This window comes from Brassica napus, chromosome C7 (assembly GCF_020379485.1).
Source record: "Brassica napus cultivar Da-Ae chromosome C7, Da-Ae, whole genome shotgun sequence".
Taxonomy (NCBI): domain Eukaryota; kingdom Viridiplantae; phylum Streptophyta; class Magnoliopsida; order Brassicales; family Brassicaceae; genus Brassica; species Brassica napus.
This window is the reverse complement of record NC_063450.1, coordinates 7,598,406-7,670,494: the sequence shown is the minus strand read 5'-3', so window position 1 is coordinate 7,670,494 and position 72,089 is coordinate 7,598,406. Positions and strand designations below refer to the sequence as shown.

Sequence of the window (72,089 nt, the reverse complement as noted above, 5' to 3'; positions counted from 1 at the left end):
ATTTGAGATGTTTTGTAGCCTTTCTTGGGTGTTTTCAATGCTGAACTGATGCCATCCTATCTTGTCGTAGGCGTATGCTGATAGCTCGTTCAGTTCCTCATGCATTGAATCCATTTTGTTTTGTATCAGCTGTTTGGCGTCTGGTGTAGACGTGGTATCGATCGATGCGACCAAGTTTTTATCTGTCGATTCTGGTGCCTAACTGTCGATCGATTTGGAGCGTTATCTGTTGATCGATGCTGATATGTGGGGTTGAGATGCGAATTGCCTCTGAATGTCTTTGACTTCCTTCTGTAACCACTCTGCATGGCAATCTAGTCCACTGAGTGTGACGTCAAAGGGAAAGTAGATGTCATCACACCGCTTCTCAAACCGGTCCTCCATGGTGTCTATAGCTGTGTAAAGCTTTGATGTGATCTAATCAACTTCTGCTGCTGTGTAGGGAAGATGTTCTGTAGGTTTCTTGACGTCGAGCGATGCCCTACGGAACCTATCGATCGATGTTGAACATTCTTCCTGAAAATCATGTTGATCATTAAGAGTGCCAATGTCCCTCTGGACATTCATCATCTGTATAGACAAGGTGTCCAAGTATCGCATGATAGGTGAGGTGAAACGGTCGTGCATATCCTCGTATGTTTGTAACCTATCTTCCATGGCTGCGAACTTGCTGTCGATCGATGTGATGGTGCAGATATCGATCGATGTGGCTGGTTGTTGGTCCTTCTTGCGAATGGTGTCCAAATCTTGCTGTAGCAGATCAATTCTCGTGCTTAACCAGTCCACGTTGTTGTTGAGAGGGTTGTATACGTCGTTAATCTTCGTGTTGATGTATGCGATCTCCCATTCATCCTTCTTCTCTGCCAAACTTTCCGGTTCTGCAGGAATCTGGGATGTCTGTGGCTTGACGTCGATCGATGTTGCTTTGTTGGCGTCGATCGATGGTGATGTCGTAGCTTCTTTCTCAAGAATGTGCTGCATACTCTCAATCTCTGTCCTCATCTCTGCCATACTTCTGAAAAGCTCATTGTAACCTCTGTCCAAAGGTTGATAAGTGTCATCTACCAATGTCTTGAGTTCATCTCCTAGTTTTTCCTGAGCTCCACAAATACCAGTCACCATCTCATTAATCTCATCCTTGGTGTAGATCTCTGGTGCCAGTTTTGTAGGTGTGAAAGAAGTGGCATGTTCTGGAAGACATATGTGACTCTCCTCAAATAGGGATGCTCTCTCCAGAATTTTCTGATGTTGTCCTTGGTAACAGGGATCATCTCACCAGCTACGCTCCTTGCATATCCAGACTCATCTCTGTAGACACCATATTCGTCCTTCTGTTCCCATCTGAACTTTCTGGCTCCATAGATGTCATAAGCGCGACGTCCACATTCGTAACGTCTGTCGATCGATGGTGAAGGTGCCCGTCGAACGATGTAAGAGCATCCTTGTCGATCGATGTTTGGCCTACTGGTTGGCACGATTGGTGTGAACCAATTTCTGTTGTGTCGGCCCTTGGATGTTCGTCTGGAACAGCTGGGATGTTGTCTGGAATGCTGCGTTGCTGCATAAACAAGTTGTCTGGTCCATTGGCCAACTGAAGAATATCTGCTATGTCCTCTCTGGATACTTGTAGAATTCTCCCATCCATAGCTCTTGCATGGCCATCTGGGTCCCTGAAAATATCAAATTCATCAGGAGTTAGAAAACCGTAATCAATACTCATATTCTTCTTAGTAAATAAAGAAAGTTTAGGTTTAGAATGAGAATCGATCGATGTTGATACTGGAGTATCGATCGATGGTAGACATTTGTCTACTGAATTAGGGTTTTTGGATCGAATGCTCTTCCTTTATGTTCCTTCTGATTTGTTTGTGGGAGCATTCATCTTTTCTGCTATGATGTCGTGAGAAGTAATCTGGGGTGCAAAACTCCTTATATAGGTATTGGTAAACCTACTTGGAATTGGAATATTCCCTTTTTCCTTTTCAAAGGCGGCGGCTTTAATATCGATCGATGTACATTGTGTGGTATCGATCGTTGCATAAGATCGTTTTGCTGGATGAGGGTGGGTATCGACCGATGCTGAGTAGACTCTGTCCATCGATGGTGGAGACGTGTTGTTGAAGGAATGGCTTGAATATCTTTCATCCTGCATAGCAATCTCTAGAGCTCTTTCCTTCCAGTAATCCTCTTCATACTCCTCAGTAGGATCCTCATTGGATGAAGGAATTACAGTCTCTACTGCAAAACTTTCATGGAATCCACTGTCTGTCCAACTGCCTATTGAATAGTCATCACATCCTCTTTTGATGGGTTGTTGAAATGAAAAGTCTGTATAACACTGATCTGGTAATGTGAAGTGGTCTACCGGTTGATTCCCGTCGAGCGACGTGGGATAGTGTTCATCGGTCGTCGGTGACGCATTGGATTCGATCGATGATGCAGTGTGAGTGTCGATCGATTCTGAGTACTCTGTTTCATACTCTACTCCACAATGGCATGCTGCAATGTAGCCAACATCATTTCCAAGCTCCGCGAGGTTGACCTGTTGTCTCACAACTCGAACTAGGTCATAGTGGACGTCTGGATTTATCAGTGTCAGACACAATCTGTTGGTGTTCATGTCACATACAGCTCCTACTGTAGCCAGGAAAGCTCTTCCAAGCAGAAGTGAAGAGTTCCAGTTAAGCTTGATGTCCAGGACATGAAAATCTACTGGGACAAGGGCATTACCAATCTGTACCTCAAGGTCTCTTATGATGCCTCCTGAGCTTCTTTCTGAAAGGTCCACGAAGGTGAAAGATTCTGATGAAGGCTCTATTTTCAGACCCAGCTGGTCTGCCATAACCTTAGGTAGTATGCTGACTGATGCTCCTGTGTCACAAAGTGCATGGGGAAATTCAATACCCTTCACCACACATGGTATTGCGAACTTCCCAGGATCACTCTTCTTCTTCAATGTGATCCTTAGTTTCATCATTTCCCTGACATGATGAAACATTCTCCTAATGTCCTCCTCAGTCTCCTTAGTCTCTCTGAAGAACATCCACAACCGGTGTGTGTAATAAACTTCACCAAAAGGTTTCTCCACTGGGATTCTGAGGACTCTCTTAGTGAAACCATCCATCTCCTTCTCATTAGCTTCCCTCTTAAGGTTCTTAGGAATCTTCTCCTTTCTTTTCAGTTGGCTCATCAACTTTCATAGGCTCTGGTGTAGTGTCTGAAGGGTTGGTTGTAGGTTCTGGTGGGTTTGCTAAAGGTTAAGTGGTTGTCTGAGTGCGTTGATTCGGTCACTATCAATAGATGGTAATCGCACTCTGTAGGTGAAAGGTGCCCGTCGATCGATCGAAGGTGAGGGGGGTCGATCGATATCAGTCTCTCTCTGTCAGTCAACTGCTGGCTCATGCTGTCGATCGATTTTGACGTAGAAAGGGGAGGGTGGGTGAGGATGTTTTTCTGCGAATTCCTCATGAGTAATGATCCGAACTGCATTACACTCCGCAGTCGATTTAGCAGATGATGCCGATCGATGGTTAGAGTAATCCGTCGATCGATCTTCGTCATGGTATGCCGAGCGATGTGCATCCATTGACATCGGTCGACACCATTGTGATCCGCCAAAACTCATGGAGCTTTCAACTTCGAAGTCTCCTTCTCCAAGCTTCTCATGCTTCACCACTTGCCAGAAATCATCATCTATGATGGCATTTACGTGGTGTTTTGCTTTCTCAACTCCTGCCTCTCTAGCCAAGGCTTCTTGCCTCTTTACAATGTCTCCAGTCTGAACCACTTGCATTTCAAGCTTCCTCACATGAGTCCCTAAGGTCTCAATTCTTGTGTTCAGGCTGTTGTAGGCGGAATCTATCTTCCCATTGAAATCCAAAGTGAGTTGTTGTTGTCCTTCCAGAACTTTGTCAAGCATTGCTTCAATCTTGCTTTCCTGAGTCTGTGGTGGTGGATTCTGGTAAAATGAGTTTCTATAGCCTCTACTGTTGTTGCTGAAAGGATTCTCGAACTGTGAACTCTGGTTACTCCTCTGACCATTGCCATAGAAGTTTCTGTTTCCACCCTGGTTTCCAGACCTCTGAAATCCAGTACCTCCAATGTAGTTCACATCTTCTTCTCCTTCCATGTCTACAGCTACTTCTCCTTCAGCCGAGCAGACCTGCTTCCTAAGAAGCTCATGAACCACATCTAACTTTGCTCTAACCTCGCCCATCTGCTCTTTCCCTAGGGATGCAACAGACTTCTTCCTCTCAAAGTCAGTGTTCTTGGTGCTGCTGCTGTTTGCTAGATTTTCTATCAGTCTCAAAGCTTCCACCGGATTCCTGGTGTTGAAGTTTCCCTCGCTAGCTGTATCAAGAGCCATCTGATACCTCAAGGCGATACCTCTGAAGAAAGTGCTCAGCAGTTGCACTTCGTTGAATCCGTGGTGTGGACAGTCTCGCTGGAAGAACTTGAATCTGATCCACGCATCTTTGAAAGACTCTCCAGTCTCCTGCGCGAATGTAGCAATTTTGCTCCTCAAGTCTTCAGCGCGTGCCTCATCGAAGAAGTTTCGCAAGAAAGCATTCTTGATGTCGGCCCAGGATGTTAGAGATCCTGTGGGTAGCTGCTTAAGCCAGTGCATCGCTTCTCAGTCAGAGAATACTTGAAGAGCTTGCACAATAGGTAGTCCTCGGGGACTCCATCCATACGAATAGCAGCGATAAGATCCTCGAACCTCTCTAGATGGTCCATAGGATGCTCGTGCGGTAACCCAAAGTAGGGTATCTGTGACACGAGTGTGTAGTACTGAGACTTCAGCTCGAAATTCTGCTTCTGAATCTCTGGAAGTCGAATAGCTGATCTGTTGGCGTAGTACTCATCTGGACGATTGTAGTCAGCCAGTGCCCTTGGTCGAGCATTCTCTTCTACAGGTTGAGCAGCTCCTGTAGCATCAGTATCAGGGATTACATTCCCCTGAGCGTCTAGTTTCTGACCTGTTGTATTATGCAGATGACCATCCTGGTCATACAGGTTTCCATTCTCGTCATGTCTGAGAATAACAATCATTTCCATGTTTCGCGACTGATGATCGATCGATGTACGCGGTGTATTATCGATCGATGTCGAACGATGTAGATCGGTCGACGATGAAGGTCGGGTGTCGGTCGACGGTTGGGTGTGAGAATCGGTCGACGTGAAAGTTGCTGCGTCGAGCGATGTGGAACGTTGGTCTTTGCGGATTGTTCGTTCCAAGTGAGCAGGATCTTCTGAGAATAGCATGTGTTTGTCCTTGTTGCTTCTGGTACTGCTAGGCATGCACCTGAAAAGACAAGAAAAAATTTGGTGTAAAAATGGGGGTAGAGAAAAGAATAAGAATTAATAACACTAAATCTAATGGCGATCAAAGCTCCCCGGCAACGGCACCAAATTTGATACCACTCAAATTACCCTAAGGAGTGAATTACTCTCTCAAATAAGAGGTTCAGTTGCAGTACTTAGGGATCGAATCCACAAGAAGCTAGGGAACCAATTAAATCTAGTCAAATTATTAATTCTAAGTGTTTGTTGTTTTATGGTTTAAAAGTAAATAGCAATCCTAATTGAGCAAGTCTATTGCTCGACTAACAAGATGATTGGGGGTGTAACTTATTGGAAGATATTAGATGTAGGGTTTCTATTCAGGTGTTGGAGATTATAATCCTATAGATGCCTAACAGTTGCATGCATGATATATTAGAGCTCAACTCCTTAATCACAGTGATCAGCGATGGCAATGTTTCACTGGTTAACTAACTAGATCTTGGATCTCAACTGTCGTCTTTTGATCACAAGAAAGTGTCGATCGATGATCCTATAGGGATATCGATCGATACACCTTTCGCAATATCGATCGATTGTCAGAAGACAATATCGATCGATGCTTCTAGCTAAGCCCTAGGCGCAGGTTGATAATGCTCACTAGTCTCCTAGATCAGCGGTTAGCATCTCTCTAGCAGTCCTAGCATGACAGATTAGATTCAGGACATGATGGTCAAGGATGCTTGACTCATGCTAATTCCTTGGTTCATGTTCTAGTTAGCAAGGCTAAAACAAGCATTAATGAACAATCAATCAATGAATATCACAACTTAGCAAATCTAAAGTTGGGTCTTATCCCTCTAACCTATTTGAATCCTGAATCTAACAAGTGAACTACTCAGACATAGCTCAGCAATTCATGACACAAAATATAGATAAAAACTGCATAGAATAGAATAGATGAATCAATGGAGTTCCAATCACAAATCTCTCTATGATTTTCTCTCCTAAAACTCTGCTGAAAATAAGAATACAATGGTGGCCTAAAGCTCCGTTGCCTCCTAACACTTAGGCAAGTATATAACTATTAGGTTAAAAACTCGTCAGAGGTAATCTTGTAATTTGGTGAAGCCTTGGGTTTAAAGTCGGCTGGAACCAAGTCGCGCATCTCGCGTTTCGACATCGATCGATGGTACAGGATGTACATCGATCGATCATAATCTTCAATCGTTGAGGCTTCTCTTCTGTATCGATCGACGGCACTGGATGTGCATCGAACGATTGCTTCTTCTTCGTATCGACCTCTAATGGTCAGCTCGGATGAAATCTATTTTAAGCTCCTAAATGCTCCATAATCATCACTTTACTCCAAGATACTCCTGAACCCGAAAACATACCTAATAGGATAGAATATATAATATATAGATAGTAAAACACTTATATACCATGGATGAAAATGGGTCAAATCCATGGTATATCACTAGAACACAAGCAAGAAGAACAATCCTATGATGAATATAACAACTTAGCAGTTCTATATTTTGGGCTAATCCCTCATAACCTATCTGAACCCTAAACCTAACAGGTGGATCTATTCAGACATGAAGTTTGTCACAGAAATCATGGATAGAATAGATGAAATTGCAATAGATATAAAAACCAAAGACAATGGAGTTCCAGGAGGACTCTGAAGGAGTTCCTCCTTTTTCTCCTAACTAAGAACAATGAATTAAAGAAAGCTTAGATAGCGTAGCCGTCAACAATGACTTATAAATAACATAAATAGGGTTTCTGGTCGTCCAAGAATATTTTGGTAACTTGGTGTGGCTTCTTGGCTTCAAACGGTCTTGAAGTATGCTTGACCCACGTTCTGGCATCACTGTCGATCTACACCAATGTTGTGTTATCGATCGACTGTCCTTTATCTCCTCGACAGCTGCCTCTTGCGAGGCAGACTGACCACTCTTCAGTAAAACGGGAATAACCTCATCTACATGATGCTTATTGACCTCAAACCGGTGGCATTGGAAAGCTAACTCAAAGCTATATCATGTGTCAAAAGATGTGCTCAATCTAACGGTGGTAAGATCTCCATCCATAGCTAAACATCTGATGCGTCTTTGTAGTTCTGCACCTCAAAAGACTCCAAAATCACCATATTTCTTCAGAACGTACTTAAACCTGTAAATATTCTAAGTAGACTCTATATAGTAGTAAATATATATTAAAACACTTATAGACCATGGCTGAAAGTGGGTAAAATCCATGGTCTATCAATCGTCTATGTAAACTTTCTTATACATTTAATGTCATAATAAATCATCATTATAAAAATAGATTTCATTGATGTTATCAAACTTGAGACATCAAATTCTAACCGTGAAGAAGCTGATTGGACAACACGTGGATCACAAGCATATTTGAAATCATGTGGCTACTCTTCTATCAATGGATTAATGGGTTCAGAGACGTGTGACTTTACGGGGGACTGGGAGAGTGCCATGAATGTTATTATTGAAGAAATATTCATCAAGATGAATATTTAAATTTGTTCAGCAGTGTTTCAAGTTTGGGGTCAACGATCAAAGAAATCAAAAGGAAAAGAATATTTACAGAAAAACAAGATTCGAAGGCGATCTTCTCCAACTCGGAAATAATAATGTAGATATATATTTGAATATACTCTAAATATCATAATTATCTAGTTTATTATTTGGTTTGGTATTTATCTTAATTAGTTAGAAATTATCTTAATGATTTTTAATACTTGGTTATTTGGTTTTCATATAAATAGGCTTTTTATGCTTAGAGTTGTATTAATAAAATTGAGAGTTCTCTTTGTTCTTTGTTTTCGGTAGATCATTGGTGATCTCAACGAATTTAAGAAGACATTGATCTTAGCTATTCTTAGATTAAATAAGATCTTTGTATTATTCTAGTTTTCCTAGTATTCTCAGAATCAACGGATCTCTAATTCTATTTTATAAAGCTTTCCGAGTATTCTCAGAATCAACGGATCTCTAATTCTATTTTATAAAGCTTATGCTACATCACTTTGTGTTTAATCAACTTTATCAGCCAAGTATGCAGAACGCACCGCCGTTTCCGGTAAAATTTAGCCGGAAAACTTTTATACGTGATGCAGCATCATCATCATCATTGGCGCCAACATGAAGCATTTGAATCATAACTCCTTTAGCTTATATGTTTTGGGTTTTGGCTTTATTTCCTTTTTTTCATAGCTTCCTTTTTACGTAAGTTTTATGTTTTCCTTTTCTATTAGGGTTTGTCTAATAGAAGAGAACGCAGCTAAAGCTGTGATGCTAAGTACGTTTTGATTTATAATTAAGAAGAACTTTTCTTTTATCCCTTGTTCGATTCGATTCAATTCATCAAACATGAAGTTGGTCTCAAGAAGCTATCGAAAGAAACTCTTGATCGATCCAAGAAAATGTCTCGAAGAACCCTAAATTCTTAGATTGACCGTTCACCCATTCGTACGCTGTGCCAGGTTGGTATCAAAGCTCTGCTACGCTCCGACACTTTCTCAACCACTACGATGGTTCGCAAAACATGTTCTCAGCAATATGCTGATGACGATCTACCAGCCTCCCAACAATCCGTTAACGACCTTCAGGCTCAAGTCACAGCCCTCGTGAACGCTGTAGCCACCCTTACAAGCAAAACGCCTCCCCCGCTATTCGCCCTTGGCATAACTACCAAACCACTATCAATGCAGATTCCGAGGAAAAGGACAACAATCCTTTCGCTCCACTGCAGCAAAATCGCCGTCACCGCAACACGGACAATAACTCTGATTCCGATGAAGAACAAGATGACTAAGCGTGGAAGTCAAGCTTTAAACTAGATTTCCCGGAGTTTAACGGTTCCACAAACGAAGAAGAATTACTCAACTGGTTTTTCACCGTCGAAGAAATCCTCGAGTTCAAGGAAATTCCACTAGACCGATGTGTCCCTCTCCTTGCAATACGTTTTCGCGATCGTGCATCGGCCTGGTGGGCACAAAGCAAAACGACTCGCGCTCGCTTAGGAAAACCGAAAATCACTACATGGGACAAACTTAAACGCGAGATGCAAAAAGAAAATTTGCCCTACAACTATGATCAATTGATGTTTCAAAAATTGCAGAATCTTCGACAAGGCACTAAAACTGTTGATGAATACGTAACAGAATTCTTCAAGATGATCAATATGGTGGAGGTCTGGGATTCTGAAGAGCAACTTGTCATGCGCTTTATTGGAGGACTCTGTCAACAAATTCAGTTTACCTTGAACCTATGCCGACCATAGTCCATCTCCGAAGCTCATCAACAAGCCATGACAATAGAAAATCAGTCTCGTGCTGGCTTTCAGCCCTGGGGTACTTCACGACAGAACCGAACAACTGCAACTTCATCAACCGCAACTACTCCGGACACCACGTCTGTGACACCCCCGATCGTAGATGACCAGAAATGACACGGTCGATGTTCCTCGATGGTCGATCCGAGGTTCTCAGAATACTTCCGATCGCCTTAGACCAACAAACAAAGAACACCAAAACCCTATCAGATATCACTCTAGGATTTTCAACCCGAAGAAGCAATACCCGATAGTTAGTTCGTCCGGACAAGGACTAATATCATATGGAACCCGTACTTTAAAAAAAACATTCTTTATATATCATTCAAAACCCTCTTACAAAATTTGTTATAAATTAACCTAGAGGTTTTCGGTCAATAAATCTTATACATAAGAAATATCAAAATGACTTTGCAAGGATAATAAAACTACCGCTGGCTAATGATGTTCCTTCCCGTCCTAGAGTAAGGTCTCCCGTCTACTGGTTACCTGCATCACAAATGAGTCATGAGTAACTAGTTTACTCAGTGAGCCTAGTCCCGCACCCCAACATATATTAATAATATCTCAAGCAATCAACTCCATTTGTATGCAGTGGAAATATATTCCATAACTAATAAAAATACATATATAAGGTCTATCATTCCATCGATGTGAATCTTATCTTAAACATCATCTCCACGACACCCGCCATTCACTAAGGCTAACCGAGCCTAGAGGGGAAATAAATATAATCATCATCTCCATTAGATATTCCAAGATCGAACATCTAACGCTGCATGCAGTTACACTGACTCCAGGGTGCGACCCCATCATCGTGTCTTCGTAACCTTGTTCCATATCACAGAAACAATTCACGGTAATGCGGAAACTTTTGGGAAAGTGAGTATACAATAAGACTTCACATGTTTTATACTTATATATTTAATACTATACATATGTATTAGTACTTGAGAACAAGTACTAAGGTTTGGAATAAACCTCTATGATCATTCATAAATATTTATTAAGTGTTTACACTAAGTAAACACCTCACCAGTTAAATATTGATCAAGAGACAAAGCCTATCAATCATCTACATTATCAATCATGCAACACTAATTCATAACTCTTTAATCATCTATCTAGACTCACCTTTAAATCCATGAGATTGGCTAAGGAAGACTATACTCGGGCTCAAGCTAATCACACTCGACTTCTGGAATATTCTCGATTTAAAACCACCACAAGGATCCGGCTGATCCGAACACTATCCTTGACCATATGTACCAATAACAGAACGGTTGGAACAAAGGTTAATTAGTCAGGTTCAACCCCAGAGTTCAAGATTCAGGACAGCTACTAAGGCAAGTTCAAGGCAGCTTCAGTTCGGTTCAAACATAAATTGTTTCAGCTAAGTTGTCTAGATGCTAGGGGACCATGAACTGAACTAATATAAATCCACACAAGGGATTAAGAAATTAATCCAGAGAGGAAGAAGAACAACTCAGCCAGCTGGTTACAATCTAAACTGATCTGGATCAAAAGGCAAAACAGTTTACCGGTTCAAATCAAACACTGTCTGAACTCAACTGATACACCACTTTAAGATGAAGCCACGCCAAACCTGATCAGTACCACATCAATAAAAGGTCGGACTCAATTAGAACAAAGCTGAATTGCAGTCAATCCAACAGAAATGCTCACATAAAACTGATCCACACAACAACTTACATCTTTACCGATTAAAATCAAAGGCTGGAGAACATGGGTGATTCTCAACTTCAGGACACCAAATCTCCAACTCTTTACCACAAAAATACTCACTGATTAAAGTCACAAGATGGTGAGAAAGGGTCGTCCAAGCTCACTTCTCTTCCCTGATTTTTTTCTGAATTTTTCAACCAATTTTTCAAACAGATTTTTCTCTTTTCTTTCTCTCTTTCTCTATGAACTTTTCTCTGGTTTTCTATCTGTTTCAGGACGTCCAGAGGAGAGAAGAGGGTATTTTATATCATAAGGAGTTGCTTCAGATGAGGGTTTCCTCCCACAAAAGACAAAGATGAGGTTAGACAGCTGGTGACATGCTTCAGCACACCAAGCAGTACAAGTAGCTGAACATTTCCCTTCCATGAAGAAAGATACAAGCAGCTGAAGCAAACAGCTTGTGACCAGCATGTGACTTCTAATGAGCAAGCAGGTAAGCAAGTAGGTTAGAAGATGCAAGGCATATTACTGATCAGAAATAATTTTAAGAGTTTTGTCGATATTTTTCGGACTGTTTCCACTAAATATTTTTCATCATTCGAATCTCGTCCTCCTCTGAATAAAATCGCCCAGCATGAATAAAAATCGACAATAATAATTAACACTCGACCAGAACCATCAAGAGATGGTCTTTCGACCAAAAGACAGCCCCGTCGAGAGATTAATTAACCGTGTCGGTTTTTATTTAAATTCTGATCGACCAATCTTCAAACTGATCTTAAAGAATTTTCTTGACCAAAATTCTATCTGCTCGTGATGGTTATTATATTCTTCCCTCCCCCCCCCTCAAAAAAATTCGCCCCCGAATTCTGAAAACATAGCTGTACACACTTTACTGAACAGTCTCTGGAAGGAGTTCTGGGTACTAGCTCTGACCTTATCTTAATCTGTCCATATCAAAACAACTCATGGTTGATCCCTCCCAAATACTGAAACTTACAAAATTTTTCGATTGTCCAATCTTCTGATACAATGCTCACATATCCACATAGGACCTTTAGGATATGCTAGATTAGGTTGCAAACTTTCTGGTTTGAGTAGATCTACCATACTGGGTCTGATATACACTTAGGCAATATCTACTTATAGATTTCTACATTCAAATCTGAAAGAGGTTCTTGTTAACAGATAACCTTTCAAACTATGATAAAAACTGTTGGGGTCAAAATCGGTCACGACGGAATCAATGTCTGAAAGTCCGTAAAAATCAGCATGAACATTTTTACGAAAAGTAATCTTCGTAAAGAAATATTTACGAAGAGCCTTGCGGTAAAATCTTGTTCTAATCTCAATCGAACCACTAAATACCGATTGTCTGAAGGCAACAGACACGTATCCAAATCGGCCACAGACAAGTTCAAGTATGGCCATCGGACCACGCACAAGCCAAGCTCGGTCGCTACGTAGCGACCGAGCTCTAGCCAATCTTGGTAGCGACCGAGCACGCACACGGCTCGGTCGTTACGTAGCGACCGAGCACGCACACGGCTCGGTCGTTACGTAGCGACCGAGCACGCACACGGCTCGGTCACTACGTACATGGCTCGGTCGCTACGTACCGGAACCGGGTAACTTCATGGGCAAGGGTAAGATAATCATCCTTACTCACAAGGGAATCACCGAAGCGCATTGATGCAAATAATCAAGAATTTCTCGCACTTGGACGATCCCGACTATACTGTCCTTGCATGTCACCACCATAACAACTCAGCCTCCTCGATCTTGAACTGATGAAACGTACACCCAAAATCATCCCAGCGACTTAATCCACTGATTGAAAATAATCTTCGATCTCACTGGTTGGGAATTAAACGGTCTGCAGGATTTGGTGAACTTCTTCAGCAATAACTTCTTTAGTATTCGCGTCATACTCTAACATCTCCTCGAATCTCTGAAACTCCTTGGTATTTTATCTACTCCAAAATTCTTGTCTTTTATCTACTCCAAAATTCTTGGTTTATTCTTCAATCCATAATCGATGAATCAAATTCACTCGACAACATATCTCAATGCTGAAATTGTTGTATATGATTAACTCCACCTGAACCTCCTGGCGGAGACATCTCACTGTACCAACTCCGTAAACTGAATCTTCAGTCGGTCCCATACCTTGTGTAGAAATACTACTTCTTGAACTCTTGAAATCTGTCCAACTCGATCTTAACTCTTTAAAGTAATTCTTGACTCTTGACCAACAACTCATAGCATTCATCTTCAAATAGCTTGCTGCCAAATCCTTCTTGTAATTCTCTGAACAACGGCCACGTCAATATTCGGCTCTGAGTGTTGCATCCCAAATCTGCCTCAAGCAAAGTATACCTCGAACGGTTTAGTCCTTCTTAAGTATCTTGTGGTCCCACCACTTTTTTCCATCATAAGCTTCAAGATGTATTGTTGCCAACAGAAAGGTGCATGTGTGTCCATCGTCTTGTACTACAGTCGAACCATCTCTTCCTCCAACGCTAAGATCCAAACAAATGTTGAACAATTCAGGCTTGTATGGCTCTGGTGCTTGTACGTCTCAGCATAAGCTGGATAGACTTGACTTTGATAACACACGAGTCCGGAGATGTATTTGATGTGTCAACTATGTCCCATATATCTTTCTAAAGAATTGGCATCCCCACTAGAACTCAAAAGAACGGCAGGAAGGAATGAGGTTACTGACTCCTAACAGGACGGTAGTGAACCCCACCATGAGGGTAGCAAACTCGTGCCTGATGATAGTAACATCTGTAAGTACGGTCCACCCATTCAAGCTTGTCTCGGTGCTTCTGCTATGAAAGATCACTGTTAGGTACCTACCCATGACTATCTATCCTAAAATGAAGGAACCAGCCAGCATATCCTAGTTATCCTTGCGACTCATTTTGACTCGAAAAACAATTGAAACAAGTCCCATTCCAGCATCGTATAACCATGCTCTGATACCACCTTTGTGACACCCCCGATCGTAGATGACCAGAAATGACACGGTCGATGTTCCTCAATGGTCGATCCGAGGTTCTCAGAATACTTCCGATCGCCTTAGACCAACAACCAACGAACACCAACACTCCTATCAGATATCACTCTAGGCTTTTCAACCCAAAGAGCCAATACCCGATAGTTAGTTCGTCCGAACAAGGACTAATATCATATGGAACCCGTACTTAAAAAAAAAACATTCTTTATATATCATTCAAAACCCTCTTACAAAATTTGTTATAAATTAACCTCGAAGTTTTCGGTCAATAAATCTTATCCATAAGAAATATCAAAACGACTTTGCAAGGATAATAAAACTACCGCTGGCTAATGATTTTCCTTTCCGTCCTAGAGTAAGGTCTCCCGTCTACTGGTTACCTGCATCACAAATGAGTCATGAGTAACTAGTTTACTCAGTGAGCCTAGTCCCGCACCCCAACATATATTAATAATATCTCAAGCAATCAACTCCATTTGTATGCAGTGAAAATATATTCCATAACTAATAAAAATACATATATAAGGTCTATCATTCCATTGATGTGAATCTTATCTTAAACATCATCTCCACGACACCCGCCATTCCTTCATACTTATAATATTTATATATAGACTAAACCCGGAAACCACCAAGGCTAACCGAGCCTAGAGGGGAAATAAATATAACCATCATCTCCATTAGATATTCCAAGATCGGACATCTAACGCTTCATGCAGTTACACGGCCTCCAGGGTGCGACCCCATCGTCGTGTCTTCATAACCTTGTTCCATATCGCAGAAACCATTCACGGTAATGCAGAAACTTTCGGGAGAGTGAGTATACAATAAGACTTCACATGATTTATACTTATATATTTAATACTATACATATGTATTAGTACTTGAGAACAAGTACTAAGGTTTGGAATAAACCTCTATGATCATTCATAAATATTTATTAAGTGTTTACACTAAGTAAACACCTCACCAATTAAATATTGATCAAGAGACAAAGCCTATCAATCATCTACATTTTCAATCATGCAACACTAATTCATAACTCTTTAATCATCTATCTAGACTCACCTTTAAATTCATGAGATTGGCTAAGGAAGACTATACTCGAGCTCAAGCTAATCACACTCGACTTCTGGAATATTCTCGATTTAAAACCACCACAAGGATCCGGCTGATCCAAACACTATCATTGACCATCTGTACCAATAATAGAACGGTTGGAACAAAGGTTAATAAATCCGATTCAACCCCACAGTTCAAGATTCAGGACAGCTACTAAGGCAAGTTCAAGGCAGCTTCAGTTCGGTTCAAACATAAATCGTTTCAGCTAAGTTGTCTAGATGCTAGGGGACCATGAACTGAACTAATATAAATCCACACAAGGGATTAAGAAATTAATCCAGAGAGGAAGAACAACAACTCAGCCAGCTGGTTACAATCTAAACTGATCTGGATCAAAAGGCAAAACAGTTTACCGGTTCAAATCAAACACTGTCTGAACTCAACTGATACACCACTTTAAGATGAAGCCACGCCAAACCTGATCAGTACCACATCAAGAAAAGTTCGGACTCAATCAGAACAAAGCTGAATCGCAGTCAATCCAACAGATATGCTCACATAAAACTGATCCACACAACAACTTACATCTTTACCGATTAAAATCAAAGGCTGAAGAACATGGGTGATTCTCAACTTCAGGACACCAAATCTCCAACTCTTTACCACAAAAATACTCACTGATTAAAGTCGCAAGATGGTGAGAAAGGGTCGTCCAAGCTCACTTCTCTTCCCTGATTTTTTTCTGAATTTTTCAACCAATTTTTTTCTAACAGATTTTTCTCTCTTCTTTCTCTCTTTCTCTCTGAACTTTTCTCTGGTTTTCTATCTGTTTCAGGACGTCCAGAGGAGAGAGGAGGGTATTTTATATCATAATGAGTTGCTTCATATGAAGGTTTCCTCCCACAAAAGACAAAGATGAGGTTAGACAGCTGGTGACATGCTTCAGCACACCAAGCAGCACACGCAGCTGAACATTTCCCTTCCATGAAGAAAGATACAAGCAGCTGAAGCAAACATCTTGTGACCAGCATGTGACTTCAAATGAGCAAGCAGGTAAGCAAGTAGGTTAGAAGGTGCAAGGCATGTGACTGATCGGAAATAATTTTAAGAGTTTTGTCGATATTTTTCGAACTGTTTCGACTAAATATTTTTCATCATTCGAATCTCATCCTGCTCTGAATAAACTCACCCAGCATGAATAAAAATCGACAATAATAATCAACACTCGACCAGAACCATCAAGAGATGGTCTTTCGACCAAAAGATAGCCCCGTCGAGAGATTAATTCACCGTGTCGATTTTTATTTAAATTCTGATCGACCAATCTTCAAACTGATCTTCAAGAATTTTCTCGACCAAAATTCTATCTGCTCGTGAGGGTTATTATAACGTCTAACAAGACGGAAACAGATTGTACCTGCAACCACGACCAGGCGGACTACGTTGTTTCTCTTGTGGCAAAATAGGCCATCGCTAGTCCGTTTGTCCTTCACAAACTCGTTGCGGACTTCTCATTGAAGAAGCAGAAAATGATCCAGATCCTATCTATGATGAGGAACCAACGGAAGAAGAAGAAATCTATCCTGATAACGGACAGGTTCTTGTTCTAAGAAGATCGTGTCTACACCTAGCTCGGACATGCAATTTCCCCAACGCAAGAAGTTGTTCCAAACTTGATGTACGATCAATGGTAGGGTCTGCACGTTTGTTATTGACTCGGGAAGTAGTGAGAATGTCATTACCGCTAATGCCGTTCAGAAGCTTGACCTGAAAGATGAACTACACCCGTCTCCTTATAAACTTGCTTGGCTACAACAAGATCATGACCTTATCATCACTCGACATGTTTTCGTATCATTCTATGTTGGCCCGTATTACAAAGATGAAGTTTACTGTGACATAGCTCCTATGGATCATGGATGCTTGCCACCTCCTTCTTGGACGACCATGGGAATATGACAGACGCATTATTCATGACGGCTTTCTCAACACGTACACCTTTACTTTTGATAATCGAAAACTCGTGTTGACACCATTACCTGAAACCATTACCTCCCCTGCACCTAGCCCGGTAATGTTCCTCCGCCGAAAGCCATTTATAAACGGCATGCACGGCGCATTAATGGTTCTGATTCTTGTTACCAAATCATTAGCCAGTCAACCATCGCCTAAAGTTCCGAAAGCCTTTCAAAAAGTCATCTCAGACTTTACCGACGTTTTCCCACACGATCTACCCGAAGGTCTCCCACCATTACGGGACATACAGCATCGCATCGATCTTCTCCCAGACGCGGCGTTACCAAATCGTTCCCATTACCGTATGAGCCCAAGCGAACACGAAGAGCTGCGACGTCAAGTCAAAGGGCTCGTTGCAAAAGGATTTCTCCGTGAGAGTCTCTCTCCGTGTGCTGTTCCTGACTTGCTCATTCCTAAGAAAGACGGTTCGTGGAGAATGTGTGTTGACAGTCGAGCTATCAACAAAATTACAATCCACTATCGCTTTCCGGTTCCAGGTCTTGACGACCTACTTTACCAGATCGGGCAACTATATTATCCAAGCTTGATTTTAAGAGTGGCTATCATCAAATACGAATCAATCTAGGTGATGAGTGGAAAACAGCTTTCAAGACTCGTGAAGGATTGTTCGAATGGCTTGTCATGCCTTTCGGCCTCTCTAATGCTTCAAGTACCTTCATGCGTGTTATGAATCAAGCATTACATCCTTTCATCGAAAAATTCGTCGTGGTTTACTTTGATGATATTTTGATCTTTAGCACGTCACTGGAGGAAAACATGTGCCACCTTTCTGAAGTTTTAACAGTCTTACGCCGGGACAAGTTCTATGCTACCTTGAAGAAGTGCGAGTTTGGCTCTCCTGAAGTACACTTCCTTGGCTATATTGTTTCTGCACACGGACTTGCTGTTGATCCCGCCAAAATATCCACTATACAGTCATGGCCATCACCGACCACTATCACCGAGGTTCATAGCTTTCACAGTCTTGCCTCCTTCTATAGGCGTTTCGTATCGCAGTTTAGTAGTCTTATGGCACCTATTACTGACTGCATACGCGATGGACACTTTGTCTGGACTCCGGAAGCTGCTCGGGCTTCTGGTCATTATAGACAAATTCTGTTCTGCTCTAGTCCTTGCTCTCCCAGACTTCTCTCTGGTGTTCGAGCTACATTGTAATGCCTCGAAAACAGGTATCAAAGTTGTTTTGAGTAAAAAAGGGCGTCCCATTGCCTTCTACAGTGAGAAACTAGCTGGTGCACGCTTTCGTTACAGCACCTATGACATCGAGTTTTATACAATAATCCATGCCATCAAGCATTGGCAGCATTATTTTTTTCATAAAGAATTCGTTTTTTATACCGATCATGACACATTAAAACATCTAAACAACCAAGGAAAAGTTTCTTCGCGCCATGCATCTTGGATAGCATACCTTCAGCAATTTACATTCGTCATCAAGCATACTTTGGGTGCTTCAAACAGATTTGTCGACGCCCTTAGTCGCAGGCATTTCGTTCTTATGGTTCTTCACACATCCGTCCTCGGCTTCTAAACCTTTGCAGATCTTTATCCTGGTGATCCGTTCTTTGGTAATATTTTTGCCACTTTGTCGTCAGGAACACCACTTGCGGACTACATATTGCATGATGGGTTTCTTTTCTACGGGTCACGCCTCTGCATTCCCGACTGTAGCCTCAGATTGCAACTCATTACGGAACTACATTGCGAAGGTCATATTGGCCGAGATCGAAACTTGCAACTCGTCACGTCTTCCTACTTTTGGCCTTCTCTCCGCTGCGACGTCGAAAGATTCGTTGAGAGATGTGTTGTGTGCCAGACTTCTAAAGGATATTCTTCGAATGCTGGCCTTTATATGCCTTTACCTATACCGACAACAACCTTGGACAGACATTAGTATGGACTTTGTGGTTGGCCTTCCTCGTACGCAACGAGGATTTGATTCAATCTTCGTCGTCATTGACTCTTTCTCAAAAATTTGTTCACTTCATCCCTTGTAAGAAGACAACAGACGCATTGCAAGTGGCTACATTGTTCTTTCGCGAGATATACCGTTTACATGGATTGCCTATGTCTTCTATTGTCTCCGACAGAGATTCGCGTTTTCTTGGACACTTTTGGCGATCTCTTTGGAAGCTTCTGGGAACTTCTCTCGATATGAGTTCTGCCTATCACCCCCAATCCGATGTCCAAACTGAAGTGACAAATCAATCTTTTGGGAATCTCTTGCATTGCTTGGTTGGTGACAACATTAAAAAGTGGGATGCAAAGTTGCCTCAAGCTGAATTCGCCCACAACCATCCTTTCAATCGAAGTTTAGGCTTCTCTCCTTTCCAGGTGATCTACGGAACAGTTCCTCGAGATCCAGTCGATCTTTCTACTCTTCCGGATCATACTCGCATTCATGGCGATGCAGCAAAGTTTGTCGACTCATTTACTCATCTCCCTGAGCAAGCCATCTCGAATTTAGAAGCATCTTCGGCAAATTACAAACGTCATGTTGACAAGCACCGTCGTCGTCTTGTATTTGAAGTTGGAGATTTTGTTTGGGCATATCTTAAACGGGATAGAATGCCGGCTCATGCTTACAACAAACTCAAAGCCAAGAAGATAAGTCCGCTCGAAGTCCTGGAATGTATAAATGACACTTCTGATGTGTTTAATGTCAAGTACTTGTCTCGTTTTGTTTCCGACCCCACTGGTCCAGATTCGAGGTGGAATCCTTCTCACCCGGGGAGACCTGATGTAGCATCATCATCATCATTGGCGCCAACATGAAGCATTTGAATCATAACTCCTTTAGCTTATACGTTTTGGGTTTTGGCTTTATTTCCTTTTTTTATAACTTCCTCTTTACGTAAGTTTTATGTTTTCCTTTTTTATTAGGGTTTTTCTAATATAAGAGCTATATAAATGCAGCTAAACCTATGATACTAAAGTACGTTTTGATTTATAATTAAGAAGAGCTTTGCTTTTATCCTTTGTTCGATTCGATTCAATTCATCAAACAAGAAGTTGGTCTCAAGAAGCTATTGAAGGAAACTTTTGATCGATCCAAGAACAGGTCTCGAAGAACCCTAAATTCTTAGATCGACCGTTCACCCATTCGTACGCTGCGCCAATACACCCCATTAAGGACTGACATCTTAGCAAGTGCGAAGTTACCCTTGCAGATTTGGTGGATTCAGTTGACCAGAAAGAGATAGGGATGAGATTGTTTTACAGAAAAGCTGTCGTTGTCTCTGTGATTAAATATTTAGCCATCAAACAAGTAATAAAAGGGGAATATGCTCAATAGAGAGGGATGCCACGTCAGATTAAAAAATCAACCAATAGAGAAGTTTTTTTTTTTTGCCAAGTCAGCTCAACTGAACTAGAAATGGTATTTCGAGTGGGCTCTGTAAAAAATATAATCCAGTCCATTCCCAGCCCAAAACCTATTTCCTGTCAAGTTTCACGGTTCTCTCCCCCTCGACTCTTTCACTTCGTCTTCTCCAACCTATGATTTCTCGCGTTACCTAAAACCACTCCTGATCATCAATGATAATCTTTAAACTTACAATTGGCCTTTATTAATAGATTGGAAGATTCGTACGGTAATTCTCCTCTTTCTCCCCTATGCTTTTGTACGTTTATGTTTCTGTGTAGATGTCTCTTTGGAAATAGAAGTTTTTTGTTGTCTGAACGTATTTGATTCTTGGCAGAGATTTTTGTTATGTTCTTTCTGAGATTTATTATTGCTGAGAAAATAAGGCTGTGTGAGCTCTTTCTGTAAGGGATTGAGAGAGGAGACAATGCAGTGGAAACACTAATATGTTGTGTAATTTAGAACACTAAATCACTTGTAGTCTATGCTTGGTGGTGATGTTCTGTCGTGGTTTCCTTTGGTTTCTCAGTTACTTATTGTTTCTAATTCAGGAACTGGATTCCCATCCATAAGGGGGCTTCGAGGTCAGAAGGCCCGTTATCTTCGAGGTTAGCCAAAATGATGATTGATTACGTATAGGTGTTGACACAATAGGTTCCATTCTGACTAATCTGAATCTAGCCAAAATGATGATTAATACAAACGTCGTTTATTTTTTATTTTTCAGATGTTTCCCGGTGGGCAAATGACAAAGATGCAGAACTGTTACGTCTTGGCTATGCAATTCTATTCATCCTTAGTTTCTTTTTTCCCTCAAAATTTTCATTTTTACACCTCTGCTGTTTAAAAGAGATCGAGGAGGTCAAGTTCTGTTTGCTTCAAGCTAATGAATGTTTACTTGCTTTGGTGCAGGTCAAGCCTGAAGTAGTTAGTTGGTCGCCTCGAATTATTGTGCTTCATAACTTTCTAAGCTCAGAGGTTAGTGTTTAATTCATTGTGTTAAACTTGGTGGGGATGTGTTCACTAATTATAAAATGATCTGTTACTTTTATCATATTTCCAGAGTAGCATATTACTAAGTATCCTTAACTTTTTTTTTTATCATGATCGGAAAAGATTAAGATTTGAAGGAGAAACCAAACCTTAGACTCAGTTCTAATAACATTTATCATAAAAGTTATTAAAATGGCTATTATCCTTATTTGTCTTGCCTTTAAACAACTTTTCTTTTGTTCTCCTGATTTGTATGATCGGCAGGAATGTGAATACTTAAAAGCAATCGCCCGACCTCGCCTTCAGGTTTCCACTGTTGTTGATATAAAAACTGGAAAGGTATTTGCCAAATTCTGGACGCTACAACAAATGCTATAGTTTATGACTTGGAGACTTGTTCTCTTATTATTGCTTTCCTCTTGCTTAGGGAGTTAAAACTTAAAAGTGATGTGAGGACAAGCTCTGGAGTAATGGAGACTGGCACCGAGTAAGCAAAGGGAGGCTCCAAAGCAGGTACCTAAGAACTAATTTTGTTTTACCTCTCTTCAAATTTTAGAATTGTTTCTCTTCAATGATTTAACCTTTAAAACATTTTTTTTTGATGATTTTCAGATTCTTGATCTTTACAACACAAGAGCTGATCTAAGGAAGAAAGATCACTTAGCAATCGATAAGTACGCACTGCGTGGACTGAGGTCATTAGCTGTTGCAAGACAGACTGTACCTGAGAAAACCAAAAAAAAAAAGCTCTGGTGATCCATGGGAATTCGTTGGTGGGTTGCCTTTGTTTGATCCTCCACGACATGATAGTGCATACATCATTAGAAAGAAGAGCTTAAGACCTCTGTGTCAACATCAGTGATTACTGGTAAATATCTATGGATACTATTATCTTTGACTTTAACCTTCCTTATGTTGTATTGTATTGGTTTTATTATAGGTGATCAACTTGCTATTTCCAGTGAGACTCGACTTAAGCTCGGTATGGGATCAAACATGTATCCATACCATCAGCTTCTCTACTTGGATAAGAAAGCCATCCGAGAGAGTTTAGGCAACCAAGTGATGTTTTTCTAATCTCTTGATTCCAAGTAATTTTTAAGTATTTATACAAATTCTTGAAAGCAAACCCCTCAGACAAAGTTATCCTAATATTTTAAAATTTTTCACTGCAGACTCTGAGCCATAACATTCAGCAAGAATACATAGAAGTTGTAGAGAGTTGTGTGTTTACAGGTTTTGAATAGTGAATATGTCTAACAACTCAACTGTTCCCAGTAATGATATCTGATATAAACTTTTTGATATTTTTGGGTGTTTTGTTACTTCTTGACAATGATAGTTAGTCTCAACTAGCAGATGAAGAAGAAAGGACTTAAAACTCTGCTTTTCTCAGTTTAAATTTATTAATTCGGTATTAGTATAGGGTCCATGATGATCCTTTCCTGTGTGTAGAGGTGGATAGATTGATTGAAACTGGAGACAGTGAGCATATTTTTCAGAAAGCAATCATGTAGTAAGGAAGAGGGCAGGCTATTCAGGTTTCGACAATACGTGTGGTTCAAGTTAGTTTTTTTTCTGCCTTCGTGCATGCAAGTAATAAATATTGGATACACTAGCTGAGGTTCAGGAACGACATGGCGCTTTCAGAGGCTTAGAGAAGAAACTCCTCTACATTGTAGTTATAAGAAAAATGATGAATCTGAAGGAGTCAAACAAAATGCTGATTAAAGAATGCATTTGAGATCAGTAAGAGGTTCTTCCCATTCCACTTTTTCCTCCGGAGCAGAATATCTTTTGTTATTAAAGCTTTTTTTTAAGTGGTCAGTTCAGGTGCTATGGATCGGAAGAGGTGTAAAAGCCTCAAAGCCAGACAAAGATTTTTACCATTTTGTTTCCACCAAGATGCGAGTCTATATTGGCAGTAGAGAGACCAGGAAGAGAGTCATACATTGGCAGTAGAGAGGAATAAGAAAACGAGTTGGTGGGCGCTAAAAGAGATTGCCATGTTGTACATGAAGTCTATTTTCATGAAATATGGCAATAACAGGAGGGGTGTCCTTTGGATTTGGGATTTTGGACTAGTACATAGAAAATGAGAAAGTATGGCATTTTTTCTTTGAATATTTTTTCGAAGAGCTCTTGATCAAATGGTGTGAACACTTAGCTTGATTCTTTTGCCACCTAATATATGCTACGTATGACCTTCCTTCTTTAAGTTTGTCATGTAAGTTGTGTAACAAACACTAGCCATAAGCCTAACTAAATTTTTTCTATAGGAAAAAGTATTTTTATATTTTCATATATTGTGTGGGTGGAAAGAAGTAATTCGGTATTTGTTTGAGTTTTTGTTTTTTCAAAACGCAGGATTTTTTTTGGTCGATAGCATTTTATTTAATGAACTTTTTACATAATTTATGCATTTAATAATTTGTGTTATAATATGTTTGGTGGAAATACTGAGGTGAAGAGAAAGATCAAGAAATCTGTTGGTGCCGTATGTTTAACCAAATCTTTCTCTTCCTTTGAACAGAAAAGAATATTGAGCATATTTCATAAGAATCTTTTTTTCTTAAGCGATACCTATGGGCTATGGGGGTTTGATGTAATGTCTGCAGTGCGAAGACTGCATTCATCCATCATCTTCTTAAACTAAATTGATATCATTTGGTGCGACAGAAACACCTTTTTCTTGGGCTTCTTTAGCAGTAGTATATTTTTCTAGCTTCTTACAAGCAGTGCTGCAAATACAGAATAGTGTACGAAGATATATCATGCTTCAACCCAAATTTAAATATATCATCAAAGTGTCATCATATTAAATACAGAGAGACGATGACAATATCATACCCCTTTCGGAGGTTAGCTCTTGCCAATGTGGGATCTAATTTGATGGCTTTCTTATCCGCAAAAGTTTCTGCTCATGGAGAACAACAATTAAGAAATTCAGACGAACCCCTCTAGGGGACAACGTTTAATCTGCTTTCGATTAAAATCGAATCTTACCATATAAGAAGCAAAACCCATGCAAAATATGAGTTTGACAATGGCAGAGGGAAGAGATAGACATGTGGTGTTAGTAAACAGCCCAGCCAAACTTGGAGAAACCGAAGGCAACGATAACCTAAAGCCTGAACAATTTAATTATAAATCAGTTTATTAAAATTTTATAGTTTACTTATTATAAGACATTTGAACATTTAACTAAAGAAATAACATAAAAAACTCTGAAAGTATTACCTATTTACAATTTAAACCCTCAAATTTTTTGGCTAGCGCTTTTGACTTTCAGATTGACATTTATATCATTAAAACTTTCAATTTAACTTATTTGTTCATCAAATAAAAAATTGACATGTTGTACAGATAAAAATGATGATATGTCAGTGATTTTCCAAAAAAATAATTATTTGATTATAAAATAAATAAAATAAAAATAAAAATTTAGAAAATTAAATAAAAATTAAAAAACTAAAAAAAATCAGAAAATTAAAAAAATCAGATAATTAAAAATTCTGAAAAATTAAATTAAATCAGAAAATAAATAAAATTAAATTAAAATACATAAAATGAAAAATGAAAAATTTTAGAAAATTCAAAAAAATTAGAAAATTCAAATAATCAAAATATATTTTTAAATTAAACAAAAAAAAATCTTTAAAATTACAAGATTGCTTTAAAAAACTGACATATCATCATTGACAATAAAAATTTCAAACATATCACTGTTAAAAATGATGGTTTCTCATATAACCATTAACAATGATGGTTTTTGACATATACTCAACGATAATTTTTGACATCATCGTTTAAAATGAAGGTAGATATAACATTTTTAACAACCATCATTATCAACATAATAATATAATTATTACTTTGAATTTTTTTATGTGAGTTTGATATTCGAAAACTAAATATTTATAAAACTAAAAATACTAATTTTATGTTTTAAAATTTTGAGAGACAAAACTAAGAATATATTTTCTTAATATTCATTTCTAAAATAATAAATTATAATCTAATTTATTAGCTCTAAAAGAATGAATAAACTAAACTGATCAACATCATGTTAATGTCAAAAAAATTAGCTTATTCAAATGAAGTCCATCAACAGAACCAAGTAAAATGCGATGAGAAACTATCACATACCATTTTTGTCAAAGAGAATTATTATTTATGTGAAACAATTAATTATTTTATAAAATTTAAAAGGATAAATATAAATAATTAATCCGCGCGTAGCGCGGAAACGGACCTAGTGTTTTCTAAATGGATAAAATGTGGTAACTGTAGCCACTTTCTTTCTTTTTTGGTATCTAGATCATGGTTAAATTAGTCACATTTTAGCCATTTTTTTTCTTTGCTCTATTAAAATTGTGGTTGATTTGTGGGAAAACTGTAATTTTTTTTGTATGATCGTATGAAGAAGATTTCTACTAGTGAAAATCAAAAGACTCCAAAAAAGTCTCTAAAAATTCTCGTAAACACACTAAAATCATAATTAGAAAGTGGTAAAAACCAAAAATATATCTACATCATGTATAAAAACAATTTATTTAATTTACAATTTAACATTTATTCAAAAAAAAAATTTCATCCCAGAAAATATAAAAGGAATAAAGTCATAAAGTAACGTTGTGAGATGGATCCACCCAAGCTACGCAATGAGACAAAGAGGTACTTGAAAATGGACGAGAGCTTTTCTCATCAACGAGAGAGTAGCAATGGCTAAGTAGCTCATTAGTCGCCAGATATTTTCTGTTCCTCTCAGATCCTTCTTTTTTTTTTTGAATGAATGTTAAATTTATTCAAAAAAACCTTATTACATGGAATGCATATAGTTTACTTCAAAAAGCTATTCTTCAAACCTCTAGCTACTCAGTACTAAGAAACAAATTACATTCTAGTACTAAACCAATACTGCATAAAGCCCTCCATTCCCTTGACTCCTTGTCTACACATCAAAGTAATTCTATTTCGAATTCCCTTATCAATCATCCATTTAAGAACAGGAAGTGGTAACAACTTGTCACCATGCCTGAGCTTGTTCCTCTCCCTCCAGACAGCGTATAGTACCGCTTGAAAAGCATAGCGGATGCAGAACAAGCTTTTCTTTTCCCTAGTCGAATCTGTGAGAATCTCCATAATCTCAGGCCAAGTATTAGTGAAAGAGTTACACAGAATACCCTTTGCTATATGCTCCCAAACTTGACCAGTATATGAACACTCAAAAAACAGGTGGTTTCTCGATTCAGGACCCGCTTTGCAAAGAACACAGGTAGTATCAATACCCTGGCTCCATTTAGGCAATTCCATCCAACGTCGACAATCGATCACGAGCTGAGAGCCAGGCCATAAATACATATTTCGGCATAGCTTGAGTGAACCAGATACCTCTCGCCCAAGTACAGACCGAATAATGCTCTCTCACCAAATTCCAAGTCTCTTGAGTGGAAAACCTTGGCCTGAACCCTGTTCTTCCTCTCCAAAGACTAGTATCATTACTGTCTAGCTAAATTTAGCTTCCTCACAGTGATACTTAACTCAACTTCTAACTCATTTAGCACACTTATACGATGTCTCCTCCTTCTCCTAACACAAAGCACATCATCTTCCACCGTCGCTCTCTTCTCCACCCCTAAATCAATAATACCTCTATGTCCCAGTAAGTCAATAAGCACTCCCTTATCTGACCAGTGATCGAACCAAAACGAAGTATGTCTCCCATTCCCCAATTCTTTTTTATAGAAAGTTTTAGCCACCTCCCGCAACTTCAGCATTTTTCTCCACATCCAAGAACCTACTTGAGTTTTTAGTTTAACCTCCCAAAAGCTTTTTCCCTTAAGTAAATTAGCTCGAATCCATTTTCCCCACAAAGAAACTCCAGAAAGCAATCTCCATATCAGCTTAAGACCATACACCTTATTCACTTCCCCCAGATCTCTAATCCCCAACCCTCCTTCACTCTTAGCTTTACAAATCTCTTTCCAAGCAACCTTAGAATTTGTAGTTTTAAGTAATGGCCCTGTCCATAGGAAAGCCGAGCACATCTGCTCAATCTCCTTAATGCACTTACTAGGCAGACGGAACACAGCAATCCAGAAGTTAACAATACTGATGAGCAAAGAGTTTATTAACTGAAGCCTACCAGCATATGACAAGTATCTACTTGTCCAAGAGCTTATTTTACTTCTGATTTGCTCGAATAATGGAAAACAGTCCTGCTTACTCATCGCTTCAGTCATTAGAGGAAGACCTAAGTACCTTACAGGGAGCTCGCCTTCAGCAAATTTGAAATTTGTCAATATGCTTCTCTTCTCATCCACTGAAACACCCGCCATGTAAATCGTAGACTTCTCAAGACTTATGCTCAGACCAGACCAGGCTTCAAAGTCCTCAAATACAGATAATGCACCCTGAACCGACTCCCTTGATCCCTCCACAAGCACCATAAGATCATCTGCGAAACAGAGATGCGTAAGAGAAAGCTTTTGACAACCCGGGTGAAACTTGAATTTTCTCTCAGCCACTGCTTTATCAATTTTCCACGACAGAACGTTCATACACAGTACAAACAAGTACGGTGATAGAGAGCAGCCCTGCCGAAGACCTCGAGAACTCTGGAAATAGCCTGCTAGATCCCCATTAACTTGCACTGAAAAGGAGGGACTTGTGATGCAAAGTTTAATCCAATGAGTGAATCTCTCGGGAAATCCCATAGCACTCAAACTCTTCAAGACAAACTCCCATTGCACAGAATCGAAAGCTTTAGATCCCATAGCACTCAAACTCTTCAAGACAAACTCCCATTGCACAGAATCGAAACCTTTAGATATGTCAATTTTCATGACGCACCTTGGAGAGACAGCTTCCTTATGATACCCTCGCACAAGTTCTGACGCAAGAAGAACATTTTCCATAAGTAACCTCCCCTGAACAAAAGCTGACTGATTCTCTAGAATAATCCGCGGAAGAAGCATCTTTAATCTGTTAGCCAGAATTTTTGATACTACCTAATACAGCACATTACAGCAAGCAATTGGCCGGTAGTCCTTCATTTCCAGAGAATCAAGTTTCTTCGGGATCAACGCTAAAATGGTTGAATTCACACCTTTTGGGAGAAAATCGAACCTGAATACAGACTGCACTGCTGTAGTAAAGTCATCAGAAATAATAGACCAGGTGGTTTTGAAAAACTCAGCCGGATAACCATCTAGGCCTGGAGACTTAAGCATCCTCTTTAACTTCCTGATGAGTATTTACGACAATCCCACTTGAGCATCTGATTTCTTTAATCAAATTCTGAGCTTGTCTCGTTCTAATAGCCCTGTGAAATGTCTTATTATTCTGGTCCCCAACATCTAGCCAATGAAGCTTAGCTTTCTGCTTTAAGTGATCCTCTTCCAGACTTGCTACATGGAGCCATTTATCATATGCTGCTGCTTCCTCCTGAATAGCAAAGTGATTCGGATTCAACAGGGTAACACTCTTTTTTTCACATAATAACTCAAACGCTTCCTTGGTTCTTATAGTAAGGTTCCCCAGCTTCGCTCTCCCCAATTCTCTTATTTGTGGCTTCAGATTCTTCAGCTTTTTAGAGAATCTATACATGGCTGAAGTAGACTGAAATAACCTCTCTGTTGAGTCCCATAATTCTTTTACCATAGGAAGAAATGAAGGAATACTCCCCATTACATTAACATACTTGAATGGCCTTTTAATTTTCTCACTCTGAGGAAATAGTTGTACTCTCCACCGCATATGATTTGAGCACTCTCCTGGTTCAAACACAGAGTAAGCATTACTGAACCTATGCACTGCTTCCTCATTGAGCAAAACCCTATCCAACTTCTTCAGATAACTCCTTCCTCTCTTTTATTACACCAAGTGTATAGAGGCCCTTGGTAAGCCATGTCTGTAAGATGACAGTGATATACCATACTTTGAAAATCTCTCATCCCACTTGGTATACTACACATATTTGCATACCTGGAGCTCTCCTCACCCTCCAATATCTCGTTGAAATCTCCCATTAACATCCAAGCTCTATTTTTCATACTAGGAGAGTCATGATGATGCGCAAGATCTTCCCACAACACCCTTCTCTCTTCTACTTGATTACTTGCATATATACACGTGCAGGAGAACGCAACTTCATCTTTCAGCTCCACCATTACGGTAATTAATTGATCTGACTTATAGACTGGCGTTATTCGAACAGAATCCCTCCAAAGAAACCATATTCTACCTCCTTGACTGTCTTCGTAATTGGTAATAAAAGACCAGTCTCGAAAAACAGTACTCAAAATCCTCCCATCTTTCCTTTCTCTCACCCTTGTTTCCAATATGCACCCAAATTTTAAATCTCTGCTTCTCAACCACTCACTGACCACGGAATGTTTCAAAACTTTATTCAATCCGCGCACATTCCAAAAGAAACTTCCCATTTTTAAAGCTTTCGTCTAGAAGACCTTTTGCTCTTTGGATTATCATCCTGAGCTTTAGTCTTCTGGACTCTCTTCCCCCCCTTTCTGTCCTGCTGGCTTCTCTTTTTGATCCAATATCTCATCTTCTAACAAGTCTTCCTCTCTTATGTCACTTACATCATCCTCAACAATGTTATCTTCCTCCGCACCAATTGATTCTTCTGCCTGTATTTCCCCTTCTTCTTTATCATCCAAACTCAATATAGCATATTTTGACGCCGAAATTTGTACCTCCATCTCCTGTCTGCGTAGAGGAGTTTGAGTCCTCCCTTCCTTAGGAGAGATTAGAGACCAGGCAGTTCCCTTATTTTCTGTAACACCCATAACCATAACATCCTTGTTAAATTCTGAGTTATTAACCTTCGTTGCCGAAGTGCCTAACTCCCCTTTCTCCAACCCTTCCTCCGTATTTAAATCTCCCACACCAGGAATCTCCTTAGGTTTACTTCGATCTTTAGAACCACTTACCTGAGCCACCCCCTGTTCTCCAAGCTTCTTCTCTTTCTTTTTCAACACACAGACTTTATATGTATGTCCCCACTTCTCACATAGACTACACCTCGACGGCAGCAACGGGTAATAGAACTCTGCAGTGAACTCCTTCCCATCAATAACAAAATCTATCTCTTTAGGAAGAGTCTTCGATACATCCACATTCACAAAGATTTTTGCCTCATCAAGATTTGAACACACAATTGTCTCTGGATGCAGATGCACTGGTAAGCCTAAAGTACTTGTCATGAAACTCAAAGCCTCCCAAGAAAACATATGCAACGGTACCTTCCTTAAGTGAACCCACATTGGAATGGCCTCCTCTTCCTGCTTCTCCTCTTCTGTTTTAGGAATCCATTTCTTAACAATAATGGGAACACCCGCGATATTCGACATCCCCTTTTGATAATTTTCTCTCTAACCTTATGATTCTTAATCCTGAACCTCATCGTCGTAGCATTCACATCATATACCTCCACCATTGTTGTTGGATCACCATAGCTCCAGAACTTGTTCACCACCATATGAACTTTCGCAATATGCGGTGATATGTCCAAAAACTTTCCAACAATGAAATCCTCCCACAAAGGAGTGGCATCCGAAAGAAGATCATTCGGAATCACTACCTTGTGCTTGCCATCCATCGATTTTACCTCAACCTCATACTTCTTTAGACTTCTTCGATCTTGCGCCACCAACGCCCAGTTTTCGATTCCCTTCAACCGTTTCACTTCCCTCGATTCATCTAACACGACCTCCTGAATATTTCGATTTCTCCCCACCGCTTCAAAGGAGCCTGGCGGTGGAGCCGTATCCATCGGAACCCTAGATCTCTCATTCGTACTCAGAATTGCCTAAAAAATCGCCTTCTCCAAAACGCTGCGTTTTCACTCCTGCTTTCTGAATTTCTCTATATTCTCAGATCCTTCAAAGGAGTCAGGGTAACTTGTTAACACTGTCAAGCCAAATACTTCGCTCTTTTCTTCCCATGCCATGCGTTCAATGTTTAGTTTAAACACTGAGAACTTGTTCTTGCGGCGCGTAGACATAACAAAGATGTTTCCATTATGCTCTATCATCAACACTGCTTCTCTCCTATTGAAATCTATCTGAAAGAAGGTGGGACTGTCCCAAGGCATCACTGGAAGAACATCCCAGGTTGTGCTACAGGGGGGTTGTAAACCCCGATTTTCCCGCAGTTACTGAAACCATAGAACACACCATTCGAGAAGACACATTTTAACCATTTTCCACTGGATGATTGGTTCTTAAAGCGATGGATGGTCCATACGGTTTCACCAGGCCGCCAAGTAGAGATCACAAAAGGATCTTTGGAACTGATAACTGGGTGAAGGAGACCACCAAACAACTAGTCGATGTAGGAGCGGCTGAGAAAGCTAAGCATTTGCCTGAGAAAAAGCGTGACCTAATGGGTAAGTAGATACACTCCCGGGTAACGGGTTAAGAAAGAAGCCCAACTCCAAAGGGCTATTCATTGCCAGAAGCAACCAACCATCCCTACAATAAACAGGGCCATGGCCCTTCAACTCTGGGATATTCTGTTTCAATCTTTGAGACCTTGATGGGTCAAAAATATAGTAGTCTCCGTTTTCTGATGAATAAAAAAGCCAAGGAAGAGTTTGGGACTTTCTGACTGAAACAGCTGCTAGAAACCATGTCTTGCAGACAGCAGAAGCTTTTATGTTGTCTTTTAGTCCGAGGTGGGATAGGATCTCCTGCAAGAGCTCTCAGGGAATATCTAGATCCCACAATCCTGTAATACACTTCTTCTTTTTACTTGATCCATCGTTTACTAGAGCCTTTATACTGCATCAACAATTAAAAGAAGAGTTCATGGTGAATCATCAGAGATATATTACAATAGTAGTTATCAAATATGTATTATTCATAATCATTAATTGTCATAATATGTTAATCATATTAGGAAATTATGTAGTTGAATGCAAGGAAATAAAGAATATTCTTTTGTACACTACTAATCAATTTGATAGTTAGTTCAATAAAAAAATATAATATACATTTATATGGACCCACTTATTTTTCTAAGGATTCTAAGAATCATCCTACTGATGACACGTGGCTACGAAAACATGTTGTAATGCTCCAAGATTAATATATAAGGAATATATAATAAAAAATTCAACTCTGATTAGTACGAGGCCTTTTGGGAATGAGCCTAAACGTAAATCCATGTGCGCTTGCCTTTTAAGTCTAAAGTGGACAATATCCTACTAATCAGATTATAAAGAGTTGGACATGAATTTTAAAAAATTTCAACAATTGGTATCCGAGCGGGATGACGAAAAATCTATAAGAAAACCAAAATACCCTAGGAGTAGGAATGAAGATATGTGGCAGAGATCAAATCAGAAGATCGTGAAAGTTCAGTTGTGGGAGGATCATCCTCAAAGCAACTCAAAGTAACCTTGCAATTAAGGGTACAAGATGGTGCAAAGATGATTCGCTAGAGAAAAGAACACAAGATGACTGTGGTCCTTGGCTTAATGGGGAGAATTAGAGATTTCAATCCAAATCTCACATCGGAAGTTTAGACAAATAATGTCTAATATATAATAAGAAGTCCAACTCTGATTAGTACGAGGCTTTTTGGGAAGAAGCCTAAAAGCAAATCCTTGCGGATTTGCTTCTTAAGTCCAAAGTGGACAACATCGTACCAATCAGAAAATAAAGAGTTGGACATGGACTAAAAAAATCCCAACAACAAACACAGGATGATGGCAAGCTTCATTTTCCGGACTCAATCAAACTCCTCTTCTTCACTCGATTATAGTGTTTAAAAGTAACAAAGGAGGAGTAGAAGAAGACATGAAATCAAATATTCTATTTTCGCAAAGAAGAGAAGAAGATGTGAATTCAACTGGGGATTAGGGTTCTAAAAGTATCAATTTGGTAGTTTTGTTAAGTTAACGATAGCCTATAAAACACCGTGAATTGTAAACGGGAGATTTGACAATAAAAAAAGTTGACCAAAAGTGTAACTGTTATGGTTCAGTCAATAAAAATTTCGGATTTTTTTGGACTAATAAGAACTATGTATTTTTTTTGGCAAATTGACGTGAGTTCAGTATTTAAATGACTTTTTCTTCTTTTTTAAGTAAATAATCTATAAATATATATATTAAGCATTCATGTATAGATCACTTTCCGACAACACCATAGCAACACTGTTTTTGAACGGCTGCAATCTTAATAGACCACTAAGGCCAATTCCAATGGTACACCAAAACACCAAATTTGGTATGATTTCATCTCCAATGGAACACCAAAAATGACACCATCCCACCAAATTTGGTGTAGTGTGAATAGTGTTACACCAAATTTGGTGTAACACTATACATCACATCAAATATTTATTATTCATATTTTTATTGTGTTTTATTTAATAATATAATTCAAAAATTATTATTAATCAGTTCAAATTTACAACTAAACATAAATATACAATACTATTTGTATTTTTAAATTATACATGATTAAAATAGTTTTTTTTATTTTATTTTTAAATAGTTCTTTTTATTATATTTTTAAGTAAAAAATCACTAAATTATTATTGTCATTTTAATATTGTAAAAAATAAAATATCATAGAAATTTTATACTTTATTTTACTTTCAAATAAGAAATCACTAAATGATTGTTATCATTTACTTTATCTTGTAATGTATTTTTATTTTAAAATATCGATTATAATCTTTATTTAGGTTATATTTAATCAATAATGAAAAATTAATAATATTACATTATTTTAAAGTAAGATTTAATAGTAAATAATTAAATATTTATGTAATATTATTAAATTCACCAAACATTAAAATACCATTTTATTTTTTTGATTTTATAATATAGTTAAACTTGTATTACTAAATAATATAAATTTTATTAAAATAAATATATTATTTTGTTATGGGATTTTCATAATTAATAGTTTTTAATTTAAAATATAATATTTTATATAAAATAAATACATAAAAGGTATGATATTGTTAAATCAAAAATATAAACGTAAATAAATTCTATGAACATATAATTACAAAAATTTAACAAACATAATATTTAAATGTGAAAAAACAATTATTTCTAAATTTTAAATAATACAATTATGAAAATTATAAAAATTATTATAATTGAAAATATTAAATAACATAATATTATTTTTGGTGTAATATTTGGTGTCATTGTTGGAGATGACAAAACAAATTTGACACCAAAACACTAAATTTGACGTAATATTAACACCAAATTTGGTGTCATGGTTGGAGATGTCTTAACACCACCATACACATTGTCAACACCAACGCCACCAAACTAAATCAACATCAGACTCCATTGGAAAATACTTCAGACACTACGTCAGACTATAGGTCGACACCCACCACATAATGAAACTTCTCTCTCTTTTATCAAGTCTACTTTCTTCATAAACCACATCCTCTTTTATATATCGGACCAGAACTTAATCTCCAAGTTTTCCAAATACACTTAGTACAACTTTTCATTTTTTTGTGAAAATTTTCGTTTTCAAGAAAACTCTCTTTTGTTTTATGGAAAACTTCCATTTTTCTTTAAGAGCATATACTTTTTTTTTCCTTTTCCAAGCTCAGCAAATCCATATACATCACAAATCACAAACTCCAACATAGCTCATTTTCATGATACACGCATGTTCTAAATCTGATGGTACTACACAAACTGATACCACACATCTCAGCATACTGCATCTTCAAATTTGACATATCGCTAATTAATCTTTCGGTAAAGATGGGATGGAAGCTAAGTTTCAAAATTCAGTTCAGCAAATTGATTTAGAACCTCATCTAATACCATTTTTGTATGCATTTAGATAATCATACATCTTCAGTTATACTTGTCCATCTGTTTATTGCATCAAAATCATTTTTTCCAAAATAGCATAAAACCTGAATAGATTTATAAAATTTAGAAAACTTCAAAACATACTTAAACACACATTTTAATTCAATATATATACTATTAAGAAGCCTTTTTATTCCCCTTGCTTAGGTTGGAAAAATAAACTTTATGGCTCTAACTGGTGACCATAAAAGAATGTAAGGAATAACAAGGAAATGAATGAAAATGAATAAAACAAGAGGAAAAATCTATTTCTCTCCTAATTTAATAAGGAATAATTGTAGTCTATTTTTTCTTTAAATTTTAAAGAATCATAAAGAACAAATATTCCTTGTAAATGGTGTAAATTAGAAGGAATGATAAGAAATTTACTATTTCCGCTCATTTTCTTGGTCACCGTTCAGACCCTATATAATAGTATTTTTTTTTTTTTTGGTCAAAATATAATAGTATCTACAAAATGGAAATACAAAAGGAAAACGACTTTGGTTACAATGCCGCATGCATTCCACGTATTAGGAACATAATAAATTGATAATGAGATAAATGCATATCAGCATATGCATCTAATCGGTCTATAACTAAAAAGTCATTCTGAATAAACCGCCATGCTTTCCTTTCAAAGGAAAAAAAAAAAACAAATCGCCATGCTTTGTTGCCAGTGTTAGCCAAGTACCAAAATAAATAAATAATCTTTCGGACGTCTTTGTTTTCAGTTTCCGCCGGTGTATTTAAAACCGGACCGGCTAACCAACCGGAATTTTTTTGAGATCATGGGTTATTGTGGTTCAACCAGGTCTGAATCGGGTTCGATTGGGTTTACTTAGATTAAACTAAATTTAATGATATTTTATAAATAATATGCATATTCTTAAAAAATAAATCATATCAAATAAAATGTTTAAATAGCCATAATGTATAGAAAAACTTAAAAATAACAATTAAAATCAAAAATCTATATAAAAAACACATTTAAACTTTATTTGCAGATCTTATCACTCTAAATCTTCACACCTTTAAAAAAAATTATATACACATTACGTAAAAGTTATATTTTGAAATACAAATTTTACAAACGTAAATGTTTCAATTATTTAAAGTTTTCAAAAAAAGTGATCCTGAAATAAGAAATAGACAAAAACAATATTTTAACGTGAATATTAAACTTTGGAATCTTGTAATTTATGAGTTGTAGAGGCGACAAAAGAAAAAAACAAAAGACAATATTTTATTAATCTTTAATAAATCTTATTTTACTTAAAAAGGAAAAAAAAATAATTATTTCATTAACAAAATTTTGGCTTATATACGAACCGGAGGTTGGCATGTTCATTGGGTCGCTGATTCCCGGGTTTTGGATGGTTCAATAAGGATTTTTAACTGGTTCGATTTAGTTGAGTTTTAGCATTAACCCAACCCAAATTATTTTTGGTTCATGGTTTAACCCGATCCGACCGTCGGTTCGGTCTGGGTTTAAAAACACTGGTCTCAACGGACATGACAACTTGCATTTGCATTAGGTCATATCTGTATGTATAATCATTATCAATTAGATCAATACAGTTTTGTAAAACGCATATGAAATGTCTGAAATTTTCTATTTTTTTCATTTTTTAAGTCAATAGATAAGAAATTTATTTTGAAAATTCCTTGCTTTTAATGGGATAATATTGTAAGAAAAAAACAATTGAAGAGGAAAACCTCACGTTATCTATCACTTTCAATAGTTTTTTGGTCTCCATTAAAAAGGATAATTATTTTTAATATTTTAGGCTCAACAGAATTTTTTAAAATTCTATAGATTTAATTTTCAATTAATAAACAAACTAAAAGATGCCTAAATCTGTAAACTTTTAAACTAAGGACAAAAGAATAAACTCAAAAAGGAATATTAATTAATTTCAACTAACAATTAAGAATTAATAGAAGTAGTTAGCAAGATAGAGACGAAGGCCAAATCATCTCCTCTCTCCCAAACAAACATTAAACTCTTGAGACTTGACGTTGATTTCGATGTCCACCACTACCACCACCCCAATATATATATATATATATAAACCCCTCCAAAACCTAAAGATTTCATAATCACATCTCCGTTTATAAAAAGAAAAAAAGACCGTCAATGGAAATCCATCGAAGATTACCGAGTAGAGAACTCCCAACACCAAACGACGACTTTGTCACTGCTCCTCCTCGCAAAGGCTCCGACGTGCTTCCTCTCCCGCTATACCTAACAAACTTCTTTTTCACATTCCTCTTCGCAGCCACCGTCTACTTCCTTCTCATCAGGTGGGGCGAGAAGATCAGTACATCGACGCCTCTTCACGTCGTTAACCTCTCCGAGATCCTCTCACTCATTGGAGTCATCGCGTCGTGCATCTACCTCATCGGCTTCCTCGGCGTCGACTTCGTTCAATCAGTCTTCCTCCGATCATCCTCCGACGACGACGACGGTTGGATCCCAAACGACGACGAGATCGATCGCCTCGTCAAGATTGAGTCTGATCTTACTTCCGAGGAAGACGAAGAGATCGTCAAGTCCGTGATCGACGGAGCCACCTCGTCGTACTCACTCGAGACGAAGCTCGGAGACTGCAAGCGAGCCGCGGCGATTAGACGAGAAGCGGTTCAGAGGATGACCGGAAAATCCTTAACTGGACTTCCGTTTGACGGTTTCGATTACGATTCGATCTTGGGACAGTGCTGCGAGATGCCGGTTGGGTACGTTCAGATTCCGGTGGGGATCGCCGGACCTCTGTTGCTCGACGGGAAAGAGTACTCGGTGCCAATGGCGACTACGGAGGGTTGTTTGGTTGCAAGCACTAACAGAGGATGCAAGGCTATTCACTTATCTGGTGGTGCTTTCAGTTTTCTCATGAAGGATGCGATGACTAGAGCTCCTGTTGTTAAGTTCCCTTCTGTGAGAAGAGCTGCTCGTGCCATGTTTTATCTACAGAATCCTTCTAATTTCGAGAGACTCTCTCTGATTTTCAGCAAGTAAAGTTTTGAACTTTGTCTAAGCTTCTAAGCTAGGATGGTGATTTTGTATTGACATTGTGTGTGTGTGTTTGTTTGTTTGTAGATCGAGTAGATTTGCTTGGCTTCAGAGTATCACATGCTCGATTTCTGGGAGGAATCTCTATCCGAGGTTTGCGTGTGGTACTGGCGATGCTATGGGGATGAACATGGTCTCCAAAGGCGTTCAGAATGTCTTGGAGTTTATTAAGACAAAGTTCCCTGACATGGTTGTTATAGGCATCTCAGGTTTGTAGTCTACTCTTTACTTGTCTTGGTTTCTGGATTAAAGTCAGGTCTTTTGATTCGTGTTGTTAATTTGGTGTTCAGGGAATTGCTGTTCCGACAAGAAGGCTTCGGCTATAAACTGGATCCAAGGACGTGGCAAGCATGTTGTGTGTGAAGCCCTTATTAAAGGTGAGATTGTGAGGAATGTGTTGAAGACTACCGTGGAGGATCTTGTCGAGCTTCACGTGCTCAAGAACCTTACTGGTTCAGCCGTGGCTGGTTCTCTTGGTGGATTCAATGCTCATGCGAGCAATATTGTCAGCGCTGTCTTCATCGCCACTGGCCAAGACCCTGCTCAGAACGTGGAGAGCTCTCACTGTATCACCCAGTTTGAAGCTGAAGGCGACGACCTTCACATCTCTGTCTCTATGCCTTGCATTGAGGTAAATGCATGTTTGTATATTTTAGTTTTTGCATGTTGTAGAGATTTTGTGTGGACCCCAAACTGATGAATGTTGTGTAATGATGTGGCTACTACAGGTTGGTACTGTTGGAGGTGGGACACAGCTTGCATCACAGTCAGCTTGTTTGAACCTGCTCGGTGTAAAAGGATCAAGCGACAAGGAGAAAGCTGGCTCGAACGCAAGGCAACTGGCGAAAATTGTGGCTGGTTCGGTTCTCGCGGGAGAGCTGTCGCTAATGTCTGCTATTGCATCTGGACAGCTTGTAAAGAGTCACATGAAGTACAACAGGTCCAGCAGAGACATTGGCCCTTCATCTCAAGTGAACAGATGAGCATGCAACAGATAATAAAACAGATTAGTTAAAAAAAAAAAAAAGATTTGATGTAATAATAACCTTCATTTGTTTGTTCTTCATTGATTGATCCCGTTTCTAGCTATGTATGTACTCCAAAGCTTCAAACCACCTTATTTATTATGTAAAAGACAATTTAGTACTTTCATGGGCTTTTAGATCATTAATAATCTTTGACAAATGCCAGTTGGATTATCTTCTACGTTTTAAACCAACTGTTCACATCTAATCAGATTAGAGAAGATTGCTTACAGATCACTCATAATCTTTGATAACGGACCGTTGGGTTATCTTTGGCTCTTGCCTTATATGGAAGTTTTATACTTGGTAGGAGTGGTGCTGGTATGATTGATGAACGAGAAAGTCAACGGTTCCTCTTTTTCAACTCTCATTATTTGAGTTCTGTAGTTGTTACAGCCACTTGATGCTTGGTTTGAGTGAAACTAGAGGCATTTTCTTGTTTCTTTGTCTGGTTTTCTGGAGGGAACATTGTTTTAGTGGCTGTGAAATAAGCAATGAACTCCTCATGGTACAACGATCATGCATACTTGCTTTGACCATTACTTGTGTTTCAGCTGTTAGCGCTTGATTGAGGAATTAACATGATTTTAGTAGCGATGGGGTCTACCATGAGCTACTTAAATCCAATGATCATGTTTAATTGCTTGAGTTTTCTTGTTGTTAGCCACTGGATGCTCACTTGATGCTTAATTGAGATTCATAAATCATGGATATAATGTGAAGAACTTAGATGCATTTCTCTGATTATCTATTTTTGGAGGAAAGGAACATAATTTGAGTAGCCATGACATAAACGAGGGCCCCCTTTAGGTTCCAGTGATCATATTAGTACAAAAGTGTAATCAGGATAATCTCCGGGGTTTCAGTTTCATTTTCGGGGTAATATAAAGTTGATTGTGGGTTGATGATAGCTTAGCATCAACATGTGAGATTAAGGCATAATCATAGTAAATGCTAAGTTAAAAATTGTTGTAGTGTTTTGTTGTGCTGTTACGAAGTAGACATCAGAGTTAGGTAGTAATAAATGTTAACATGTGGTTTGTGGAGTTATTATTGGGTTCGACCCCTGGTATAGATCTCTATATTCACCGACCAATAGAATTTTATTATTTCAAATTCGATATTTTTTAAAAAAGAAAATAAAATATTGTCAAGTTATATTATGTTTTTAAAATAAAAAAGTAAAAAAAAAAAGAGTAGTTACAGAAAAAATAATTTTTAAAAAAATATATTTAACGTCGTCAGCAAAACATTAAACCTTAAATCATAATCCCTAAACCCTAAATCCTAAACCCTAAACCCTTGGGTAAACCCTAAACCTTTGGGTAAACCCTAAACCCTTGGGTAAATCCTAAACCCTTGTGTAAACCATAAACCCTTAGATAAATCCTAAACTCTAAATAAAAAAAACGGTAAGACCCTAAACCCTAAATCCTTGGGTAAACCCTAAACCTTTGGGTAAACTTTAAACCCTTGGGTAAACCGTAAACCCTTGGATAAATTCTAAACTCTAAATAAAAAAGCACTAAGACCCTAAACCCTAAACCCTAAATCTTAAATCCTAAACCCTAAACCCTTGAGTGTTTTAGTGTTTAGTGATTTTGATTTAGAGTTTAGGATTTATCCTAGAATTTAGGGTTTACCCAAGGGTTTAGAGTTTAGGATTTAGGGTTTAGGGATTAGGATTTAATGTTTTGCTGACGACGTTAAAAATATTTTTTTTGTAATTACTACTGTTTTTTTATTTATTTGTTTTTACCTTTTAATTTTAAAAACATAATATAATTTCACAATATTTTGTTTTCTTTTTCAAAAGATATCGAATATGAAATTATATAATCCTATTTGTCGGTGAACCTAGAGGTTCATCTTAGGGAGTGAACCCAAGAATAAATCTGGTTTGTGGGTGTCGCATAGGACGGAGGAGAGAAATGCGAGTTTGACAGAAGTGAAGCTCTAGAAATATTAAAACTGGCGCAGCTGGAGAGGAACAAATTATTTATGAGTCTTTGGTGATATAATAATAGAGAGTGCTAATTCTAGATGAAGTACACTTGTGAAGTTGTGACTTGTGTACATGCAACAACTATTACAAATTCCACAACAAACGTCACTTTTGTTTAAATCGCTTTTATTTTCTAGTTTTAATTCTATTGTCAGCCTATAGTTACATTGTTACTATTTATAGACCAAAGAATCAGTTCCCACTAGTTAACAATCAATCTCTGCTGGTTGTTTGGCTTGATAGAGAAGATTCGGCTCTATTTCTTCTAGGGGTATAGAGATATATGTGATGGTTATATCACGATGGTAGAACTTTATGTGTGCAACTGCAATCTCTATGAGTTGATAAGCGATGATAAATGGAAGAATAAATGGAATTCTCTATGGAAAACTACATGGAAGCCATCGCCTAATCTTATAGAGCTGGTCAAAAGTGTGGTTGATGGAGTGGTCGATATACGCTCGAAAAAAGTTACGTTAGTGCAAGATGACCCCACAATTGAGTAATACAGAAGGTAAATCAAGAGACAAAATATACAAGCAAACACCAATGCTTTATTAGAATCTCTTTAAACAATCTATTATAAGATCTGCTTAATTCAGCTTTTACACGTCTAATATTATCACCCTAACACACGCTACTGAAAAATACCTAAGCTACCCGCTTATGTCTCTCTACCGTCAAGTACTTCAGCCACTGCTTCATCACAACCCATAACACTTCCAAGAGCTTCTCTCTTTCTCTATAAGATCAGCCTCTGTGTCTCTATCTCTATACAGACGACCCCATAGCTATCTTATAGTTATTCTCCATGTTTCCGAAACCCTAGTCTCCAAGGCAACATGTATGGACATCTTCCATAACAATAAGTGCAACTTTCATTTTCTTGGAATGCACCTATTCCTCTTTCTTTAAGTCATAAACTTGCTCCTCAAGTTTATTCATTTTTCCTTATCTCCAAGATACTCTCTTGCTCTCCAAGTCTACACGACTCAAGCTCAGCACCTTGACTCCACATGGCCTTCACCACTCAACACGACGTCTGCTCAGCAACTACGCCTACGACTACTTCAGGGCGGACATCTTACATCTTCAATCTCTCCCTTTTAGCTTTGTGTGCCGATCAAGCACAACATTCTTCTGGTTCAACAACCACGTTTCCCACCTGGAAACTTCCACACTAAATGTGCTTTTCTCCCCCACGAGATGTGCACCACACCATGCTTTTCTCCCCCATGAGATATGCATTCTCTGTACCAGAACATCACCATTCTCCCCATGCTTGATTGCATACTAAGCTAAAACAAATGCTTAGATGTCAAGCCTTACAGACCCACCCGTATGTTTCTTCATGTATAATCATGACACAGCCCCTCCTGCAGCGGAATAACAAGTACTGCATCACAACCTGACGCAGCTGTCGAACTACCGTTCGACCAGCTTCTGTTGAGGACCTGGCTTCCATCATGTGTCATCATCTTGACCATGAGCCCTTCCCCATCCACACCGAGTGCCCTTTGCACTCGTTGCTATTGTCTTGGAGTGATTTCACTATCACCCTCCTGAAGATCATCTCGCATCACTTCCTGATGCACTTCGATCTCCTTCCCCCTTGTGCCACAAACATCCTCGTGTCCTGGCTCCAGACTTGATGCTTCTTGATCAACCTCAAGATCACTCCTAACAGAGCTGCACCCTTCTTCTGATGTCTCTTCTTTGACCTCATCAAGTAAGCCACTCTTGGCTAAGAGCACCTCTTCAACCCTCTTGGGTTTAATGAACATCTTGTTCACCTTCTTGGCCATGTTTCTGCTCTTCTCATGAGCAAAACACTCCACTTTATTGTGTACAACCTTTCCACAGAACCAACAGCACATCCGATGTTGCTTATTGCTTGGCCTGACACAGTTGCTGATGCACCGATGAGTCTCCTTCCTTGTACCAGCTGCACAACCATGCTTCAGAACCTCCTGTCTGACCTTCATGTTGTTTCACTTATGTACTACTTTCGGCTTGTTACTCACATCTACATGCTGTAGAACTTCCTGCCATACTCCCTGTCGTACGTCCCGACGTACTTCTTGACAAGCTTCTTTGGCTTCACTTTTTGATGTGCTCCCATGCACGAAATGTGATAGCCCCTTATGTTGTACTTCCTTAGTACTCTCGGCTCCTCGATATCCCAGTCCCCAGTTCACCTTGGCTGGTTGTCCCATCGAGAGTATCTTATCCAAGTCCTTGGATCCACTGTTGAGCATCCTGATCTATTTGCGATTCTCAGCCAAATCACGTTCCAGCATCCTTGCTCTCTCTTGTTCACCAGTAGAAACTTCTCTCAGCTTGCTAGCCTTCTTCTCCAGAGACTCATTCTTCTCATGTACAACAGCAAGTTCTTCAGCAAGATCATCATACTGCTCTCGGCCCTGCACCAATTCGTGTTGCAACCTCAGATTCTCATTCTTGAGATTAAACCACTTATTTAGCAGCACGTGATACTCCTCCTCATCTGTAGCATCTGAATCCGAAGACTCACTAGATTCCTCCTTGCGTGCACCAAATGCAACAAGGTTCTTCATCACCTTTCCATCTTCTTCAGACTCTGAGTCATCAGACGACTGCAATGGAACTCCTTTTCCATTCTTTGAGTTTGGACATTCACGCCGTGTGTGTCCAACACCTCTGCACTCAGAACACTTAAGTTCTCTTTGTTGTGCTACAGGACAGTCAGCCCTTATATGACCAACGCCTCCACACTCATAGCACCTGAGACTTTCTCTCCTTCTATCATTCCCACGATCACCTCTCTGGCGACCATACTGATTTCTCCCACCTGAGGGATTCATATACTTACCCAGATTCCTCGCCAACATACCCATGGCATCTTCAATAGTCAGAGATCTATCACCATCTCTGTCAGCTACAAGCGCCACACTCTTTGGCGCACTGCTTGATGTAGAGACTGAAGTACTGTATGTCTCCATCTCTTCTACCTTCAGCATACCCACAAGCTTGTCAAACTAGAGTTCATCCGTGTTTGTAGTCATCTGCAAGACCGTCTTGTGAGCTCCAAACTTCGTTGGTAGACAGCGTAGTAACTTCTTTACCAGCTTCTTCTCCTTGTACTTCTTCCCAAGTACACATGTTTCATGCGCCATACCACTGAGTTTGGCACTGAAGCTCACCACAGAATCATTATCAGACCACCTGAGATTCTCAAACTGCGACCCAAGATGATCCAGACGTGTCCTTTTGACACTCTCATCTCCTTCAAACGAATTCAGCAGGATCTCCCACGCCTCTTTAGCTGAAGTACTCCCCTGAATCAGCTGGAACTGTTCTGCTTCAACCGCTCCAAAAACCACCGACAACGCCTTTGCATTAAACTTAGATGCATTGCGTTCTGCCTCTGACCAATCCTCTTTTGGCTTAGGCTTCTTCTCATCTCCTGTGACAATGGTAGGCTCTTCCCAACCAATCTCCACAGCTGTCCACGCATCTTCATTGATTCCTCGAATCATCTGCTTCATACGAGCCTTCCAATGACCATACTGGTCCGCATTCAACACGATCGCCTTCTGCATAGAAATAATCGTGTTCATCTTCACCTTCAGGATAACACCGATAACTTAGGTGCCCCGCTCTGATACCACTTGTTTGTGCAAGATGACACCAGAATTGAGTAATACAGAAGGTAAATCAAAAGACAAAATACACAAGGAAACACCAATGCTTTATTAGAATCTCCTTAAACAATCTATTACAAGATCTGCTTAATTCAGCTTTTACACGTCTAGTGTTATCACCCTAACACACGCTATTGAAAGATTCCTAAGCTACCCGCTTATGTCTCTCTACCGTCAAGTACTTCAGCCACTGCTTCAGCACAACCTAGAACACTTCTAAGAGCTTTTCTCTTTCTCTATAAGATCAGCCTCTGTGTCTCTATCTCTATACAGATGACACCATAGCTATCTTATAGTTATTCTCCATGTTCCCAAAATCCTAGTCTCCAAGGCAACATGTATGGACATCTTCCATAATAGTAAGTGCAACTTTCCTTTTCTTGGAATGCACTTATTCCTCTTTATTTAAGTCATAAACTTGCTCCTCAAGTTTATTCCTCTTTCCTTATCTCCAAGATACTTTCTTGCTCTCCAAGTCTACACGACTCCAGCTCAGCACCTTGACTCCACATGGTCTTCACCACTCAACACGGCGTCTGCTTCAGCAACTACGTCAGCGACTACTTCAGGGCGGACATCTTACATCTTCAAGTTATGCACATGTTCTTAAGCACTAAAGACATATATCTTACCAAAAACCCTGAGGGGAAGCTTCTTGTAAAAATTGGTAATTTCTCATACACTGCTTTTCCTGGTGAAGACGTAATGGCGAACATCTAAACAAAACCTAATTCTAACGATGATTTAGAGAAGGTTGACATCTGATTTGTTCAAATTTCTGATTTTTTACCATCTGAATATTATTAATAATCGAAAAACAAAGTACTGAAGATTTAAAAACCAAAGAAATTACTTTGACCAAGAAAACCAAACAAAACTAATCAAAACGATTGTTAATGATAATCTTCAGATAACAATCAAAGCCAAACATAACCAATCAAAACCAAACCAATCTAAACTAAATTGAAGTGTATATCTCAACCGTTTGGTTAACATTTTTATCAATCCAAACAATTTGGTTTGGTTTAAAACCGAACTGAAAACTCAAAGTGTGTTTTATTAGGTTATCTATATGCACAACTATCGACCAAGAAAACTATATGTACTAACAACACTAAAATTTAAGATAGTTAATCATTCAATATAAATAATTAAATATAATTTTATATGTTTTATGTTTATGCAATTAGAAAAACACAAACAACAGCGAAAACATGGTTTTTCACGACAATAAGAAACATGATTTTTCTACATTATCAAAAGCTTTGATTACCATGTTTGAAAATAATGATTCAAATTATTGGATTAAATCTTCTATTGAAAATGAAGAAGTGAATGAATTTGTGATCATCAAATGATTATTTATATTATGTTTTATAAATTGTTTTAAACCAAATTAAAAACCAAACCTATTGAACTGTACTATAGTCAAACCAAACCGAACTTGAGCCGAATACAAACCAAACTAATTTCAGTTGATTTCAGTTAAAATTTTATTAAAACTGAATAAACCAAACCAAATTGAACTCAAATGAAATCTGATTTTTAACTGAAATGTCCACTCTTATCATCTGTACTACGAATAATCTGGATTGGACACTTAAATAGTAGTCCCAATGCAAGTTTAGTGCCAATTTCAAAGGTTATTGTGATTGTGTCATATTGAAATAAATACGTAACTTCCTATTGTGTCAGCTTGCGGTGAATTGAATTTTGTGAAATTTCCTCTGCAAAATCCAATTTCTAGTACATCACATAAAATCTTATTTCGTAAAATCTAAGCTCATACCAATAACATAACTTTTCCATTTCGTGAAGTACTTATCATCGACGTAATCCTCATCTTACGTTCTAAATATCTGTGACATTCTCTTTTTTCCATTCAAAGTTGTTCATTGCTTTCTTTAAGCAAATCTCAAAAATCAAAATTATAAAACAAGTTCGAAACGTAATACATAAACAACAAGGAAAATGATTCAAACCCCAAAAGTGAAACCCTAATAGGACTAAAACAAGAGAAATTCTTAGGTTTACCCCCTAGGTGTACCTAGAAGTTCACTATACCAATAGAATTGAGTTATTTTAGATTCAACATCTTTTAAAATAGGAAACCAAATAATAAAAATTTGTGAAATTATTTTATGTTTTTAAAATAAAAAAATTAATAGTAATTACCATAAAAATATTTTTTAGTATTGTTATACCTATTAGTAAAATATTAAACTATAAACCTTAAACCCTAAACACTAAACCCTAAATCCTTGGATAAACCTTGAACCTTTGGCAAATCCAAAACCCTTAATTCTAAACCCTAAACCAAACCCTAAACCAAACCCTAAACCTTAATCCTAAACCCTAATAGTAAACCCCAAGCCCTAAATTTTAGACACTGAACCCTAAACCATAAACCATAAACCCTGAACTCTTGGGAAAATCTTAAACCCTAGACCCTTAATCCTAGACCCTAAACCCTAAACCCTTAATCCTTAATCCTAAACCCTAAACCCTTAATCTTAAACCCTAAACCCTTAGGGTTTAGGATTAAGGGTTTAGAGTTTGGTTTAGGGTTTAAGATTAATGGTTTAGGGTTTAGGATTTTTCCAAGGATTTAGGATTTATCCAAGGTTTTAGGATTTAGTGTTTAGAATTTAGGGTTTAAATTTTGTATTTTGCTAACTAATTTAATAATATTAAAAAAATTGATAATCACTATTATTTTTTATTTATTTTAAAAACATAATATAATTTCACAAATTTTTATTATTTGGTTTTCTTTTTTAAAAGATATTAAATCTAAAATAACTAAATTCTATTGGTCGGATGAACCTTTAAATTCACCTAGGGGTGAACCTAAGAATTTCTCGTAAAACAATGTGTTCTATAAGGAATGAGAAAAACTTTTGATTTAGAACAAAACTTAGGTTCACCCCTTAGAGTGAACTTTTAAATTCACCTCTTCTTTTAAAAATATTATTTAAAAATAGCTAAAAAAAGTAACGCAAATTTTAACGACACTGACGCCGCCAGCTAAACCCTAAACCCTAAATTTTAAATTCTAAACCCTAAATCTTAAATTTTAAACCTAAACTCTAGACCTTAAACCTAAACTCAATATCCTAAACCCAAATCCTAGACTCTAAACTTAAACCATATATCCTAAACCCAAAACCAAAACCCTAAACCCTAACCATATACCCTAAACCTAAATCCTAGACCTCAAACCTAAACCGTAAACCCTAAACCCAAACCTTATAGCGTCTAGGTTTAGGGTTTACGGTTTGAGTTTTAAATCTAAGATTTGGGTTTAGGGTATACGGTTTGGGTTTAGGGCTTAGGATTTGGATTTAGGGTATATGATTTGGGTTTAAGGTTTACGGTTTGGGTTTAGGGTATAGATTTGAGTTTAGAGTATATGGATTAAGTTTAGGGTATAGAGTTTGGAATTAGGATTTAAGGTTTAAGGTTAAGAATTTAAGATTTAGGGTTTACGGTTTAGCTAGCGGTGTCAGTGTCGTCAAAATTGACGTTATTTTTTAGCTATTTTTAAATAAATTTTTTTATTTAATTATCTACGTAGCATTTTGATTGGTCATAGAATGTAGGGGTTACCCTAAGGGTGAACCTAAATTTTGTATAAACCAAATGATGATCGACCATGGACCAGCCCGTACTGCAGGCCCAATCTGGGACATGATAAAGACAACCAGAGACTATGTGTTTATCTAGTATATATTCCATGTATATCTGTAACATAGTGTTTATCCTTATCCTTATCTTGTTAGGATAAACATGACCTTATGACGGTCTAATACCTTGTATATATATGGACCTTCTCGTCGACAGTAATGAGAATAGATGTATTTCCCCAACACTTCATTTACAACACGTTATCAGCACGACGTTGCTCTCATAAACCCTAACCCTAAAAACCAGAAATAAATCCGAGCAGTAAAAATCCTAATTCCCGACGAACTTCAAACAGCTCTATCCCTCAACTCCGGTGGATCCAGACGACGAGCCAGATACCAAATTAAAGCTCTTGACGAGACGAAGCCAACGCCGCTAACCCCGCATCAATCGAAGTTCGGACGCGCCCTCATGCTCAGCTACAATACAGGCGGAAAATTTGTTCCAGAAACCAAAATCTCTCTCAACCATATACCAGTCTCCTATTCCAACAAGCAGCAACAAAAACAATAATTCCGAGCAATCCATCAGCTAACCAGGAAGATCTCTAACTGATAGACCGATCAACCCATCAAAAGTTTTCAGGTATCATCGAAAACTCATCTAAAATCCATAAAGTATTAAATACTCCCATCCGCAGCCATGTAGCTATATTTAGCAACATGTCTCTGCAAATAAAATAAAACCAGAAACCATAAACTCTTTAAAATCTCGAACCTGAACTTGTTTTGAACCTGTTCTTAATCTGAAACTGATTTTAAAATTGTTTAAAACTTTTCCTGATGATAGTTTCACATTAGAACTGTTTAGGATTGAAAGTTAAACAATTTTTTTTTAAAAATCTGACTGCTATATGTTGAAAGAAACCGACTGTTACTTGCTTAAACTTATCGTTATTGTCCTGTTTAATGTTCTTATCTGATCTGAATCAACTAGAACTGTTAAGGACTGCATGTTACATAATTTTTTTTTTGAAAATCTGATCATGGTTTCATAAATTAATCCGAGGTTTTACCTCCTGTTCTTGTCTGAGAAATTTGTTTTCCTGATGATTGATAACGACTAGAACTTGATTAGGATTGAAAAAAAATATTTTTTTAATATTTAAAATCAAAATATCAGAGATATATCTGAGAAAATATATTTATTTTTAAATCGAAAAGTATATAATAAATTGCTTGAATAAATCAAATCTTCCTGATTTATTTTTTTAAGTCACAATAATTTCTGATTTGATTATTTTTCGAAAAAATAATAATAAATATATGGTATATTTTTTGAAAACCCTAACCTGATTTCATGATTGAATTGGTTTGCTTGATTGCATATTGTTTGCATACTAATATTGCATACTGAACATGAAATCTCGACTGTTAGGGATATAGATCATTCATAGTTTTCAAGCAATCTGATCTGAACTGAAAAAAAAAAATCATTATACTAAATGATCCGATCCAATGGGATGAAGAAAATATGGAACATTTTCCTGATCATCTAAGATAGAATCCCTAAAGGCCTTGAAACCTTGTGTTTGAAATAAGAGGACCTTAAATCTGAAAAATACATTGATCCACACCTTAAACCGTATGGTTTTAAGAAAATGCATCATTTAGAATTTTTTTTTCTTTTGGTCCGTGTGTGGCATTGATATGAAGCATGAAAAATTTCAAAAAGATTACTTGATTAAGACCTGTTTTGAATAATGATTTCAGATGTCGAGTTTCATACCCTCAGATTACAAAGCCCTTGATCTCTCTGGAGATAATTATCTTGATTGGGCTATAAACACTTCAGCCGTCTTGAAGTCTAGAGGACTTGGGAAGTGCATCAAGTATGGCAATGACACCCTTGCGTGTGAAAGACACAGAGCCATAATGATTATGCGACACCATCTCTGTGAGGACCTAAGAGACGAGTTTGGATATGTTAATGATCCTCATAATCTCTGGTCATTTTTGAATTCTAGATTCTGTGAGCCATTGTTGCACGAATCCAAGAAAAAATGGGAAGCTCTAAGGTTCCAGGATTATGAATCCGTGGACAATTATCACTCTGATCTTATGAGAATCACCTATAGTCTTAGACTATGTGGTGAATTGGTAACAAACGAGGATTTGTTAAACAAAACTCGTGACACATTCCATTCAGAGGAAGTGTTGTTATCCCATCAGGCCAAAGGTTTCACCACCTATTATGACATGTTCTCATATTTATTAGACACTGAGCAAAAGAAGCAGAAAAGGATGGATAACATCAGACGGTTTAATGACATCATAGAGATATATTATGAAGTACTAGATAGTGAGATGAAAATCCCTGAAGCTAATAAAGCCACATTTGATAAGAAGAGATCTGAGGAGGATTCCGAGTGGACACTCATGGACCATGAGGTCGGATTATACATTGACTAATTTTCCGACATTCTGATTTTATGTTTTCATATCTGATTTGATTTATTTGTTATTCATTTATGTTATTGAAATAATAAAAACGATTTTTTTTATATATATTATCTTGCTTGATGATTCTTGATTAAATAACAAATAAAACCTTAATAAAAAGATAATCAGTCCACTGATAGTTGATTTCATGCATGGTTTAACTTTACCTTGATTGTATAGGTTTAACTTTACCTTCCTGCAATCACATAAAATCAATTGTTGGGTGTAGACTAATGAGTCAGTTCACTGATAGATTGATTTCTCGCATAGATTTAACTTCATCTTGATTGTATAGGTTCAACTTTACCTTCCTACAATCACTTGAAATCAATTAATTGGTACTGACAATGGCCAATGGCAAAAGACACGACATTATTCAGACCCATTGAGTTATAAAGATTTAAAATTCAATGTTTTCTACATTGAACCAGTGAGCAAAGAAAATACGATTCCTTTCAGATTTTTGAAAAATCGCCTAAAAGCATTATGAATGCCTATACCCATATTTTCTACTGATTTATTCTATGCTAAGGATCAGTATGAAAGAGGCATAAAGCCATGGTAACCAGTATGGTTCACCACGAAATAAACACTTATGGCATGACCAGATTAGCCATCTTGATCCAAAACATGATGAAAAAATTAATTAAGGCACAAAAGTGATCCCATAAAATCTCACAATGTGTTATAAGTACACAAAAGGGAAAATCACTAAAATAATTAAGGCTCCACTGTCCTAAGCACTACGAAATTATGAGTATGTTCATGAGGGGGAGAGAGGACTAAAACCCACAGTCCATGATCATATCATAAATTCGGATTCCATGGTTTACAACCATAATATACACGGCTGGAAAGCTTTAAAGCCCTCACTAATGGTACATCACCCACGTCCAGCCTAAAGCTTAAGGACATTATGTATATAAATATTGATTTACATCAGGCCATACATGTAAGCATAGACATTCCCACCTCTGAATGATTAAGGGTCATAAACCAGACATATACACAAACCATCTTAAGAAAATACGAATATTCCACCACATATATGTGTGCCATTTAAGATGGAACCTCAGATGAGGATTGGGAATATATATTAGATAAATAAGACTTCCTCCACGAAACTATAATGTATCTTGTGCCAAACATGGATGATTTAATCAAGTGGCCAAGAACACAGATTACAAAAGATAGTAATCTGATTATCCAACTTTGAAAGGAGAAAGTTATCAGGCTGATAAAGAGTAAAGAGTAAAAGAGAAATATAATGGTATCAACCATAGTTGTCTTGGCAAGATCCTCAGACCAAAGATTATGATCTAGACGTTCTAAAAGAATATGATCAAAAGATATAAAAGCTAGCAGAAATATATGCCAGACACACTGACCCGAAAAGAAAAAATGACTATGTCATACCAGCTTAAGCACCACGAATTAGATGTCTAAGAGACACAATCAAGTTGCTACAATGTCTATTAGAGATAGACAAATAAGTTCCAAATAATAAGGAACCTCGGAAAGTAATGAAAGGTGCTCAGAATCGTACAAATCCGAGTTCATAAGAGAAACCAGTTCAGACAGAGAAATAAGGTTGCGCAACCACACATCTAAGGTACCAGACCATGTAGTTTGGGACGCCAAACTGCAAGGTATAAAGGTCTTGGATAATAAGATCTCAAAATCTAATTAGATCATGTCTGGAACAGTATGAAACTAAAGATAAAGAGTGTTAACACCAAAGATGTATTTACATACATAAGAGCTCATAAAAGATTGTAGTACTTGGGATTTGAAGGATATAACCTGAGGATCATGAACCCACGTAGAGTACTCATAAAACCTATATAGGGACGTGGGGTGTTCAAAGAATTCAAAGTAATTATAAGACAGATGGGCGTAGTAACCATGTACATACAGAAAAGCCATCTAAGAAAGAAACCAGTGAATGGATCTTGTGAGATAAGAAATTCCGTGAGATTAAAGGACATGACCACATGGTATAGTGTGTCCATGTTCCTTCTAAATAACGTTCAAGTATAGCTTGATTACACAAGGATACTCACAAGGACCAAGGAACAATTTATAAAGAGATATGCTCCTATATGGTGGATGCTACTACAGAAAATCAAGTTTGATTTTGTCTGGATATTTACTAAAGAAATAATGGTGTAGTAAGCAGCAAATGGATCACTGGATAAAGGTATCAACGTACCATAGAAATATGAGAAAGAAATTCTCATAGAACAAGCTTTGTTCCTAAGTTGTTTATGGATTGTAATATACAGCAGCTGTAAGTAATATGAAAGACTAAGTATTTACTTAGTGTAGTCAGTCCATACAGAAAATATTATAATTCCTTGTGATCATAATAAAGACCAACTGAGAAAAAAAGGTTTAATGGTTCAAAGGTTCAATAATACAAGTTATCGATTGATTAAACATGCTATGTTTTACATATGGAAAGTCTGTAGAAAAATCATAGCCGTGTGTGTGTGTATGATTAAGTCAGCACGCCTAAGTGAGAACCATAAACCAGGATAGTGACCAGAAGGATGTCTGGTCGTGGCTTAATGATTATAAGCATTGCTAAAGCAAGAAAAGGTCGATAACCATGTACAAAGGACATGAGTGTATGACTGCGAATTCCTTGTGTGATGAGTTTCATTGCAGCAAATAATTATTGATGGTATGACCTTAGACACTCATGATTATGAACGAATATAGACAAGGTCTATAGCTCAACATGGATCGACAAAAGAAAATAAAGAATGATTGGTTACAATGGATAAAGCCATTGGCACATACGAAGAGATATAAGTCCGAATGAACGAAAGATATGAAGTAAAGTTGTTCGTATGTGTTCTGGGTCTATGACTCAATATATATTGAATGTCCACGTTTTGGGAAAGCCATATAACCAAAGAGAATCCGTGGGACATGAAAAAGGACCTGCAAGTAAAGTTTTATTGCAGATTATAAAGTCCATCCGAGCACCGTTTGAAGCACCATCAGTTCAACCAAGACATGGAGTGATCAGCAGCAAAGATGTACATCCTGACCACATCTTAATGGAGTTCCAAAAGACATACCAACGTCCAAGACTTACAAGTTCATTCAAGGAGAATCCAGCTGATCATCTTCACCAAGTCATAGGCAACTTCAACGTTCAAGAAGACTCAGATACCAGATGGGAATGTGTCTACTACAGTGATGCATTCATCTGGGGGAGTTCATGTGTTGTACTCTTTTTTCTGTCCTTGGTTTCCCATTTTGCCACATTGGTTTTGGGGTTTTTGAGGAGAGGTTTTAATGAGGCAACATTAAGCATGCAACGAACCTGTACCGGATGTGTCGATCAAGGGGGAGTGTTATAAACCAAATGATGATCGACCATGGACCAGCCCGTACTGCAGGCCCAATCCGGGACATGATAAAGACAACCAGAGACTATGTGTTTATCTAGTATATATTCAATGTATATCTGTAACATAGTGTTTATCCTTATCCTTATCTTGTTAGGATAAACATGACCTTATGACGATCTAATACCTTGTATATATATATGGACCTTCTGATCGACAGTAATGAGAATATATGTATTTCCCCAACACTTCATTTACAACATTCTTTGATTTATTAGTTTCTCAATCGATGTTAATTCGGTTGAGATGAATCCGACCCGAAAGTAGATCCGATCCGTATTAAACAATGTCATATTTATTATAATACCCCTGACATTCAGGTCCTTGCTGTTATTATTATGTGCGAACGAACGATTTATTCATTCATTCATTCATTGTTAGACGGGACGATCATTCATCAGCGTCGGGAGATCTCTTCTGGGAATCGAGGATAAACATGGTAACAATTCAATACTTCCCGTTACTGTATTTAGGCGTCTGGATTTTGGATCTGCCTTTTCGATCTTGTGCCCTTTGTTATCGACGATGCTTTTTATTGTTTGAATCTGAGATACCTTATCTCTGATCCTTCCTTCCTTTCTGGTTGCGATTTGATCGGTAATCGATTTAATCTGATTGGATCTGCTTACGGATTGCTTGATTGTTTGTTTTCATGGAGCCTGTTGTTGGAAGTAATTAAGCTTCTTGGGTTCTATGCCTTACTTCTAGCTTTATGTTCTTCTGAATTTGGCAAAAGAATCTCGCGGATCTGTTTCACCTTGATATCTCTTATAATGGGCTTTAATCTTTTCGTTAGTTTCTTCTATTGCAAAAAAAATGCTTTCTTTTCAAACATGTAGGATGTAGCTTTAGATATATTGATCTAGGATCTTCTCATGCTTTGTAACTGATGAGCTTGGAGGAGATGGGCAACACCAATTACGCACTATAAATTTCCATTTCAGAATGGTTTTGATTGGATGGACAAAAAAAAACTAGGGTAATGCGTTCTTGAAGTTATAGGATTCTTGTCAAATAAAAGCCTTTTAGTGAGCTGATCCTAGAAAAAGACAAGTTCAAACGTTTGGCTCAAGAATTTTTTAGGGGTCTTGTTTGTATGTACTTCCAGGTACAGTTCGTGGCTTCTGTTTCTGCCGAAGAATTTACCTTGTTGAGTTCATGTTTTCCTAGGAGTTGTACTTTCTATCTAGTTCTATGTATCAACTTGTTTTTGTTTTTTTTTGTTGGCTCAAGAATCTTGGGTTGGTGTTTTGTATTTCCAGATACATTTCGTGCTTCTAGTTAGTCGGCAAGGAAAAGTGAGGCTCACCAAGTGGTATTCGCCTTATACACAGAAGGAAAGGTCTAAGGTATATACACCTCAAGTTTTACCAGTATCAAATCTTTCAGCTTCATTCATCGCTGCTTATGCTTTGCTTTCCCTTTGATTTTTACACCTGGAAACTTGATGTTGACAGGTCATACGCGAACTCAGCGGTGTCATCCTCAACCGAGGCCCCAAGCTCTGCAATTTCATCGAATGGAGAGGATACAAGGTTGTCTACAAGAGGTAAACAAAGAAAACATTTGAAGATGATTACAGAACTTATACTTCAAAAAAAACATGGGTAGTGAAGATGATTGTTGTGTATTTGTGCAGGTATGCAAGCCTGTATTTCTGCATGTGCATTGATGAGGCGGATAACGAGTTAGAGGTACTGGAGATTATTCATCACTATGTCGAGATTCTTGACCGTTACTTTGGCAGTGTGAGTTGACACATATCCAAAAAGATTTTCTGTCAGCTTACCAAAAAAACAACTAGATATTGATTTAGAGTTGTTTATTCTATGATCTACAGGTTTGTGAACTCGATTTGATTTTTAACTTCCACAAGGTATGCATAGACACAACTCTGAGAGCATTCTAAGTGAAAAGCAATGATTCTATTACACCCTATATTCTTACTTTCATTAATGGCAATTTTCGATCTAGGCGTATTATATATTGGATGAGCTGTTGATCGCCGGTGAGCTTCAAGAGTCGAGCAAGAAAACAGTGGCGAGGATAATATCAGCTCAGGTTTGGTTTCTTAATCTTAATGCTCTAGTCCTTAAGGGTTGTTGTACTTATGATGTGTTACTTTAATTGAAGGATCAATTGGTGGAGGCTGCGAAAGAGGAGGCTAGTTCCATAAGTAACATCATTGCTCAGGCTACCAAGTAGTTTCTTTCTGATTTGTTGTTAAAAAAGCATCGTTAATGGTTTAATTATTTGCTTATTTTCTGAGAAATTCTATTCTAAATCACACTTTTCTTTGTCCATGTCATGTCATGTGTTTTATCTGTTTGATAAGAAACATTTATTGATCCTTGTGGGTTTATGAGTAGTGATTCCTTTGTAATGACCACATACAGTACATTCTTTGGGATCTACCATGATTGATAAGAATACTACCAGATCTAGGTGCATTCTTTCGGACCAAACGTTTCCAAGATCTTATCAGGAATCTTTACTGTTCATTTCAAGTTTTTACTTAGACCAAAACTTGAGTGGCGTTTTGTTTCTCTTCAGATTCCCTATGGTTTCATTGGCTCATCAATAGATAAGAACCAAGACAAGGAATTTCAGAGAACCTCTGTGGAAATATCATAAATGAGGTCGGAGAAGATTCATTTATTACTCAGGGATCTATTTTCTTCCGCTTCTTGAACTCTTGATAACTCTATTTCCATGATTAGATTTAGAGCATCATTATAGAAAAAAGCATTTTACAAAACAAAAAAAACCTCGTTAATGTTCACCTATTTATATAACGTTCAAGATGGATGTTTCTTGAATTCCAAAATAGTGTTGGAGAAGAAAATCTTGACATTAACTAGATTTTTGACTCGTGTACTCGCACGGGTTTTTCATTTTTACTGTAATAACCTTTATAAATGATCCAAGTTTTTAATCTGTAAACATGTGTTTGTTATTTATATTGTCTTCGAATGTTAAACCAATTTAAATGATATATTTTTCTTGACAAATTTTTTATTTTCTTGATCTATTTTTTTAATAATTTGTATGTTTAAGCTATTGAACCTAAAATTATTCTTTTGACACTTGCTTTCAATCGCATCATTATTTTTAATAAATTTATTTTTATTAATCTTGGTTCCGTTTATGAATTATTTATTTATAGATATAAAATTTTGAGATGTGTTATCAATTTTATTTTTGATTTTAATGTATTATATAGTTTGCTTAATTTTAACATGTTATTTTAAATGTGTTTTTCTTTGTTTTTTTTTAATTTTTATAGATATATATATATATATATATATATTGAAATCAAAATTTGAGATGAGTTAATGTTTTTTCTATTGTAGATGATAACAATATATAATTGACATTATTGTTTTATTAATTTATACTATGATTATATAATATAATTCGATCTTAATATATATAAATAAATATATATAAATTTTCCATATATTATATATATTGTAATATCAGTTTTATATATTATTTTATATCAATTTGTATATTAATCTTAATGAATAAGATTTTATATTTAGGGTTGGCTTGACACAAAGTTTGATGAGTAGTGTGATAGTACTAAACTAATCCTCTATTTATTAAAAGATAAACATTATAACATTTGAGGTAACCATGTATTATCACCATAATGATTCTTAGAATCTCTAGAGAAATACGTTGGTCTATCTAAATATATAATAAACTTTTTATTAAACTAGCCATAAATTAATTATTAATGTTTTTATTCTTTCGATAAATAAAAACTATAGAATTGCCTAATGTGGCTAAAATATATATGACAATTAATGATTTTGAATAATAAAGATTTGATAAAAATTAGTGTATCCCCTATCATTTTTTTTTTCAATTTTAACTTATTAAAATAAATTAAACAACCACATTAACCATGTAATATAACTTAAGATTTTTCCGTATATGTTATATCTTGAATTTTTAAAAACGATTATAAATTACTAAAACTGTTAAAAATCTCACATTAAAATTTTAGTGAACCATGGTCTAAATTTTTTGTTATGACAAGATACAAATGATTACAAAATCATATAAGTATTAAGACTCATTTAATAAATATAAAGATTATATATATATTTTTTTTATTTATACCGTTTAAATTAAATATATAGCATATAAAATACATAAGTACTTTAATACTGAAATTTTCTTTGAACATTTTTTTTGGTAAAAGCTTTGAATAATGTTGATTGCTTAATACTTAAATTTTAAAATTGCACTGTTTTTTTTTAAATTATAAATTACAAAAAATATTAAACATCACACAATGAAATATTTGTTATCAGTGATTCAAAGTTTTTGTTATAAAACGATACAAATGATAAAAAAAATATAAATAAAATTTTTTTTTTAATAAATATCAGTATTAAATATAGTACTATATATCTATGTTAATATCCTTTAAATTTATTATAGACCATATAAAATAAAAAGTGTCTCTTGGATTAGTAAAATTTATTCATATGTTCGCATCAATTTGATAATATACGTAATATTTACTGAATTTTTAATATTTAATATATATTTATTATTTCATAACATGTATGCAGAGTTTCCAATTTGGTTTACAGAGTCAATATAAATCTGTAAATTGTTTGCTGTCAAAAAAAAAACATGTAAAAAATTATAATACTTAAAAATTATATATAATGTTCATCCCGCGCAAGACTTAAGTATTAGCCTAATGTTAATATTATATGTGAATGTGTCATGTTTTAGTATAGTAAACTTCGGCTAGTCAATGCGAAAGCATGCGTAAATGACATGTTTATATGGCCGGTTAATATATGTGAAACATATAATCAATGTCAAAATCCAGTTAATCTACGTGTATATTACACAAAATCTACGGAAAAGGTATGTTCCTAATGTTTTATGCTATTTTAAATGACAAAAGTTAATTAATGATAAAATCTATAGGTATTTATTATCTCAATGGCATAGATTGTAAATATTAACATAAATTAATGGTTAATTTCAACTTGTACTTCAGTTTTAATAGATTAGAAGATATTTACTGAATTTTTAATATTTAATATATATTTATTATTTCATAACATGTATGCAGAGTTTCCAATTTGGTTTACAGAGTCAATAAAAATCTGTAAATTGTTTGCTGTCAAAAAAAAAAAAACATGTAAAAAAATATAATACTTAAAAATTATATATAATGTTCATCCCGCGCAAGACTTAAGTATTAGCCTAATGTTAATATTATATGTGAATGTGTCATGTTTTAGTATAGTAAACTTCGGCTAGTCAATGCGAAAGCATGCGTAAATGACATGTTTATATGGCCGGTTAATATATGTGAAACATATAATCAATGTCAAAATCCAGTTAATCTACGTGTATATTACACAAAATCTACGGAAAAGGTATGTTCCTAATGTTTTATGCTATTTTAAATGACAAAAGTTAATTAATGATAAAATCTATAGGTATTTATTATCTCAATGGCATAGATTGTAAATATTAACATAAATTAATGGTTAATTTCATTTTGTATTTTAGTTTTAATAGATTAGAAGATGTGTTTGGGTTTGATGGCACATATATCTTCAAAACAAAATTATACTAATGTTGTTGTGGTTATGTAATAAGAATGTTTAAACAATTATTTTTACTGACGGTAAAATTAATTCAACCAGAAAAAATGTTTACATTATATTTGTTGAGGATTTATCTTGTAATTTTGGCTCAGTTTAATAATTATATCAAGCCTAAACAATCTAATTAATCACAGAATCAAGCAAGAAAGAAATAAAGAACACACAAGATTTTGTTTATCCGGTTCTCACCACACTTCTCTGATGTGGAGAAGCTGTTATACATCACCTGGAAGAGAATCAGGTCTCTCAACCATCCACTATAATCAATGTGATTATAGAGTACATCACTTTCACTCGTCTTCTTCCTCTCTCGGTTATATCTCTAACCCGACCCGAGGTACAAATAGTGTAGGAACTTTATTTCACTACCATAGGACAACTGATATTTGTAAAGAACAATAAAAACATAAATTAAAATTACAATACCGAAATATAAGAATAAAGAAAAATTGCAGAGTCGAGATGATTAATCTGTTTCCTTAAATCTTTAAACATCCCGTAGTGTGACGGTTTCATAGCACTCAGATTCTCATGATACAACTGCAGCATTGTTTCTGTAACCTATCACCGAAAAACAGAATCTATCGAACCTAATTTTGCGTCGTACTCTCAGACTCAAAATAAAATAAAAACATAAAATACTCAAGTGGGAGAATTCTCTTGGTTGTCTGAATGTGTGTTCTTTACAATATGGAGACTTGAATCATATAAGCTTTCTTCCAAAGCAATTACAAAGAAAAATAACCTTCTGTTGTAAAACGAAGGTTTTAGGTCTGAATATTTATATGTTTCATTAATGAATAAGTGTTCCCTTATATAGGGGATTACAAGATAAGTAAAAATAAAAGTATCCAAAACCTAAACCCACTAGGATTAAGAAAACTACTAATATATAATAATAGAAAGATAACAATTACAAGAAAAAAGAAAGATGGTTTTCTTTTCTCCAAGCCGCCTCTCTCTCTCTCCATGTCATGGCCGACTCTCTCTCTCTCTCTCTCTCTCCAAGTCATGGCCGACTCTCTCTCTCTCTCTCCAAGTCGTGGCCAACTCTCTCTCTCTAGTTGTATGGGCCAGTTATGGACCGGGCCGGTTATGGACATCCACTAATTAATTTATAACACTCCCCCTTGGATGTCATAACCATTCAGGATCGTAGTACGCTTCATGTTGCCTCATTAAAACCTTATCAGGAAAACCCAGTGGGACAAAACCATGATGAAGGAAAAAGAGTACAACACGTACTACTCCCCCTGATGTGGACCTCAGTGGAGGTTTCTTCAGTCTATGCATCTGATGCGTGATCTTTCCTGAACGTGCAGGTAGGGAGTAAACAAATCGGCCAAGTTCATTACTGAACCGTAATTGGATTACTTTGACCTTTCCGGTCTCTTCTCATGTCTTCTGACATCGTGTGTGCGTGGTCAAGAAGTGGACCTTTGGCTGTCGACTACTCTTAATTAGGTCGGACATACTAAACACACTGTGGACAATATATATACTGAGCATGGTACTTATGAACTTATAGTCTCAGGTCGTAAACCTATGTTCCGGTGTATCTACTACACGGATGTGTACCAATGTCTCTGTCCATAGATCTTTCTTTATTATCATCGACTATGCACTAATCTGATCGATCCATATTGAGTCATAGACTTCTTCTATACATGTTTATAACTTGTCTCATGAGTGTTCTAGATCAATGATTATTGCTGTAATGAGTTTTATAATCTCATCAAGCTATGGCTCTTCGGCCGAACACACTCATGGATCTCGATCAGTAATCTCTCTTGCATTCGGTAATGCTATTGCAGTCTTTTATCCATACCTTGATGGTGTCCCATGACCTTTGTTGCCGTGGATCATACAACGCACCGGAAGATCTATTAGGTCATGGACCTCGACTACACGAGCTTATGGACGGCAATCATGATAGCTGATCTTTCTTTTCCACTAGCCATGATCAAAGAAGAAGGGCCGGACACCTCTAGCCAGACACCCACACAGATTTAATAAATAATCTGTATCAACCAATTAACCTCTCTTTAGGCTGGTTTAGTATAAAGTAAACACAAGGAATTCAAATCTCTTTTATAAGTATATGTATGGACTGAATTTGGATTGTCCTTATACAATTCCTTTACTAGTATTACATACTATATGCAACTGATTTGTTTCAATCCATGAACAGCTTAGGAACAATACTGTTCTTTATCCATGTACAGCTTAAGAACAATGTTGTTCTTTATCCATGAACAGCTTAGGAACAATGATGTTCTTTATCCAGTGATTCATATGCTACTTACTACATCAGTATCTAATTTCTTTTTTATGACCAGACATTTATCAATTTCGAATTTGTGTAGCAGCATCCACCACATAGGAGTTTATCTCCTTATAATCTGTTTCATGGCCTCTGTGAGTATCTTTGTGTAACAAGCTATGATCTAATGCTGTTAGTAGGAAAACATGAACACCTTTACACCTTGTGATCATGTACCTTCTCTCACAGTTTCTTTTTCCTCACAAGACCCATCTATTTCACTGGTTTATCAGATGACATTTCTGTATATGTGTATGGCCAATACGCCTATCTCTTCTTTAGATACTTTAAACCCCACGTTTATCTTTTCAATCTAACCTTTAATCTTTATGAGTACTCTTTCGTGGGTTCATGATCTTCGTTTATATCTTTAAACTCAAGTGCTACTCTCTTATGTATCTTTATACAAATATATCTCTTATGTGTCGACACTTATGTATATGGTTCCATTGTGTTCCAGACATGATCTAATCGATTTGAGATTTCATTATCCAGGACCTTTGTCACCTAGCAGCTTGGCGTCCCAAGCTACATGGTTTGGTACCTTAGATGTGTAGCTGCGCAGCCTTTTCTCAATGTCTGGTATGGTTTCTCTTATGACCTCGGATTTGTCATTCTATGCACCTTTCTCTTTTTTTTCCGAGGTTCATTTATCTTATGGAACACATTGGTCTATCTTGTATAGACTCTGTAGCAACTTGACTGTGTCTCTTTCTAGGACATCAAAATCATTTGGTGCTAAGCTGGTTATGACTTAGTCATTCTTTTCTTTTCTTTTCGGGTCAGTGTATGGCATCTCGATTAGCTAGCTTTGTATAATCTTTTATTTTCTTTGTTTGGACGTCTATAATCATATTCTCTAGTCCGAGGATCATTGCCAAGACAATGATGGTTGATACCATACTATTTCTCTTTATCATTCTTTTCTTTGTACCAGCTTATAACTTTCTCCTTCTAATGTTGGATAGTCGGATTCATTGGTCATGCAATCCGTGTACCTTGCCACAATCTGATCACCCATATTTGGCTCAAGGTCTCTTTAAGACTCGTGGGAGAAAGTCATTCTTTTATCCAATAAATATTTCCAATCCTCTTCTGAGGTTCCAGCTTAGACGACACATATGTATGTGGTGGTTTATTCAAAGTCTCTTAAGATGGTGGACCCGTATTCAATCTGAGATGGGAATATCTATGCTCACTTATATGGCCTGATGCATCTTAACTTTATATACATATAAATTCATGATGTCCCTAAGCTTTAGGATGGATGTCCGAACCTTATAGGTAATGGCCTGCACGGCCAAGCCGTTTATAGCATGGTCATAGACCATGGTACACGAATTTGTAGTGTGGTCATGGATTTAGGGTTTTATCCTCTCTCCCCCTCATGAACATACTATAATTTCGTGATGCTTAGGACAATCAAGCCTAATGAGTTTCCCTTGTGTACATGTTACACAACGTGATATCTTTATGGGATAACTCTGTGTGCCTTTCAATAACAATCTTTGCATCAAGTTTTAGACTAGGATGGCTAATCCAGTCGTGCCATAAAAGTATATAATTTCGTGGGATATATCAGTATGGTCACCACAGCTCTTGCCTCTTATCATACTGATCTGTAGCATAGTTTTGATCAGTAGAGTACGTAGGTATAGTCTTGACCACTTTCTTATAAGGTCTTAGGCATTTTCTTTCTTTAAATCTGAAGGAACTTGTTTCCTTTTGCCCATTGTTTCTATTTGGAAACCATTTTATTATAACTCAATGGGTCATACATTCTTGGGTGTATATAATGCCCTTTAGGCAATGCCTTGGCCATAGATTTCTTACTAGGCTACTATACCCGTACTATAATGCCCTTTAGGCAATTTCTTTATCAATAAAATCATTCACATTATCAAGCAAAATCAGGCAAGATATAATAGCAATGAACTCAAAGCATTTCATAAAACAATAAGACAAGATGTCAATTTTAGTCTTTGAGACAATCAGAAGTCTCAAATCCAAGAGGTCATCCTTTTCAAGGTCGGAATCATCATCAGCATCATACCTGGTATCATGAACCATATGGGCTTTTGGGTTCTTGTTCTTAAGGCTCTCTTGATAGAGCTCACATAGATGTTTAGGGGTTCTACAATTCTTGGCCCAATGGTTACTCATCCCGCATCTGTGACAAGCTGACCAAGTCAGCTACAACAATCCCCAAAGAACTACTAAAAAGTCGCATTATCTTCCATGACGGCCGTTTAGTTCGACGTCCAACGCCGTTAAACGCCATTATCACATACCTCTGGCTTCCCTTCGGCTTCATCATCTCCATCATCCGTGTCTACTTTAACCTCCCTCTACCCAGAAACTTTGTCCATTTCATCTCCATCATCATCGCCGTTATCAAAACGAAGCAAGTGAGAAAAACTCAATAAAGAAAATATCATACGAGGTAATCGAACGCTGTCAATCAAACTACATCTATCAAAGCCCTAACTAGATCTTATACAAAAACTGGAAATCGAAGAGAGAATAAAGACTTACCAAGAAGGAGATGGAGATCAGAAGCGAGAAAGAAGATGGAGGGATTGGGATTGGAGGAGGAAGAGAGAAATTGTTTTCGACGAAGAGAGAGAATGAAGAAAATTGATAGCCCAATACTAAAGTGACACGTTAGGGGTTTTAACGAGTTCTAAAAAATGACTTATCCAACCCAACCCAATCCTAAAGTGACACGTTAGGGGTTTTAACACATTAGGCCATCTCCAACCCAACTTCAAAACACTATTTTAGTGTGATTTTAACACTAAAACCTTCTCCAATCCAATTGCAAAAATCACACCATTTTAGTGTCACTATAATTTTACACCAAATTTGGTGTGATACTATTCACTACACTATAACACTATTCACTCCATTAAAACATTTTTTACTTATTTTATTAATAAATTGTACAATTAAATAAATGATAAATAAAAAGTTAAATACATATAATATTATAAAATAATTTTTAGTGTGAAGTTTAGTGTTGTGGTTGGAGAATAATATTTTTTTAGTATTGAAACTACACCAAAATAGTGTAGTTTTGACACTAAAATAGTGTTATGGGTTGGAAATGCTCTAAGCACGTGTTCTATTGATTTAGCTCATTTTTCATTTAATATTTTTTGTCTTTTTTTAGAACCCCTTCTTAGAACCTCAATGGAGGTGGTCTAATTTCTTGTGGCAAACCAAAATTGAAAAACATCTTTAAAATTAGGTTGGCCTAGGTTGCGTAGCAAGCTGAGACGAACAGAAATGCTTTTGTCAATTGTTTTCTTGAGCTGATGCCATGGAGATGCCCGTTCGGTGCGTATCCTCTGATTTATCTCTTTCCAAAGCGTATGAACCGTAATTTGGAACACGTATCTTATTAGAAAGCAGAGTGGTGATCAAGTCTTCCATTTGTGAGAAGTGTAGTGATCTCACCCCAGCATCGTATGTATAGATTTTTCAGAATCCCTCTCGCAAAGGTGTCCCAGATTTGAGCAAAGTAATGAGACCATCTTTAATATATTTTTGCTATTTTTTTCTTTAAAATGGAAAATCACAATACTAAAAGCCAAATATGCTGAAATATTAAGGTGTCCACGTCATCAAAAATAATCATCCAATCAGCTCATTTTGTTTTTACACATAAGACGGACTTCAATTACGTCTGGACTTCAAGTTTTTCTTACATTTACAGTGGGCTTACGTGTGAGCTTTATTTGCATTAGGCCTGAGCGTTTTTAACTCAACCCGAAGTACCGACCTTAACCCGAACCGGAAAAACCGAATCCGAATCCGAACTGTTTTACAAAAATATCCGAATGGGACTTATGAGCTTACTACTTTGGACTTTAGTTATAACCCGAACCGAACCGAAATCCGAATTAGGATCCGAAGATATCTGAAATTAGTTAAATATGTTAATGTTTTTATATATATTAAGGTGATTTAGATATTTTAGAGTATTCAAAATATTTTTGTAGTTTGTTTTATTTGTTATTTTTGATACTTTTTAGTTAATTTAGATAGTTTAACTAATTTTTAATTAGATTTGTAAATAATTTATATATTTTGAACTTTTTTTGCCAATTTTTGAGGTTTTTAAAAATATATTTTTGAACGATTTTAAACATTGGTTAAATCCGATCCAAACCGAACCCGGAAGGAACCGAACCGAACCCGATCCGATAATTAGTAAAAACCGAATGGTACTTATGAGCATAACACCGAAAATCCAAAAATCCGAATCACCCGGACCGAAACCGAACGGACCACCGAACGCCCAGACCTAATTTGCATCATGTCTAGGCTTCATTTTTTTCACATTTGCATCATTTTTTCACCAAAATCAAGAAGAAGACGACGACGGAAGTCACGAGGATTTTCCCCTTTACCTTTTCGTCTTCTCCGCTTGAAACCCTAGCGATAGCGATTGAGTTCTAATCGATCCACTTCTTCACAATCAAAACTCCACTTTAATTGATCAATCAATTTCTTCTTTATGATTTCGTTTCACTTTCCTCTTTTCCTCATTCTTTATATACTGATTTTCTTTCGTTTGTACAAATCAAAACCCTTGAACTGCTCTAACCTCGATCCATGGCGATGAAACCGAACGGGAAGTCAATTGTCTCCTCTGATTACGATGAAAAAGTCATGTTCTTCAAAGATGTCTCACTGGGTCACCACGAAGCTCAGTTGCGATTTCGGCTCATCCATTTCTGGGACGCTTGGAACCTGTGGGAACCGAAATTCGCACTGTCGATTTCCGTTTAAATAAGGAAACAAGGAAAACCCTAATTTCCGACCCGGATATCTGCTAATTACCACACGTCAAGCAATCAGAACACGAGAATAACAACGATAAGAATAAGAAATCGAAAAAGAGAGCAAAGTAGATCTTATTCCGAATCTACGTATGAGCGTTTACAACAAGGTATAAGCCTGGGCTCGAGAGCTGTCGGCGAGATTCCTAGTTCTAGCAACCCTAAGACGGCTAAACCTAATTGAGTCGCAGCTCGAAATAGCAAAAACGGAAAATTGCCTAAATTGCTCTAAGTGCTAAGTTTGCTCTGAAAAGTCCTTTGCCATGCTCCACGCCTAGGACTCCTTATATACTAGCTCCAAGGTCGGTTTACGTTTTTACTCTTCTGCCCTTAAGCCGTCATAGTATAAAAATAGAGATATTCCATTTTTCCCGATCTTCCAATTATCTTCAAACCTTCCGTATTTATCCGCGGAAACTTGACATTTATCCTTCCTTGTGGACCAAGCGTAAACCGTGCTGCGGTTTACGGGCTTTTGGTTAAGAAATCGTAGGATGGGCCTCGATTCGTGTTTTAGATCCCTTTGGGCCGTCTTCCGACTCGACACGTTTACTACGAATTCTTTTTTGATAAAGAACGAACTTTCCGCGGTTTCTAATCCGCGAAGTTTGATCGATGAATTTGAATAGCGGAAAACATGGACTGAGCTTGCTACGGTCTTCAGGAGATAGCATTCGAAGGTTTGACGAGAATGCATAGATTGATGTCGTATCGATGTTCGGAAGGGTTCAATCGCTACACCGCGACTGAACTTCGGCTCGATCCCGGTTGCTACGTAGCGACCGAGCTTTGGCTTGAGCTCGGTCGCTACGTAGCGACCGAGCGGGACGAACGCTCGGTCGCTACGTGGTGACTGAGCGGGACGAGCGCTTGGTCGCTACGTAGCGACCGAGCTTTGGCTCGAGCTCGGTCGCTACATAGCGACCGAGCGGGACGATCGCTCGGTCGCTACGTAGCGACCGAGCGGGACGAGTGCTCGGTCGCTACTTAACGACCGAGCGGGACGGTCGCTACGTAGCGACCGAGCGGGACGATCGCTCGGTCGCTACGTAGCGACCGAGCTTGGCCGAGCTTGGTCGCTACATAGCAACCGAGCTTCGGCTCGAGCTCGGTCGCTACGTAGCGACCGAGTGGGACGAGCGCTCGGTCGCTACGTAGCGACCGAGCTTTGGCTCGAGCTCGGTCTCTACATAGCGACCGAGCTGGACGAGCGCTCGGTGGCTACGTAGCGACCGAGCTTTGACTAGAGCTCGGTCGCTTTGTAGCGACCGAGCTTTGGCTCGGACTTGGTTGCTACGCCGCGACCGGACAGCGTGTATGCGTGGTAATTACGCAACGGTCGAGCTTGGTTAGTTTGGTTTGAATCTTCAAGGATACTTCTTCGTAAAAACTTCGTGTTTGGTTATATTTTACGAAAGTTACATCTTCCTTTTTACTATCTTTTTCGGAAATACGATCTCCGAGGATTTTCGGGTGGTAATTCGTCGTAACCGTTTTTGACCCCAACAGTTAGCCCCCCAGCCCGTTAGGATCATGCATCGTAGGATCCTAGCGTGCGGTTAGGCATGTTCGGCAAGTTAGGCGTGATGGATGGAATTAATATCCGAAAGTCCGAGCTTGAACAGTAAATCCTCATGCTTATAAGAAGGGAGGTAACTTGTTTCATAATTTTTTCACTTTCTTGTCTTTCTCTAAGATCTTTCTTAAGAAATAATTTTATTTCTTTCTCTCCACCCTTTTCCTCTATTTTCTTAGGAGAAGTTTAAAGATGTCGAGCAAGAAAAAGATTGCGAAAAAAGGGTCTTCATCCGCGAGTGCTTACGAAGAGCTCATTGTTCCGAAGATGGAGTTCGTGCCTCACTCGGTACATCCTGCCGAGAACGAGGCATGGTGGGTTGCTCATTATGGCTCGTTGACCCCTCCCAAGGAGAAGTCATTCCCAGTCCTGACCCATCGTGGCTTGTTAAATCATTCAAACCCACCGACGAGTTTCTCGCGATCATGTGATCGTTCTACCATATCCCGGATGCTGTGGAGCTTCGGGTTCCTCGCCGTGGGGAATGTGCTAACAGCCCCCCAGAGGGTTATTTCACTTGCTACGAGGCGTTCGTAGTGCGTTGTCGCCAATGGTTCCCAATACCCGAAATTCTCGTCTGAGTGTTGGACCGTTTTGAAGTTGCGATAAGCCAGTTGACTCCCCTTGCCATTCAGCATCTTATTGGGATCCTGATCCTAAGCTACGAGCATGGCCTTTCCCTTTCCGTCGATCATTATGAAGCGCTTTTGAGGCTTCAACTTGTCACAGATACGGACAAGCATAGGTTGGTCCCTCGGAAATTTATGTCAGTGGTTAAGAAGTTCATTTCGAAATTCAACTCGTGGAAGAAGTTCTTTTTCTTTGTTCGTATAGACGCTGCGTCCGTCGAAGAGAGTTGCATTCCACTGTTCCGGAGGTTGCCGAATGATCATCCCTTCATCAACCCTCTTGCTCCGTTCCCTGAGGACATCATTGCGGTGAGGGATCTTCTCAGGAACGGTCCCTTCTTCTGGACTTCTTTTACGCCGAAGAGGGTTCGGAAGGCACTGAGATTCGTGCAACCCGGTCCTGCTTTGGCTGCGGACACGGGAAGCGACTCCGAATCTGACGACCAGAATCCCGTCGAAGCTCCAACAGCTGTGCCGGAGTCGAGCTCTCGGAAAGGAAAAGATGTCGATCTTGGCGACATAGAATTTTCGATGGATGACTCTATGCTTCCAGGATGGGATCCGAACCTTGCTTACGGCGATGGGAGTGGTTCGAGCGAGGTCCCTATTCCGGATTTTGATGATTTCTTTGCTGATCTGCCACCGGGTTTCGATGCTCCTCCTCCTACGAAAGAATCGGCGAGGCCGAGAGTCGTTGCGGAAGGATCTCGCATCATCAATGGGGTTAGTTTTTTGAGAATTTTTTGGTGATTGTCCTATGTATATATATATTTATAACATGTCAATCGATTTTGCAGGGCCTGAGCTTGCTGGGCTCGGCCATTGAGGCGGGCCATAGAGAAGCCATGGTCTACCGCTTCAAAGCGGAGAAAGCGGAGGGATCTCGCTCGCGTGCAAGGCGAGATGTTGGAGCGAGAGGCGCAACTTACTCGTGATCATGCGCGGGCCATCCGCAAAGCGGAAAGGAAAGGCAAGAGGGAAATCGTCGAGGTGATGAAGACTCGTGCCTCTCAATTCCAGGTTGAGTATGGGAACCTCAAGAATGCCTTTACCTTGTGGGTGACTTTCGTGAGTGCCGCGGTTCGGTCGGAAGTCTTTGGAGGACGCGAGCCGATGACTATGCGTTTGAGGAGGAAATGAGCTTGATGAAGAGTGGGATGAATGAACGTGCCCACGCTGAGGCGCTTATCCCTCCGATCGACGAGCGGATTCAAGGGTTCTGGGATTCCATCCCGGTTTCCCTCGATACCGAGGAGGTTTCGACTGGGTTTCCCGATGATGGCGAGGAAGTGGATCGTCCCGCGGATGCGTTCGGTGCTTCGTTGTCCGGGGACTTTGACTTTGGATTATGAGAGGTGGAATAGTTATCGAAAGAGAGATGCTCGTCTTTCTGTTTCATGTTTATGGCCGATTGTGGCCGAGAGATTTGTACGGGCCTGTTTTGGCCGTTTTTATCGTTTATCGGGATTGGCCGTTGGTGGCTTTGAATCCCCTTACCGCTTTACGCGGTTATTTATATGATGAATGTTTTCGTTTTCGAGTTTTCCTGAGTAGGTTTGAAGTAAATATGAGTTGTCGTCTCATATTTAATTCCGATGAGACGTTCAATCTGTTGGTTCGTTCGTGATTTTCGTAAAAATTATTTATCTTTACGATTTTCGAGAACATTGAGATACGAACGGAGAGACATGGTTTAGGATCTCGTATCTTTTAGATATCATGCCTTGAGATGTTTGAGACCAGAGCGTTGGGTTTAGGGCAAGACCTAGGTTTACTTTCGGTTAAGGTTTATGCGGTGACTAGCCGGCTATCGTTTTTCCTGTTGCGATTTCTTCCTGATTCGCACCGATTTAAAGTCCGCGATATGTTCTCGGCTTATATGACTTGTATGGTACGAATCGAGCATCTTCTCAGAATTAACTGGAAGTGCTAAACCAAAATTTCGGATTTTTGTTGTAGCGCGCTTTTGTCCTTGTGCTGGACGTTTTTAAAGATCAAAAGAGTGATCGAATTGCGTTTGTTTAAGACGGCTGGCGTGTTCGTCG

At 37.8% G+C, this 72,089-nt stretch overlaps 5 protein-coding genes and 1 non-coding gene across 7 annotated transcripts; 5 read left to right on the top strand and 1 right to left on the bottom strand.

Moving 5' to 3' along the window:
• The first annotated feature begins 4,421 nt into the window (after nucleotides 1-4,421).
• LOC125590947 lies at nucleotides 4,422-4,529 on the top strand. Its single transcript, XR_007326944.1, has one exon. It is a non-coding gene; the product is annotated as a small nucleolar RNA R71 (small nucleolar RNA).
• Nucleotides 4,530-19,122: 14,593 nt separating this feature from the next.
• On the top strand, nucleotides 19,123-23,938 carry LOC106395939 (prolyl 4-hydroxylase 1-like). Of its 2 annotated transcripts, none has more exons than XR_007326724.1 (3): nucleotides 19,123-21,048; nucleotides 21,371-21,427; nucleotides 21,547-23,938. XR_007326724.1 is itself a non-coding variant. In XM_048764455.1 (3 exons), exons 1-3 carry the CDS (start codon nucleotides 21,304-21,306, stop codon nucleotides 22,188-22,190), a joined length of 489 nt encoding a protein of 162 aa, XP_048620412.1. In that variant the 5' UTR covers nucleotides 21,079-21,303; the 3' UTR covers nucleotides 22,191-23,938. The 2 variants fall into 2 exon arrangements, 1 of the variants encoding a protein (XP_048620412.1); XM_048764455.1 differs by lacking the exon at nucleotides 19,123-21,048 and having other exon boundaries at nucleotides 21,079-21,427; nucleotides 21,547-21,797; nucleotides 22,077-23,938.
• Nucleotides 23,939-26,708: 2,770 nt separating this feature from the next.
• Nucleotides 26,709-27,176, bottom strand: LOC106393354. The gene has a single exon (XM_013834055.1). It carries the CDS (start codon nucleotides 27,174-27,176, stop codon nucleotides 26,709-26,711), a length of 468 nt encoding a protein of 155 aa, XP_013689509.1.
• A 10,552-nt stretch (nucleotides 27,177-37,728) lies between these two features.
• On the top strand, nucleotides 37,729-39,907 carry LOC106393352 (3-hydroxy-3-methylglutaryl-coenzyme A reductase 2-like). The gene is made up of 4 exons (XM_048763674.1): nucleotides 37,729-38,697; nucleotides 38,783-38,964; nucleotides 39,046-39,386; nucleotides 39,484-39,907. The coding sequence occupies exons 1-4, from the start codon at nucleotides 37,823-37,825 to the stop codon at nucleotides 39,736-39,738; spliced, it is 1,653 nt and encodes a 550-aa protein (XP_048619631.1). The 5' UTR covers nucleotides 37,729-37,822; the 3' UTR covers nucleotides 39,739-39,907.
• An 8,799-nt stretch (nucleotides 39,908-48,706) lies between these two features.
• Nucleotides 48,707-51,680, top strand: LOC125590259. Its single transcript, XM_048763659.1, has 2 exons — nucleotides 48,707-49,740; nucleotides 50,868-51,680. The coding sequence occupies exon 2, from the start codon at nucleotides 50,868-50,870 to the stop codon at nucleotides 51,564-51,566; it is 699 nt and encodes a 232-aa protein (XP_048619616.1). The 5' UTR covers nucleotides 48,707-49,740; the 3' UTR covers nucleotides 51,567-51,680.
• A 3,538-nt stretch (nucleotides 51,681-55,218) lies between these two features.
• LOC106390511 (AP-1 complex subunit sigma-1) lies at nucleotides 55,219-57,368 on the top strand. The gene is made up of 7 exons (XM_013831001.3): nucleotides 55,219-55,457; nucleotides 56,281-56,367; nucleotides 56,476-56,567; nucleotides 56,658-56,766; nucleotides 56,859-56,894; nucleotides 56,993-57,079; nucleotides 57,152-57,368. Exons 1-7 carry the CDS (start codon nucleotides 55,455-55,457, stop codon nucleotides 57,221-57,223), a joined length of 486 nt encoding a protein of 161 aa, XP_013686455.1. The 5' UTR covers nucleotides 55,219-55,454; the 3' UTR covers nucleotides 57,224-57,368.
• Nucleotides 57,369-72,089: the final 14,721 nt, after the last annotated feature.

Bases quoted from the DNA above. Each gene is read 5' to 3' on its own strand.
- LOC106393352 (XM_048763674.1), top strand. From the start codon at position 37,823: ATGGAAATCCATCGAAGATTACCGAGTAGAGAACTCCCAACACCAAAC. The intron at 38,698-38,782 runs GTAAAGTTTTGA...GTTTGTTTGTAG, and splicing joins CTCTCTCTGATTTTCAGCAA to ATCGAGTAGATTTGCTTGGC. The intron at 38,965-39,045 runs GTTTGTAGTCTA...TTTGGTGTTCAG, and splicing joins GGTTGTTATAGGCATCTCAG to GGAATTGCTGTTCCGACAAG.
- LOC106395939 (XM_048764455.1), top strand. From the start codon at position 21,304: ATGCTTGGTGGTGATGTTCTGTCGTGGTTTCCTTTGGTTTCTCAGTTA. The intron at 21,428-21,546 runs GTTAGCCAAAAT...TTTATTTTTCAG, and splicing joins GAAGGCCCGTTATCTTCGAG to ATGTTTCCCGGTGGGCAAAT. The intron at 21,798-22,076 runs GTTAGTGTTTAA...TATGATCGGCAG, and splicing joins ATAACTTTCTAAGCTCAGAG to GAATGTGAATACTTAAAAGC.
- LOC106390511 (XM_013831001.3), top strand. The intron at 56,767-56,858 runs GTGAGTTGACAC...TATGATCTACAG, and splicing joins TTGACCGTTACTTTGGCAGT to GTTTGTGAACTCGATTTGAT. The intron at 56,895-56,992 runs GTATGCATAGAC...TTTTCGATCTAG, and splicing joins TGATTTTTAACTTCCACAAG to GCGTATTATATATTGGATGA.
- LOC125590259 (XM_048763659.1), top strand. From the start codon at position 50,868: ATGTCGAGTTTCATACCCTCAGATTACAAAGCCCTTGATCTCTCTGGA.
- LOC106393354 (XM_013834055.1), bottom strand. From the start codon at position 27,176: ATGTATTTATGGCCTGGCTCTCAGCTCGTGATCGATTGTCGACGTTGG.